General features: G+C 51.9%; 3 protein-coding genes and 1 long non-coding RNA gene across 18 annotated transcripts in view; 2 read left to right on the top strand and 2 right to left on the bottom strand.

Moving 5' to 3' along the window:
- Positions 1-1,567, top strand: part of LOC116410832 — a 1,605-nt gene extending 38 nt beyond the window's left edge. Inside the window, exons 1-3 of one of the 4 annotated variants that reach the window (XR_004222661.1) lie at positions 1-336; positions 435-794; positions 893-1,348. The exon at positions 1-336 is cut by the window's left edge and continues 38 nt beyond it. This is a non-coding gene — a long non-coding RNA (uncharacterized LOC116410832). Of the gene's footprint in view, positions 337-392; positions 795-892; positions 1,352-1,469 lie in introns of those variants that run through there. The other 3 variants (XR_004222662.1, XR_004222659.1, XR_004222660.1) reach the window with 3 other exon arrangements.
- Positions 1-9,438, top strand: part of LOC100495617 (gastrula zinc finger protein XlCGF17.1-like) — a 16,126-nt gene extending 6,688 nt beyond the window's left edge. For 7 of the 11 annotated variants that reach the window (XM_031901972.1, XM_031901971.1, XM_031901974.1 and 4 more), the window contains 3 exons: positions 1,968-2,086; positions 7,199-7,312; positions 7,533-9,438. In XM_031901972.1, coding sequence (XP_031757832.1) covers positions 2,047-2,086; positions 7,199-7,312; positions 7,533-8,647 — 1,269 coding nt within the window. In that variant the 5' untranslated portion in view covers positions 1,968-2,046 and the 3' untranslated portion in view covers positions 8,648-9,438. The remainder of the gene's footprint in view (positions 1-1,967; positions 2,087-7,198; positions 7,313-7,532) is intronic. The other 4 variants (XM_031901978.1, XM_031901981.1, XM_031901979.1 and 1 more) reach the window with 1 other exon arrangement.
- Positions 9,439-16,621: 7,183 nt separating this feature from the next.
- On the bottom strand, positions 16,622-59,669 carry LOC116410833. The gene is made up of 9 exons (XM_031901983.1): positions 59,580-59,669; positions 59,461-59,493; positions 54,310-54,615; positions 52,812-52,865; positions 37,243-37,269; positions 34,415-34,561; positions 30,345-30,398; positions 22,604-22,714; positions 16,622-17,066 (listed from the first exon to the last, which is right to left on the bottom strand). Exons 1-9 carry the CDS (start codon positions 59,614-59,616, stop codon positions 16,990-16,992), a joined length of 846 nt encoding a protein of 281 aa, XP_031757843.1. The 5' UTR covers positions 59,617-59,669; the 3' UTR covers positions 16,622-16,989.
- An 8,806-nt stretch (positions 59,670-68,475) lies between these two features.
- Positions 68,476-72,089, bottom strand: part of LOC100497305 (T-cell differentiation antigen CD6) — a 57,282-nt gene continuing 53,668 nt past the window's right edge. For both annotated transcript variants that reach the window (XM_031901986.1, XM_031901985.1), the window contains one exon: positions 68,476-68,829. In XM_031901986.1, coding sequence (XP_031757846.1) covers positions 68,825-68,829 — 5 coding nt within the window. In that variant the 3' untranslated portion in view covers positions 68,476-68,824. The remainder of the gene's footprint in view (positions 68,830-72,089) is intronic.

Genomic DNA, 72,089 nt, shown 5'->3' on the forward strand with positions numbered 1-72,089 from the left:
TCCAATGGGAGGTGCTGGTTCTGACAGGCTTAGTGGTACAAACTGGGATCCAATGGGAGGTGCTGGTTCTGAGTGAGACCTAGTGGTACAAACTGGGATCCAATGGGAGGTGCTGGTTCTGAGTGAGACCTAGTGGTACAAACTGGGATCCAATGGGAGGTGCTGGTTCTGACTGAGACCTACTGGGACTTGGTACAGACTGGGATCCAATGGGAGGTACTGGTACTGACTGAGGCTTGGTGGGAGCTAATGGTACAAACTGGGCTCTAATGGGAGGTACTGGTACTGACTGAGGCTTAGTGGGAGCTAATGGTACAAACTGGGCTCTAATGGGAGGTACTGGTACTGACTGAGGCTTAGTGGGAGCTAATGGGAGGTACTGGTTCTGACAGGCTTAGTGGGAGCTAATGGTACAAACTGGGCTCTAATGGGAGGTACTGGTACTGACTGAGGCTTAGTGGGAGCTAATGGTACAAACTGGGCTCTAATGGGAGGTACTGGTTCTGACTGAGGCTTAGTGGGAGCTAATGGTACAAACTGGGCTCTAATGGGAGGTACTGGTACTGACTGAGGCTTAGTGGGAGCTAATGGTACAAACTGGGCTCTAATGGGAGGTACTGGTACTGACTGAGGCTTAGTGGGAGCTAATGGTACAAACTGGGCTCTAATGGGAGGTACTGGTACTGACTGAGGCTTAGTGGGAGCTAATGGTACAAACTGGGCTCTAATGGGAGGTACTGGTACTGACTGAGGCTTAGTGGGAGCTAATGGTACAAACTGGGCTCTAATGGGAGGTACTGGTACTGACTGAGGCTTAGTGGGAGCTAATGGGAGGTACTGGTTCTGACAGGCTTAGTGGGAGCTAATGGTACAAACTGGGCTCTAATGGGAGGTACTGGTACTGACTGAGGCTTAGTGGGAGCTAATGGTACAAACTGGGCTCTAATGGGAGGTACTGGTTCTGACTGAGGCTTAGTGGGAGCTAATGGTACAAACTGGGCTCTAATGGGAGGTACTGGTTCTGACTGAGGCTTAGTGGGAGCTAATGGTACAAACTGGGCTCTAATGGGAGGTACTGGTACTGACTGAGGCTTAGTGGGAGCTAATGGTACAAACTGGGCTCTAATGGGAGGTACTGGTTCTGACTGAGGCTTAGTGGGAGCTAATGGTACAAACTGGGCTCTAATGGAGGTACTGGTTCTGACTGAGGCTTAGTGGGAGCTAATGGTACAAACTGGGCTCTAATGGGAGGTACTGGTACTGACTGAGGCTTAGTGGGAGCTAATGGTACAAACTGGGCTCTAATGGGAGGTACTGGTACTGACTGAGGCTTAGTGGGAGCTAATGGGAGGTACTGGTTCTGACAGGCTTAGTGGGAGCTAATGGTACAAACTGGGCTCTAATGGGAGGTACTGGTACTTACTGAGGCTTAGTGGGAGCTAATGGTACAAACTGGGCTCTAATGGGAGGTACTGGTTCTGACAGGCTTAGTGGGAGCTAATGGTACAAACTGGGCTCTAATGGGAGGTACTGGTTCTGACTGAGGCTTAGTGGGAGCTAATGGTACAAACTGGGCTCTAATGGGAGGAACTGGTACTGACTGAGGCTTAGTGGGAGCTAATGGTACAAACTGGGCTCTAATGGGAGGAACTGGTACTGACTGAGGCTTAGTGGGAGTTAATGGTACAAACTGGGCTCTAATGGGAGGTACTGGTACTGACTGAGGCTTAGTGGGAGTTAATGGTACAAACTGGGATCCAATTGGTGCTCTCAGCCCCCCTTCTTTATGCAAATAATCAGAAAGGGGAGGGGTTTGTGCTGTTATTACCCAGGAGCCCCTGTGAGCAGAAACCTGTAATGGCAGTCCCTGGGGGTCTCGTGGCTCCGCCCCTTCCCGGCGGGAGTGTAGGCGAGACCCTGGCAGTGCCCGTACCCTCATACAGTCGCTTGTCTTTGTGGCTTTGCAGAAAGAACATGGCGCAATATTTGGGGGGCGTGTGATATGTTGGGGTTTGGCATGGTGCCCGACAGCTGCACCCCCACATCATGGAACCTGTCGGAATGAGGGCAAGCAGCCAGGGAACTGGTAAGAACCTCCCCACTCATACTGTGCCCACATAGCCCCACCCCCTGGCACAAGGGGGAGACAGGAGTGGGGGGGCACACTGGGGAGACAGGAGGGGGGGCACACTGGGGAGACAGGAGGGGGGGCACACTGGGGAGACAGGAGGGGGGGCACACTGGGGAGACAGGAGGGGGGCACACTGGGGAGACAGGAGTGGGGGGCACACTGGGGAGACAGGAGTGGGGGGGCACACTGGGGAGACAGGAGTGGGGGGGCACACTGGGGAGACAGGAGGGGGGACACACTGGGGAGACAGGAGGGGGGGCACACTGGGGAGACTGGAGTGGGGGGGGGCACACTGGGGCCTTCCCTTCTCTGTGACTCCTATTCAGGGGCCCTCGGGGGCGGTAACGCTGAGCCCACCCCTTCCCTTCTCTGTGACTCCTATTCAGGGGCCCTCGGGGGCGGTAACGCTGAGCCCACCCCTTCCCTTCTCTGTGACTCCTATTCAGGGGCCCTAGGGGGCGGTAACGCTGAGCCCACCCCTTCCCTTCTCTGTGACTCCTATTCAGGGGCCCTAGGGGGCGGTAACGCTGAGCCCACCCCTTCCCTTCTCTGTGACTCCTATTCAGGGGCCCTCGGGGGCCGTAACGCTGAGCCCACCCCTTCCCTTCTCTGTGACTCCTATTCAGGTGCCCTAGGGGGCGGTAACGCTGAGCCCACCCCTTCCCTTCTCTGTGACTCCTATTCAGGGGCCCTAGGGGGCGGTAACGCTGAGCCCACCCCTTCCCTTCTCTGTGACTCCTATTCAGGGGCCCTCGGGGGCCGTAACGCTGAGCCCACCCCTTCCCTTCTCTGTGACTCCTATTCAGGTGCCCTAGGGGGCGGTAACGCTGAGCCCACCCCTTCCCTTCTCTGTGACTCCTATTCAGGGGCCCTCGGGGGCGGTAACGCTGAGCCCACTCTTTCCCTTCTCTGTGACTCCTATTCAGGGGCCCTCGGGGGCGGTAACGCTGAGCCCACTCTTTCCCTTCTCTGTGACTCCTATTCAGGGGCCCTCGGGGGCGGTAACGCTGAGCCCACTCTTTCCCTTTCTCTGTGACTCCTATTCAGGGGCCCTCGGGGGCCGTAACGCTGAGCCCACCCCTTCCCTTCTCTGTGACTCCTATTCAGGGGCCCTCGGGGGCCGTAACGCTGAGCCCACCCCTTCCCTTCTCTGTGACTCCTATTCAGGGGCCCTCGGGGGCCGTAACGCTGAGCCCACCCCTTCCCTTCTCTGTGACTCCTATTCAGGGGCCCTCGGGGCGGTAACGCTGAGCCCACCCCTTCCCTTCTCTGTGACTCCTATTCAGGGGCCCTCGGGGGCCATAACGCTGAGCCCACCCCTTCCCTTCTCTGACTTCTATTCAGGGGCCCTAACGCTGAGCCCACCCCTTCCCTTCTCTGACTTCTATTCAGGGGCCCTAACGCTGAGCCCACCCCTTCCCTTCTCTGTGACTCCTATTCAGGGGCCCTCGGGGCCCCTAACACTGAGCCCACCCCTTCCCTTCTCTGTGACTCCTATTCAGGGGCCCTAACGCTGAGCCCACCCCTTCCCTTCTCTGTGACTCCTATTCAGGGGCCCTCGGGGGCCGTAACGCTGAGCCCACCCCTTCCCTTCTCTGTGACTCCTATTCAGGGGCCCTCGGGGGCCGTAACGCTGAGCCCACCCCTTCCCTTCTCTGTGACTCCTATTCAGGGGCCCTCGGGGGCGGTAACGCTGAGCCCACCCCTTCCCTTCTCTGTGACTCCTATTCAGGGGCCCTCGGGGGCCGTAACGCTGAGCCCACCCCTTCCCTTCTCTGTGACTCCTATTGAGGGGCCCTCGGGGGCCGTAACGCTGAGCCCACCCCTTCCCTTCTCTGTGACTCCTATTGAGGGGCCCTCGGGGGCCGTAACGCTGAGCCCACCCCTTCCCTTCTCTGTGACTCCTATTCAGGGGCCCTCGGGGGCCGTAACGCTGAGCCCACCCCTTCCCTTCTCTGTGACTCCTATTGAGGGGCCCTCGGGGGCCCGTAACGCTGAGCTCACCCCTTCCCTTCTCTGTGACTCCTATTCAGGGGCCCTCGGGGGCCGTAACGCTGAGCCCACCCCTTCCCTTCTCTGTGACTCCTATTCAGGGGCCCTCGGGGGCCGTAACGCTGAGCCCACCCCTTCCCTTCTCTGTGACTCCTATTCAGGGGCCCTCGGGGGCCGTAACGCTGAGCCCACCCCTTCCCTTCTCTGTGACTCCTATTGAGGGGCCCTCGGGGGCCGTAACGCTGAGCTCACCCCTTCCCTTCTCTGTGACTCCTATTCAGGGGCCCTCGGGGGCCGTAACGCTGAGCCCACCCCTTCCCTTCTCTGACTTCTATTCAGGGGCCCTAACGCTGAGCCCACCCCTTCCCTTCTCTGTGACTCCTATTCAGGGGCCCTAGGGGGCCGTAACACTGAGCCCACCCCTTCCCTTCTCTGACTTCTATTCAGGGGCCCTAACGCTGAGCCCACCCCTTCCCTTCTCTGTGACTCCTATTCAGGGGCCCTCGGGGGCGGTAACGCTGAGCCCACCCCTTCCCTTCTCTGTGACTCCTATTCAGGGGCCCTAGGGGGCGGTAACGCTGAGCCCACCCCTTCCCTTCTCTGTGACTCCTATTCAGGGGCCCTCGGGGGTGGTAACGCTGAGCCCACCCCTTCCCTTCTCTGTGACTCCTATTCAGGGGCCCTCGGGGGCCGTAACGCTGAGCCCACCCCTTCCCTTCTCTGACTTCTATTCAGGGGCCCTAACGCTGAGCCCACCCCTTCTCTGACTTCTATTCAGGGGCCCTAAAGCTGAGCCCACCCCTTCCCTTCTCTGACTTCTATTCAGGGGCCCTAACGCTGAGCCCACCCCTTCCCTTCTCTGTGACTCCTATTCAGGGGCCCTCGGGGCCCCTAACGCTGAGCCCACCCCTTCCCTTCTCTGTGACTTCTATTCAGGGGCCCTAACGCTGAGCCCACCCCTTCCCTTCTCTGTGACTCCTATTCAGGGGCCCTCGGGGGCCGTAACGCTGAGCCCACCCCTTCCCTTCTCTGTGACTCCTATTCATGGGCCCTCGGGGGCGGTAACGCTGAGCCCACCCCTTCCCTTCTCTGTGACTCCTATTCAGGGGCCCTCGGGGGCCGTAACGCTGAGCCCACCCCTTCCCTTCTCTGTGACTCCTATTCAGGGGCCCTAGGGGGCCGTAACGCTGAGCCCACCCCTTCCCTTCTCTGACTTCTATTCAGGGGCCCTAACGCTGAGCCCACCCCTTCCCTTCTCTGTGACTCCTATTCAGGGGCCCTCGGGGGCCGTAACGCTGAGCCCACCCCTTCCCTTCTCTGTGACTCCTATTCATGGGCCCTCGGGGGCGGTAACGCTGAGCCCACCCCTTCCCTTCTCTGTGACTCCTATTCAGGGGCCCTCGGGGGCCCTAACGCTGAGCCCACCCCTTCCCTTCTCTGTGACTCCTATTCAGGGGCCCTAACGCTGAGCCCACCCCTTCCCTTCTCTGTGACTCCTATTCAGGGGCCCTCGGGGGCCCTAATGCTGAGCCCACCCCTTCCCTTCTCTGTGACTCCTATTCAGGGGCCCTCGGGGGCGGTAACGCTGAGCCCACCCCTTCCCTTCTCTGTGACTCCTATTCAGGGGCCCTCGGGGCCCATAACGCTGAGCCCACCCCTTCCCTTCTCTGTGACTCCTATTCAGGGGCCCTCGGGGCCCCTAACGCTGAGCCCACCCCTTCCCTTCTCTGTGACTTCTATTCAGGGGCCCTAACGCTGAGCCCACCCCTTCCCTTCTCTGTGACTCCTATTCAGGGGCCCTCGGGGGCCCTAATGCTGAGCCCACCCCTTCCCTTCTCTGTGACTTCTATTCAGGGGCCCTAACGCTGAGCCCACCCCTTCCCTTCTCTGTGACTCCTATTCAGGGGCCCTCGGGGGCCCTAATGCTGAGCCCACCCCTTCCCTTCTCTGTGACTCCTATTCAGGGGCCCTAACGCTGAGCCCACCCCTTCCCTTCTCTGTGACTCCTATTCAGGGGCCCTCGGGGGCGGTAACGCTGAGCCCACCCCTTCCCTTCTCTGTGACTCCTATTCAGGGGCCCTCGGGGGCCGTAACGCTGAGCCCACCCCTTCCCTTCTCTGTGACTCCTATTCAGGGGCCCTCGGGGGCGGTAACGCTGAGCCCACCCCTTCCCTTCTCTGTGACTCCTATTCAGGGGCCCTCGGGGGCCGTAACGCTGAGCCCACCCCTTCCCTTCTCTGTGAATCCTATTCAGGGGCCCTCGGGGGCCATAACGCTGAGCCCACCCCTTCCCTTCTCTGTGACTCCTATTCAGGGGCCCTCGGGGGCCGTAACGCTGAGCCCACCCCTTCCCTTCTCTGTGACTCCTATTCAGGGGCCCTCGGGGGCCGTAATGCTGAGCCCACCCCTTCCCTTCTCTGTGACTCCTATTCAGGGGCCCTCGGGGGCCGTAACGCTGAGCCCACCCCTTCCCTTCTCTGTGAATCCTATTCAGGGGCCCTCGGGGGCCGTAACGCTGAGCCCACCCCTTCCCTTCTCTGTGACTCCTATTCAGGGGCCCTCGGGGGCCGTAATGCTGAGCCCACCCCTTCCCTTCTCTGTGACTCCTATTCAGGGGCCCTCGGGGGCCGTAACGCTGAGCCCACCCCTTCCCTTCTCTGTGACTCCTATTCAGGGGCCCTCGGGGGCCGTAACGCTGAGCCCACCCCTTCCCTTCTCTTTGACTCCTATTCAAGGGCCCTCGGGGGCCCTAACGCTGAGCCCACCCCTTCCCTTCTCTGTGCCCCCCTACCAAACCACTTTTGCCCCTAGCTGTTAATTAAAGGCACAGTAGCGCATCCGTTTGCCTTCCCGGCTCTCTGGGAGCCATTGCTGGCACGGAGCTGTAGCCGGGGCCACTTTGGGTTTCACAGGGCGTCACGTGGCCCAACATGGCGGCTATAAATTCTATTCGGCATAACTCTATTAGTAGAGCCAGTGTACTGTGTGTTCCAGTGCATAAAGGGCAACTGATATTTGTCTGTGCAGGGAATTATGGGATATCTAATGCTCTTTGTTGCTCTTCTTCCTCTGCAGATGAAGGCTGTCTGGGCTGCTTTGGGGTGAGTGACACCCCAATATGTGCTTTAGAGACTGACGGTTCCCAAAGAGCAGTCATGGAGGAGCTGATGTTGGGGCAGCACAACCCAGGTGAGAACCCCCACAGTCATCATAATGCGACCATTAAAGGGGAACTAATGCAGAAAGCCCCCCATTTAGTGATCTAACTGCTGTTCTAGTAATGAACCCCCCAAACAATTCCAGGGTCTCCCTTGTACATGTATTTCCTAAGAGACCACATTTATTTGTATTTCGGATATTTCTTCTGGTTCCTTAATCCCATAACGTTGTCTCTGTTCCTCGCCCCCAGGGGGTGGGCCTCCCGATGTGCAAGGTGCCCTTAGAGCTGAAGGCGGGACCCATGTGGGCGATAATGTGCCACTTCAAGCCCCACGGCGGCGGAATCGCAGGGCCCGGTGTGACCCAGTGAAAGTGCCAACGGTTCTTTCTGCAGAAGTTCCGAGCGTGAGGAGCGCGATGCAACATTTCCTAAACAACAAGGAGAGAAAGATGTTCCACTTGGGGCTCCTCGCGGGGGCGGACACTGAGGGCAATCCCGATCCTTCCATCACCGTGAAGTCAAGCTCATATATCTGCGTTGAGTGTGGCCAGTGTTTCTCGTATGAAGTAGCCTACATAGAGCACCGCAAGCTGCACAAACCCTTCAGACTGGAGGCGGGCGCCATGGGCACGGTGGGTAGTGCCACCAAGGTGCCCACGTTTGACCAGAAGAGAGCGGGGCGGGAGTTCATGTGTACAGAATGTGGGAAAACCTTCATTGGGAAGTCCAACCTGATAGTCCATCAGAGGACACACACTGGAGAGAAGCCCTACGGCTGCATCTTTTGTGGCAAACATTTTGGGAGAAGCTCGGTCCTTAGAAAGCACGAGAGAATCCACACGGGGGAGAAGCCCTACACCTGTCTCTACTGCGGGAAACAGTTCAGTCAGAACTCTGGGCTGAAGAACCACGAGAGAATTCACACCGGGGAGAAACCCTACGCCTGTGCCGAATGTGGAAGGCGCTTCAGCCAAAGTGCCGACCTTATGGTGCACTACAGAACCCACACCGGGGAGAAGCCCTTCATATGTGTGGAGTGTGGCAACAGCTTCATCCGCAGCTCCGACCTAGTCATTCACCAAAGGACTCACTCGGGCATCAAACCCTTCTCCTGCACCGAGTGCGGCAAGTGCTTCAGCCAGAGGTCCCAGATCATCCGACACCGGAGAACCCACACCGGGGAGCGGCCATTCTCCTGCGACGTGTGCATGAAGAGCTTCATCCTCAGCTCGGAACTCAAGAAGCACCACCGAGTGCACACTGGCGAGAAGCCCTATAAGTGCAAGGAGTGCGGCAAGTCTTTCCGGCACTGCTCCAACATGAGCCGCCACCAGAAGATGCACGTGGACATTCTGGCAATGTGAAGGCAGAGGCCTTCTGGGAAGCCCAAGAATCTTTGTTGGTTTATGCCTAATATTCCCAGAGAGTGATCAAGCACTGCTGCACCGTTCCCCCTACTCCTTCTGGGTAATGATTGGGCCAAGTAACTTGCCATTCTGGGTAATGATTGGGCCGAGTAACTTGCCATTCTGGGTAATGATTGGGCCAAGTAACTTGCCATTCTGGGTAATGATTGGGCCAGGGCCAAGTAACTTGCCATTCTGGGTAATGATTGGGCCGAGTAACTTGCCATTCTGGGTAATGATTGGGCCGAGTAACTTGCCATTCTGGGTAATGATTGGGCCGAGTAACTTGCCATTCTGGGTAATGATTGGGCCAGGGCCAAGTAACTTGCCATTCTGGGTAATGATTGGGCCCAGTTACTCTGTAGTACACCCTTGTTAATAAAGCTGGTCCCAGTGCAGAAGCTTGGACAAACTGGGCTACTCTGGGGGGCTCTGGGTATGGGGGTGCCTTGGCCTCACAGTTACTGTATGGGCGGTGCCTGGGGTCTCCCCCTGCCCAGGAAGCCTTGGTCTCTCTGGTCTCCTTGCACAACAATTGCCCCAAGCGGCAGCTACTGGGAGATGGGAACATCAGGAAAGTCCTACTCCCAGAGGGACCCTACTGTGCCCCATAATGCAACGTTTGCTCGTGTCTCCCCCACCAACCGCCACTCACAGGGCGGCACCCACTTCTTTGTGTTCGGCACCCACTTTGGTCAGGCCGACGCTCTGCATTGTAACATGAATAAAGCCATAGTATTTTATTATTGCTAGGGAGTCCTGTGATCGTGCCCCTTTTCCACACGGCGTCCTTTCCCGCACACGGCGTCTTTTCCCGCACACGGCGTCCTTTCCCGCACACGGCGTCTTTTCCCGCACACGGCATCCTTTCCCGCACACGGCGTCTTTTCCCGCACACGGCGCCCTTTCCCGCACACGGCGCCTTTTCCCGCACACGGCGCCCTTTCCCGCACACGGCGCCTTTTCCCGCACACGGCGCCTTTTCCCGCACACGGCGCCTTTTCCCGCACACGGCGCCTTTTCCCGCACACCGTGCCCCATCCAGCACACGGCGCCCCATCCAGCACACGGCGCCCCATCCCGCACACGGCGCCCCATCCCGCACACGGCGCCCCATCCCGCACACGGCGCCCCATCCCGCACACGGCGCCCCATCCCGCACACGGCGCCCCATCCCGCACACGGCGCCCCATCCCGCACACGGCGCCCTTTCCAGCACACGGCGCCCCATCCCGCACACGGCGCCCCATCCCGCACACGGCGCCCCATCCCGCACACGGCGCCCTTTCCAGCACACGGCGCCCCATCCCGCACACGGCGCCCCATCCCGCACACGGCGCCCCTTCCCGCACGCGGCGCCCCATCCAGCACGCGGCGCCCCATCCCGCACGCGGCGCCCCATCCCGCACGCGGCGCCCCATCCCGCACACGGCGCCCCTTCCCGCACACGGCGCCCTTTCCAGCACACGGCGCCCCATCCAGCACACGGCGCCCCATCCCGCACACGGCGCCCCATCCCGCACACGGCGCCCTTCCCCACACACGGTGTGACGTCCCTGAGCAAGGGACCAGACTATGGGCACATAAGCAGCACAGGGGCAGGTAATGGTACAACACAGCTTTAATAACAAGCAATCCCTTAGGCACAAACAAGGTGTAACTGCCCAATAGGGGCACAACTGTAGGGGGTATTTGTGGCCTAGTCCCTCAGGCAGTGCCGGCCCCAGGCCCCAGGCCCCAGGCTCACATGTGTGTGTGACAGTTATTTAGTAGATCTGGGCCCCAGTCCGGTTTGAGTCCCAGCCCAGTAATGAGAGTAGCGCCCCCTGCTGTAAGTGCTGTATGGTCTCTGCACATAAAGCCCCTTATAATAGTCACTTGCAGCTCCCAGGCAGCCCAGTAACAGCTCCCCTCACAGTGAGTCTCCCAGTTGCACTTCTGTAGGTGTGGGGGGGGATAACTGGGAGTGTAACTCAGGGGACAGTGCTGGGGGAATGAGGGGAGGCCGCAGCTTATCCCACTCTGCTTTGCAGCCACCTGTCCCCACTGCAGCCTTTCCAGCAGCTTCTCTCTCAGCAGCCACTTCCTCTTCCCTCTGACCTCTCAGAGCCAACTGCTTCCTGTCCCTGGGACCTCCCGGCCCCTCCCTCCTGAGCCAGCAGCTTCCTGTCCCTGGGACCTTCCGGCCCCTCCCTCCTGAGCCAGCAGCTTCCTGTCCCTGGGACCTCCCGGCCCCTCCCTCCTGAGCCAGCAGCTTCCTGTCCCTGGGACCTCCCGGCCCCTCCCTCCTGAGCCAGCAGCTTCCTGTCCCTGGGACCTCCCGGCCCCTCCCTCCTGAGCCAGCAGCTTCCTGTCCCTGGGACCTCCCGGCTCCTCCCTCCTGAGCCAGCAGCTTCCTGTCCCTGGGACCTCCCGGCCCCTCCCTCCTGAACCAGCAGCTTCCTGTCCCTGGGACCTCCCGGCCCCTCCCTCCTGAGCCAGCAGCTTCCTGTCCCTGGGACCTCCCGGCCCCTCCCTCCTGAGCCAGCAGCTTCCTGTCCCTGGGACCTTCCGGCCCCTCCCTCCTGAGCCAGCAGCTTCCTGTCCCTGGGACCTCCCGGCTCCTCCCTCCTGAGCCAGCTGCTTCCTGTCCCTGGGACCTCCCGGCCCCTCCCTCCTGAGCCAGCAGCTTCCTGTCCCTGGGACCTCCCGGCCCCTTCCTCTTGAGCCAGCAGCTTCCTGTCCCTGGGACCTCCCGGCCCCTCCCTCCTGAGCCAGCAGCTTCCTGTCCCTGGGACCTCCCGGCCCCTCCCTCCTGAGCCAGCAGCTTCCTGTCCCTGGGACCTCCCGGCTCCTCCTTCCTGAGCCAGCAGCTTCCAGAGCTATTAGGAGTCTTTTCACATCTCTCCCCCCCCAGAGGGCGGCCGTCCGGTCTCCCCCCAGACGGGGGGAAGACCGTAGGACGCCCTTGTCCTGTACAGTCTTCACCGTCCCTTCTTGAGAGTCCATCCGCATTCCCATGGTGGCTCCCCTTGCGGTGCTGTATAGTAAAGTTGAACTGCTGCAAAGCTAGGCTCCACCTCAGCAATTTCCCATTGTCTCCAGAAACGCGTTGCAACCATCTCAGAGGGTTATGGTCAGTTACCACAGTGAAATCACTTCCAAACAGATAGGGCTGCAGTTTCTTTAAGGCCCACACAAGGGCCAGACACTCTTTTTCAATTGTAGCATATGCAACTTCCCGGGGAAGCAGCTTCCGGCTCATGTATATAATGGGGTTCTCACCTCCCTTCTCATCCACTTGGGACAATACAGCACCAATCCCATAGGTGGAGGCGTCAGTGTGAACAATGAATCCCCGGCTAAAGTCAGGTGCAGACAGAACAGGGGCATTCACTAAGGCAGATTTGAGTGCAGACATGGCGGCAGCACACTCGGGTGTCCAGGTTACCCCTCGTGGGTGTCTCGTCAGATCTGTCAGGGGTTTAGCAATAGCACTGAAGTTAGGGATAAAGCGTCGGTAATACCCTGCTGTCCCCAAAAAGGCTAACACCTGTTTTTGTGTTGTGGGAGTAGGCCAGTTTACTATGACTTCAACCTTGGCCGGTTCTGGCATCACTCGCCCGCTTCCCACCCCATGACCCAAATATTGGACCACAGCCATCCCAAAGTGGCACTTCCCTGGTTTAAGGGTAAGCCCAGCCTGCCTAATCCTTTCCAGCACCCTCTGTAGGTGCTGAACATGTTCCTCCCAGGTGTTGCTAAATATGGCTATATCATCCAGATATGCCTGAGCAAACTCTTGGTTACCCTCCAACAGCTGATTTACTACCCTCTGGAATGTCGCTGGGGCGTTTTTCATTCCAAATGGCATGACGGTAACCTGAAACAAACCATAGGGAGTGATAAAAGCCGACTTCTCTTGGTCCCCTGGTGCCAAAGGAATCTGCCAGTATCCTCGGTTTAGGTCTAGAGTGGTGAGGTATTTGGCATATCCCAGGTGGTCAAGAAGTTCATCCACCCGGGGCATTGGGTAGGCATCTGTAACTGTCACTTGGTTCAGTTTCCTATAGTCTACACAAAACCTAGTGCTGCCATCCTTCTTGGGGACTAATACTACTGGTGATGCCCAAGGGCTCTGAGAGGGAACAATCACCCCTAATGCCAACATTTCCTCTACTTCCTTTTTCATGGCAGCCCCTACGGATTCTGCTATCCTGTATGCTGGGGTGCGAACCGGGGCATGTCCCTCTGTATTTACTTGATGAACAACCCAATTGGTGCAGCCTGGCCGCTCAGAAAACTGATACTGAAACAACTGCTTACTTTGCTCATTGGTTAGCTGCTCACTAATAGCAACATCCTCCAAAGTCTGAACCCCCAGTGCCTCTTGTAAGAGGTCAGGGAGAGCCTCCTCATGGCGTCCCTCTTCCAGCAGACTACAAATGGCAGCCACGGTGCCTTCTTTCTACATACGGTTTCATCATATTTACATGGACCGTCTTATACTGGTCCTGGTTATCAAGAGGGGAGACCACGTAAGTAGTATCATGAATGGATTGTACCACCACGTATGGCCCTTCCCAGGCTGCTTGCAACTTGTCTGACCTCATTGGTGTCAGCAGTAACACCTTGTCCCCCGGCCTGAATCGCCGGTCCCTGGCATTCCTATCATACCAAACTTTTTGTTTGGTTTGAGCAGCTGTCAGATGTTCCTTCACCAGAGCGGTCATTTTCTCTAGACGTTTACGAAATTGTAGAATATAAGGAACTACAGGAAACTCAGGGAATTGGGCTCCCCCCTCCCAGTACTCCCTTAGCAAGTCTAGGGGGCCTCGAACCCGCCTCCCATACAACAACTCAAAAGGAGAGAACCCAGTAGACTCTTGGGGAGCTTCTCTATATGCAAACAGAAGACAGGGCAGAAACTTCTCCCAGTCACCTTCTCCAGCCTCCACAAAAGTTCGTAACATGTTCTTAAGAGTCTCATTGAAACGCTCACACAAGCCATTAGTTTGAGGGTGGTACGGGCTTGAGTGAAGAGAGGTGACCCCACAGCGCTGCCATAGACACTGAAGTAATTGGGACATAAACTGTGGCCCTTGATCGGATAGGAATCAGTGCATCTGCAACAGCTGGGGCATCAATTCTCCGTAAAGCCACCGCCTCTGGGTACCGGGTGGCATAGTCTACCATTGTAAGTATATATTGCTTGCCTGTCCTGCTGGGTCGGCTAAGGGGTCCTATCAAATCAACAGCAACTCTCTGAAATGGCTCCCCTATCACTGGTAGGGGTCGCAATGTATGCTTGTTCCGGTCCCCACTTTTCCCAACTCTCTGACAGCTGTCACATGATCGGCAGAACTGCGCCACTTGTTGTGACAACCCTGGCCAATAGAAATTTTGTAGCAGGCGATAGCGCGTGTGGGAAATCCCTTGGTGCCCTGCGAGGGGTACCTCATGTGCAAGGTGCAGCAACTGGGTCCTAAATTTGGCAGGCACCAACAACTGACGGCATGCTTCCCTTTGTTTTCCTCTAGGGCTTTTGAGGACTCTATAGTACAACCTGTCCTCCTGCACTATTTGTTCCCCTGCTTCGGTACCTACCACCCCTTGCCCAGCTCTGTCTCTTAATGGCTGGAGACTAGGGTCTGCTGCTTGTTCAGCCCTAAAATCCTGCCAATTACCTATGTCAAATGAGTCATCAGTCACATCTGTCTGCCCACTTACCTCCTGGACAACTGCCGGTGGCTCGCCTGACTCTGCCTGCCGCCTCGTGATGCTGCAGCAAATATCTCCCACATCATTCCCAAGCAGGACATCAGCAGGAAGTTGATCCATAACCCCCACTTCATGCAGCACGGGCCCTTCTCCCCAGTCCAAAGTCACTTGTGCAACTGGCACCTCTCTGCACTGTCCTCCAGCCAGAATCACTCGGGCCGTTTTCCCCGGAACGATGCGGTTCAACGTGACCACACTAGGTTCCGCCAGAGTTATAAAGGCACCAGGAACCCCTCCACTGGGTTTCCATCTACTTGCACTGGGATCACATGGCATCTTCTCTTGGGCTGATCTGCCCAGTGTATCTGCATTACTGCAAATTCGGGGGTCTCACTTAGGTTGATTTCAGGCAGATCACACTCTGCACTTTCCTTCTGAACAGTGGCGACAGGTCGAGCAGGTGTAACAGTCTCAGCATCTGAATGTAGGAGGGGCAGCAGTAAAGCAATAATTTCTGCCTTTTCCTTCCCTTCTGGGGCTATGCCCCTCCTGCGACTCTACTTTCTCAGAGTGGCAAGGGTTAACTCCTCCAGTTCCTGCCTGCGCATGGTGCCCAGTGCGTTATCCCACCGCTGCCACCAGTTTGTGACGTCCCTGAGCATGGGACCAGTCTATGGGCACATAAGCAGCACAGGGGCAGGTAACGGTACAACACAGCTTCCTGTCCCTGGGACCTCCCGGCCCCTCCCTCCTGAGCCAGCAGCTTTCTGTCCCTGGGACCTCCCGGCTCCTCCCTCCTGAGCCAGCAGCTTCCTGTCCCTTGGACCTCCCGGCCCCTCCCTCCTGAGCCAGCAGCTTCCTGTCCCTGGGACCTCCCGGCCCCTCCCTCCTGAGCCAGCAGCTTCCTGTCCCTTGGACCTCCCAGCCCCTCCCTCCTGAGCCAGCAGCTTCCTGTCCCTGGGACCTCCCGGCCCCTCCCTCCTGAGCCAGCAGCTTCCTGTCCCTGGGACCTCCCGGCCCCTCCCTCCTGAGCCAGCAGCTTCCTGTCCCTGGGACCTCCCGGCCCCTCCCTCCTGAGCCAGCAGCTTCCTGTTCCTGGGACCTCCCGGCCCCTCCCTCCTGAGCCAGCAGCTTCCAGAGCTATTAGGAGTCTTTTCACACACGGTGCCCTTCCCCACACACGGTGCCCTTCCCCACACACGGTGCCCTTCCCCACACACGGTGCCCTTCCCCACACACGGTGCCCCTTCCCCACACACGGTGCCCTTCCCCACACACGGTGCCCTTCCCCACACACGGTGCCCTTTTCCACACGGTGCCCTTTCCCACACAGTGCCCCCTTCCCCACACACGGTGCCCCCTTCCCACACAGTGCCCCCTTTCCCACACAGTGCCCCCTTTCCCCACACATGGCGCCCTTCCCCACACACGGTGCCCCTTCCCCACACACGGCGCCCTTCCCCACACACGGCGCCCTTCCCCACACACGGTGCCCCTTCCCCACACATGGCGCCCTTCCCCACACGGTGCCCTTCCCCACACATGGCGCCCTTCCCCACACACGGTGCCCCTTCCCCACACATGGCGCCCTTCCCCACACATGGCGCCCTTCCCCACACACGGTCCAGCAGCAAAGCTGAGGAGCAGTCCCACAGTTTGGGAAGCTGTCTCTAAATCCCAGTAGCAGAACAATATGGCTGCCCCCCAGTGCCCTCGTGCCTGTAACAGACCCCCCCGTAGCAGAACAATATGGCTGCACCTCAGTGCCCTCGTGGCCTGTAACGGACCCCCCCGTAGCAGAACAATATGGCTGCCCCCCAGTGCCCTCGTGCCTGTAACGGACCCCCGCGTAGCAGAACAATATGGCTGCCCCCCAGTGCCCTCCAGTGCCCTCGTGCCTGTAACGGACCCCCGCGTAGCAGAACAATATGGCTGCCCCCCAGTGCCCTCGTGCCTGTAACGGACCCCCGCGTAGCAGAACAATATGGCTGCCCCCCAGTGCCCTCGTGCCTGTAACGGACCCCCACGTAGCAGAACAATATGGCTGCCCCCCAGTGCCCTCGTGCCTGTAACGGACCCCCACGTAGCAGAACAATATGGCTGCCCCCCAAAGCCCTCGTGCCTGTAACGGACCCCCGCGTAGCACAACAATATGGCTGCCCCCAGTGCCCTCGTGCCTGTAACGGACCCCGCGTAGCAGAACAATATGGCTACCCCCCAGTGCCCTCGTGCCTGTAACGGACCCCCGTGTAGCAGAACAATATGGCTGCCCCCCAGTACTGTGCTATCAGGTTGCCGCTAGTCATTGTGGCTAACAGAGACCCCTCATTGGCCCCAGTACTTCTATGTCCCACCCAGTGTCCTGTTTATGTTCGATGGACCTGGTAGTTAATCCAGTTATTAATATGTTTATTGATAAAGCTCCGCCCACACACGGGCACATGATACATTGATACATTGGGTTCTGGTGCCGGAGGGGAGAGGCCCAATAGGGGGCTCCGTTTCATTAGGAAATATCCGTGCAGTTGTTTGGGCTTTGGCACCGGCGCTGAACTTGGCAGCCATGTCTGTCCCATGATAAAGCGGTGTCTCCGGGTGGGTCACAGGGGGCGCAGGGAGCCCAAGTCGTATTCACTCTCGGACAGGGTGTCTGGGACCCTCAGCAGTCCCTCCAGGGCTGGGGGGGGGGAACACAGCAAGTCACTTACAGCCAATGGGAATTTATAGTTTGTTCTACACATGGCACTGCCAACCTGCACTGGGGGGGGGGGGCGCTCCATATCCCATAGCTCTCTGCTCTAGTGTTGGGGGGGGACACTACATATCCCATAGCTCCCTGCTCTAGTGTTGGGGGGGACACTCCATATCCCATAGCTCCCTGCTCTAGTGTTGGGGGGGGCACTCCATATCCCATAGCTCCCTGCTCTAGTGTTGGGGGGGGCACTCCATATCCCATAGCTCCCTGCTCTAGTGTTGGGGGGGGCACTCCATATCCCATAGCTCCCTGCTCTAGTGTTGGGGGGGGCACTCCATATCCCATAGCTCCCTGCTCTAGTGTTGGGGGGGACACTCCATATCCCATAGCTCCCTGCTCTAGTGTTGGGGGGGGCACTCCATATCCCATAGCTCCCTGCTCTAGTGTTGGGGGGGGGACACCCCATATCCCATAGCTCCCTGCTCTATTGTTGGGGGGGGGACACTACATATCCCATAGCTCCCTGCTCTAGTGTTGGGGGGGGGACACTCCATATCCCATAGCTCCCTGCTCTAGTGTTGGGGGGGGGACACTACATATCCCATAGCTCCCTGCTCTAGTGTTGGGGGGGGGACACTACATATCCCATAGCTCCCTGCTCTAGTGTTGGGGGGGGGACACTACATATCCCATAGCTCCCTGCTCTAGTGTTGGGGGGGGACACCCCATATCCCATAGCTCCCTGCTCTATTGTTGGGGGGGGGACACCCCATATCCCATAGCTCCCTGCTCTATTGTTGGGGGGGACACTCCATATCCCATAGCTCCCTGCTCTAGTGTTGGGGGGGACACTCCATATCCCATAGCTCCCTGCTGTAGTGTTGGGGGGGGACACTCCATATCCCATAGCTCCCTGCTCTAGTGTTGGGGGGGACACTCCATATCCCATAGCTCCCTGCTCTATTGTTGGGGGGGGACACTCCATATCCCATAGCTCCCTGCTGTAGTGTTGGGGGGGGACACTCCATATCGCATAGCTCCCTGCTCTAGTGTTGGGGGGACACTCCATATCCCATAGCTCCCTGCTCTAGTGTTGGGGGGGGACACTCCATATCCCATAGCTCCCTGCTCTAGTGTTGGGGGGACACCCCAAATCCCATAGCTCCCTGCTCTAGTGTTGGGGGGACACTCCATATCCCATAGCTCCCTGCTGTAGTGTTGGGGGGACACTCCATATCCCATAGCTCCCTGCTCTATTCTTGGGGGGGACACTCCATATCCCATAGCTCCCTGCTCTATTGTTGTGGGGGGGGGACACTCCATATCCCATAGCTCCCTGCTCTATTGTTGGGGGGGGACACTCCATATCCCATAGCTCCTTGCTCTAGTGTTGGGGGGGGACACTCCATATCCCATAGCTCCCTGCTCTACTGTTGGGGGACACACTCCATATCCCATAGCTCCCTGCTCTAGTGTTGGGGGGGACACTCAATATCCCATAGCTCCCTGCTCTATTGTTGGGGGGGACACTCAATATCCCATAGCTCCCTGCTCTAGTGTTGGGGGACACCCCAAATCCCATAGCTCCCTGCTCTATTGTTGGGGGGGACACTCAATATCCCATAGCTCCCTGCTCTAGTGTTGGGGGGACACTCCATATCCCATAGCTCCCTGCTCTATTGTTGGGGGGGACACTCCATATCCCATAGCTCCCTGCTCTAGTGTTGGGGGGGGACACCCCATATCCCATAGCTCCCTGCTCTATTGTTGGGGGGGGACACTCCATATCCCATAGCTCCCTGCTCTAGTGTTGGGGGGGACACCCCATATCCCATAGCTCCCTGCTCTATTGTTGGGGGGGGACACTCCATATCCTATAGCTCCCTGCTCTATTGTTGGGGGGGACACTCCATATCCCATAGCTCCCTGCTCTATTGTTGGGGGGGACACCCCATATCCCATAGCTCCCTGCTCTATTGTTGGGGGGGGACACTCCATATCCCATAGCTCCCTGCTCTAGTGTTGGGGGGGGACACCCCATATCCCATAGCTCCCTGCTCTATTGTTGGGGGGGGACACTCCATATCCTATAGCTCCCTGCTCTAGTGTTGGGGGGGACACTCCATATCCCATAGCTCCCTGCTCTATTGTTGGGGGGGGACACTCCATATCCCATAGCTCCCTGCTCTAGTGTTGGGGGGGGGGACACTCCATATCCCATAGCTCCCTGCTCTAGTGTTGGGGGGGGACACTCCATATCCCATAGCTCCCTGCTCTATTGTTGGGAGGGGACACTCCATATCCCATAGCTCCCTGCTCTATTGTTGGGGGGGACACTCCATATCCCATAGCTCCCTGCTGTAGTGTTGGGAGGGGGACACTCCATATCCCATAGCTCCCTGCTGTAGTGTTGGGAGGGGGACACCCCATATCCCATAGCTCCCTGCTCTATTGTTGGGGGGACACTCCATATCCCATAGCTCCCTGCTGTAGTGTTGGGAGGGGGACACTCCATATCCCATAGCTCCCTGCTCTATTGTTGGGGGGGACACTCCATATCCCATAGCTCCCTGCTGTAGTGTTGGGAGGGGGACACTCCATATCCCATAGCTCCCTGCTGTAGTGTTGGGAGGGGGACACTCCATATCCCATAGCTCCCTGCTCTAGTGTTGGGGGGGGACACTCCATATCCCATAGCTCCCTGCTCTAGTGTTGGGGGGGACACTCCATATCCCATGGCTCCCTGCTCTATAGTTGGGAGGGGACACTCCATATCCCATAGCTCCCTGCTCTAGTGTTGGGGGGGACACTCCATATCCCATAGCTCCCTGCTCTATTGTTGGGGGGAAACTCCATATCCCATAGCTCCCTGCTCTATTGTTGGGGGGACACTCCATATCCCATAGCTCCCTGCTCTAGTGTTGGGGGGGACACTCCATATCCCATAGCTCCCTGCTCTATTGTTGGGGGGGGACACTCCATATCCCATAGCTCCCTGCTCTATTGTTGGGGGGACACTCCATATCCCATAGCTCCCTGCTGTAGTGTTGGGGGGGGGACACTCCATATCCCATGGCTCCCTGCTCTATAGTTGGGAGGGGACACTCCATATCCCATAGCTCCCTGCTCTAGTGTTGGGGGGGGACACTCCATATCCCATAGCTCCCTGCTCTAGTGTTGGGGGGGAGCACTCCATATCCCATAGCTCCCTGCTATATTGTTGGGGGTTGGACACCCCATATCCCATAGCTCCCTGCTCTAGTGTTGGGGGGGACACTCCATATCCCATAGCTCCCTGCTATATTGTTGGGGGGGGACACTCCATATCCCATAGCTCCCTGCTCTATTGTTGGGGGTTGGACACTCCATATCCCATAGCTCCCTACTCTATTGTTGGGGGGGGACACTCCATATCCCATAGCTCCCTGCTCTATTGTTGGGGGGGGACACTCCATATCCCATAGCTCCCTGCTCTAGTGTTGGGGGGGACACTCCATATCCCATAGCTCCCTGCTCTATTGTTGGGGGGGGACACTCCATATCCCATAGCTCCCTGCTCTAGTGTTGGGGGGGACACTCCATATCCATAGCTCCCTGCTCTATTGTTGGGGGGGGGACACTCCATATCCCATAGCTCCCTGCTCTAGTGTTGGGGGGGACACTCCATATCCCATAGCTCCCTGCTCTATTGTTGGGGGTTGGACACTCCATATCCCATAGCTCCCTGCTCTAGTGTTGGGGGTGGGGGACACTCCATATCCCATAGCTCCCTGCTCTATTGTTGGGGGGGACACTCCATATCCCATAGCTCCCTGCTCTATTGTTGGGGGGGGCACTCCATATCCCATAGCTCCCTGCTCTATTGTTGGGGGGGGGACACTCCATATCCCATAGCTCCCTGCTCTATTGTTGGGGGGGACACTCCATATCCCATAGCTCCCTGCTCTATTGTTGGGGGGGGACACTCCATATCCCATAGCTCCCTGCTCTATTGTTGGGGGGGACACTCCATATCCCATAGCTCCCTACTCTAGTGTTGGGGGGGGACACTCCATATCCCATAGCTCCCTACTCTAGTGTTGGGGGGGGGCACTCCATATCCCATAGCTCCCTACTCTAGTATTGGGGGGGGACACTCCATATCCCATAGCTCTCTGCTCTAGTGTTGGGGGGGGGGGACACTCCATATCCCATAGCTCCCTGCTCTAGTGTTGGGGGGACACTCCATATCCCATAGCTCCCTGCTCTAGTGTTGGGGGGACACTCCATATCCCATAGCTCCCTGCTCTAGTGTTGGGGGGACACTCCATATCCCATAGCTCCCTGCTATATTGTTGGGGGTTGGACACCCCATATCCCATAGCTCCCTGCTCTATTGTTGGGGGTTGGACACTCCATATCCCATAGCTCCCTGCTATATTGTTGGGGGGGACACTCCATATCCCATAGCTCCCTGCTCTATTGTTGGGGGTTGGACACTCCATATCCCATAGCTCCCTGCTATATTGTTGGGGGTTGGACACTCCATATCCCATAGCTCCCTGCTCTAGTGTTGGGGGTTGGACACTCCATATCCCATAGCTCCCTGCTCTAGTGTTGGGGGTTGGACACTCCATATCCCATAGCTCCCTGCTCTATTGTTGGGGGTTGGACACTCCATATCCCATAGCTCCCTGCTCTAGTGTTGGGGGTTGGACACTCCATATCCCATAGCTCCCTGCTCTAGTGTTGGGGGTTGGACACTCCATATCCCATAGCTCCCTGCTCTATTGTTGGGGGTTGGACACTCCATATCCCATAGCTCCCTGCTCTAGTGTTGGGGGTTGGACACTCCATATCCCATAGCTCCCTGCTCTATTGTTGGGGGTTGGACACTCCATATCCCATAGCTCCCTGCTCTAGTGTTGGGGGTTGGACACTCCATATCCCATAGCTCCCTGCTCTAGTGTTGGGGGTTGGACACTCCATATCCCATAGCTCCCTGCTCTATTGTTGGGGGTTGGACACTCCATATCCCATAGCTCCCTGCTCTATTGTTGGGGGGGACACTCCATATCCCATAGCTCCCTGCTCTATTGTTGGGGGGGGGACACTCCATATCCCATAGCTCCCTGCTCTATTGTTGGGGGGGACACTCCATATCCCATAGCTCCCTGCTCTATTGTTGGGGGGGGACACTCCATATCCCATAGCTCCCTGCTCTATTGTTGGGGGGGACACTCCATATCCCATAGCTCCCTACTCTAGTGTTGGGGGGGGACACTCCATATCCCATAGCTCCCTACTCTAGTGTTGGGGGGGGCACTCCATATCCCATAGCTCCCTACTCTAGTGTTTGGGGGGGGCACTCCATATCCCATAGCTCCCTACTCTAGTATTGGGGGGGGACACTCCATATCCCATAGCTCTCTGCTCTAGTGTTGGGGGGGGGGACACTCCATATCCCATGGCTCCCTGCTTAACTACCAAACACTGGGGGGGCAGCCTTAGCCCCATATCCCTTTTATGCCCCCGGGTACCTGGGTAGGCAGAGAGTAGGTGGCAGTGGGGCGCCTGGCAGTACTCGTTGGGTTCCGACCGATGTCCCTGGGACTGAGCGGCGCCTCCCCCCTGAGTCTGATGGAAAGAAGCTGAGAAACAGGATTAGTCTGACATGGAAAGTCTTTGTTAAAGGGAAACAGATCACAACACAGAAATAGACTAGAAAGCCCCCCCCACCCAGGTACATACTTACCCCCCTACACAGGTGCACTGCCTACCCCCCCACCCAGGTACATACTTACCCCTCCTACACAGGGGCACTGCTCACTTCCCTCCCCCACCCAGGTACATACTTACCCCCCCCCCTACACAGGTGCACTGCTCACTTCCCTCCCCCACCCAGGTACATACTTACCCCCCCCCTACACAGGGGCACTGCTCACTTCCTTCCCCCACCCAGGTACATACTTACCCCCCTACACAGGGGCACTGCTCACTTCCCTCCCCCACCCAGGTACATACTTACCCCCCCTACACAGGTGCACTGCTCACTTCCCTCCCCCACCCAGGTACATACTTACCCCCCCCCCTACACAGGTGCACTGCTCACTTCCCTCCCCCACCCAGGTACATACTTACCCCCCCCTACACAGGTGCACTGCTCACTTCCCTCCCCACCCAGGTACATACTTACCCCCCCCTACACAGGTGCACTGCTCACTTCCCTCCCCACCCAGGTACATACTTACCCCCCTACACAGGTGCACTGCTCACTTCCCTCCCCACCCAGGTACATACTTACCCCCCTACACAGGTGCACTGCTCACTTCCCTCCCCACCCAGGTACATACTTACCCCCCCCTACACAGGTGCACTGCTCACTTCCCTCCCCCACCCAGGTACATACTTACCCCCCCTACACAGGTGCACTGCTCACTTCCCTCCCCCACCCAGGTAGATACTTACCCCCCTACACAGGTGCACTGCTCACTTCCCTCCCCCACCCAGGTACATACTTACCCCCCCTACACAGGTGCACTGCTCACTTCCCTCCCCACCCAGGTACATACTTACCCCCCCTACACAGGTGCACTGCTCACTTCCCTCCCCCACCCAGGTACATACTTACCCCCCCTACACAGGTGCACGGCTCACTTCCCTCCCCCACCCAGGTACATACTTACCCCCCCTACACAGGTGCACGGCTCACTTCCCTCCCCCACCCAGGTACATACTTACCCCCCCTACACAGGTGCACGGCTCACTTCCCTCCCCCACCCAGGTACATACTTACCCCCCCTACACAGGTGCACTGCTCACTTCCCTCCCCCACCCAGGTACATACTTACCCCCCCTACACAGGTGCACGGCTCACTTCCCTCCCCCACCCAGGTACATACTTACCCCCCCTACACAGGTGCACTGCTCACTTCCCTCCCCACCCAGGTACATACTTACCCCCCCTACACAGGTGCACTGCTCACTTCCCTCCCCCACCCAGGTACATACTTACCCCCCCTACACAGGTGCACTGCTCACTTCCCTCCCCCACCCAGGTACATACTTACCCCCCCTACACAGGTGCACTGCTCACTTCCCTCCCCCACCCAGGTACATACTTACCCCCCCTACACAGGTGCACTGCTCACTTCCCTCCCCCACCCAGGTACATACTTACCCCCCCTACACAGATGCACTGCTCCTCCCCCACCCAGGTACATACTTACCCCCCCCACACAGGTGCACTGCTCACTTCCCTCCCCCACCCAGGTACATACTTACCCCCCCCTACACAGGTGCACTGCTCCTCCCCCACCCAGGTACATACTTACCCCCCCTACACAGGTGCACTGCTCCTCCCCCACCCAGGTACATACTTACCCCCCCCACACAGGTGCACTGCTCACGTCCCTCCCCCACCCAGGTACATACTTACCCCCCTACACAGGTGCACTGCTCACTTCCCCCCCCCCACCCAGGTACATACTTACCCCCCCTACACAGGTGCACTGCTCACTTCCCCCCCCCCACCCAGGTACATACTTACCCCCCCTACACAGGTGCACTGCTCACTTCCCTCCCCACCCAGGTACATACTTACCCCCCTACACAGGTGCACTGCTCACTTCCCTCCCCCACCCAGGTACATACTTACCCCCCTACATAGGTGCACTGCTCACTTCCCTCCCCCACCCAGGTACATACTTACCCCCCCTACACAGATGCACTGCTCCTCCCCCACCCAGGTACATACTTACCCCCCCCACACAGGTGCACTGCTCACGTCCCTCCCCCACCCAGGTACATACTTACCCCCCCTACACAGGTGCACTGCTCACTACCCTCCCCCACCCAGGTACATACTTACCCCCCCTACACAGGTGCACTGCTCACTTCCCTCCCCCACCCAGGTACATACTTACCCCCCTACACAGGTGCACTGCTCACTTCTCCCCCCCCCACCCAGGTACATACTTACCCCCCCTACACAGGTGCACTGCTCACTTCCCTCCCCCCACCCAGGTACATACTTACCCCCCCTACACAGGTGCACTGCTCACTTCCCCCCCCCCCACCCAGGGACGCTTTCTTCAATGCAAATGGCTGGCATTCTGAGCGACTCAATGTTTCTAACTGACAAGACACCCTATATTAATGAGCCAATCACACAGAAGGCTTATTATAGGAGACGGACAGGTAAAATGAATGGGGGAGGAGCCATGTTGCTAGGCACCCACCAGTGGTTGCAGTCACTCACCTGCTCCCTGCCCCATGGTGGGGTGACACTGCAGCCAAACACTCCCCCGGGCTGGCGCCTTACTCCTTTTATTAATACACAATAACTGCAGCGGGGCAATAATAGCTAACTGCTGATTGGTTGCTTTGGGTTACTGCGCCAGTGACAGATAACGACTGATTGGTTGCTGTGGGTTACTGCGCCAGTGACAGATACATGCTGATTGGTTGCTGTGGGTTACTGCGCCAGTGACAGATAACGACTGATTGGTTGCTGTGGGTTACTGCGCCAGTGACAGATAACGACTGATTGGTTGCTGTGGGTTACTGCGCCAGTGACAGATAACGACTGATTTGTTGCTGTGGGTTACTGCGCCAGTGACAGATAACGACTGATTGGTTGCTTTGGGTTACTGCGCCAGTGACAGATAACGACTGATTGGTTGCTTTGGGTTACTGCGCCAGTGACAGATAACGACTGATTGGTTGCTCTGGGTTACTCCGCCAGTGACAGATAACGACTGATTGGTTGCTGTGGGTTACTGCGCCAGTGACAGATAACGACTGATTGGTTGCTGTGGGTTACTGCGCCAGTGACAGATAACGACTGATTGGTTGCTGTGGGTTACTGCGCCAGTGACAGATAACGACTGATTGGTTGCTGTGGGTTACTGCGCCAGTGACAGATAACGACTGATTTGTTGCTGTGGGTTACTGCGCCAGTGACAGATAACGACTGATTGGTTGCTGTGGGTTACTGCGCCAGTGACAGATACATGCTGATTGGTTGCTGTGGGTTACTGCGCCAGTGACAGATAACTGCTGATTGGTTGCTGTGGGTTACTGCGCCAGTGACAGATACATGCTGATTGGTTGCTGTGGGTTACTGCGCCAGTGACAGATAACTGCTGATTGGTTGCTGTGGGTTACTGCGCCAGTGACAGATAACGACTGATTGGTTGCTGTGGGTTACTGTGCCAGTGACAGATACATGCTGATTGGTTGCTGTGGGTTACTGCGCCAGTGACAGATACATGCTGATTGGTTGCTGTGGGTTACTGCGCCAGTGACAGATACATGCTGATTGGTTGCTGTGGGTTACTGCGCCAGTGACAGATAACTGCTGATTGGTTGCTGTGGGTTACTGCGCCAGTGACAGATACATGCTGATTGGTTGCTGTGGGTTACTGCGCCAGTGACAGGTAACTGCTGATTGGTTGCTGTGGGTTACTGCGTCAGTGACAGATACATGCTGATTGGTTGCTGTGGGTTACTGCGCCAGTGACAGATAACTACTGATTGGTTGCTGTGGGTTACTGCACCAGTGACAGATAACTGCTGATTGGTTGCTGTGGGTTACTGCGCCAGTGACAGATACATGCTGATTGGTTGCTGTGGGTTACTGCGCCAGTGACAGATACATGCTGATTGGTTGCTGTGGGTTACTGCGCCAGTGACAGATAACTGCTGATTGGTTGCTGTGGGTTACTGCGCCAGTGACAGATACATGCTGATTGGTTGCTGTGGGTTACTGCGCCAGTGACAGATACATGCTGATTGGTTGCTGTGGGTTACTGCGCCAGTGACAGATACATGCTGATTGGTTGCTGTGGGTTACTTCCGCCAGTGACAGATAACTGCTGATTGGTTGCTGTGGGTTACTGCGCCAGTGACAGATAACGACTGATTGGTTGCTGTGGGTTACTGCGCCAGTGACAGATAACGACTGATTGGTTGCTGTGGGTTACTGCGCCAGTGACAGATAACTACTGATTGGTTGGTGTGGGTTACTGCGCCAGTGACAGATACATGCTGATTGGTTGCTGTGGGTTACTGCGCCAGTGACAGATACATGCTGATTGGTTGCTGTGGGTTACTGCGCCAGTGACAGATACATGCTGATTGGTTGCTGTGGGTTACTGCGCCAGTGACAGATACATGCTGATTGGTTGCTGTGGGTTACTGCGCCAGTGACAGATACATGCTGATTGGTTGCTGTGGGTTACTGCGCCAGTGACAGATACATGCTGATTGGTTGCTGTGGGTTACTGCGCCAGTGACAGATACATGCTGATTGGTTGCTGTGGGTTACTGCGCCAGTGACAGATACATGCTGATTGGTTGCTGTGAGTTACTGTGCCAGTGACAGATACATGCTGATTGGTTGCTGTGAGTTACTGCGCCAGTGACAGATAACGACTGATTGGTTGCTGTGGGTTACTGCGCCAGTGACAGATACATGCTGATTGGATGCTGTGGGTTACTGCGCCAGTGACAGATAACTACTGATTGGTTGCTGTGGGTTACTGCGCCAGTGACAGATAAATGCTGATTGGTTGCTGTGGGTTACTGCGCCAGTGACAGATACATGCTGATTGGTTGCTGTGGGTTACTGCGCCAGTGACAGATAACTACTGATTGGTTGCTGTGGGTTACTGCGGCCAGTGACAGATAACTACTGATTGGTTGCTGTGGGTTACTGCGCCAGTGACAGATACATGCTGATTGGTTGCTGTGGGTTACTGCGCCAGTGACAGATAACTACTGATTGGCTGCTGTGGGTTACTGCGCCAGTGACAGATAACTACTGATTGGTTGCTGTGGGTTACTGCGCCAGTGACAGATAACTACTGATTGGTTGCTGTGGGTTACTGCGCCAGTGACAGATAACTACTGATTGGTTGCTGTGGGTTACTGCGCCAGTGACAGATACATGCTGATTGGTTGCTGTGGGTTACTGCGCCAGTGACAGATAACTGCTGATTGGTTGCTGTGGGTTACTGCGCCAGTGACAGATACATGCTGATTGGTTGCTGTGGGTTACTCCGCCAGTGACAGATAACTGCTGATTGGTTGCTGTGGGTTACTGCGTCAGTGACAGATACATGCTGATTGGTTGCTGTGGGTTACTGCGCCAGTGACAGATAACTACTGATTGGTTGCTGTGGGTTACTGCACCAGTGACAGATAACTGCTGATTGGTTGCTGTGGGTTACTGCGCCAGTGACAGATACATGCTGATTGGTTGCTGTGGGTTACTGCGCCAGTGACAGATACATGCTGATTGGTTGCTGTGGGTTACTGCGCCAGTGACAGATAACTGCTGATTGGTTGCTGTGGGTTACTGCGCCAGTGACAGATACATGCTGATTGGTTGCTGTGGGTTACTGCGCCAGTGACAGGTAACTGCTGATTGGTTGCTGTGGGTTACTGCGTCAGTGACAGATACATGCTGATTGGTTGCTGTGGGTTACTGCGCCAGTGACAGATAACTACTGATTGGTTGCTGTGGGTTACTGCACCAGTGACAGATAACTGCTGATTGGTTGCTGTGGGTTACTGCGCCAGTGACAGATACATGCTGATTGGTTGCTGTGGGTTACTGCGCCAGTGACAGATACATGCTGATTGGTTGCTGTGGGTTACTGCGCCAGTGACAGATAACTGCTGATTGGTTGCTGTGGGTTACTGCGCCAGTGACAGATACATGCTGATTGGTTGCTGTGGGTTACTGCGCCAGTGACAGATAACTGCTGATTGGTTGCTGTGGGTTACTGCGCCAGTGACAGATAACGACTGATTGGTTGCTGTGGGTTACTGCGCCAGTGACAGATAACGACTGATTGGTTGCTGTGGGTTACTGCGCCAGTGACAGATAACTACTGATTGGTTGGTGTGGGTTACTGCGCCAGTGACAGATACATGCTGATTGGTTGCTGTGGGTTACTGCGCCAGTGACAGATACATGCTGATTGGTTGCTGTGGGTTACTGCGCCAGTGACAGATACATGCTGATTGGTTGCTGTGGGTTACTGCGCCAGTGACAGATACATGCTGATTGGTTGCTGTGGGTTACTGCGCCAGTGACAGATACATGCTGATTGGTTGCTGTGGGTTACTGCGCCAGTGACAGATACATGCTGATTGGTTGCTGTGGGTTACTGCGCCAGTGACAGGTAACTGCTGATTGGTTGCTGTGGGTTACTGCGCCAGTGACAGATACATGCTGATTGGTTGCTGTGGGTTACTGCGCCAGTGACAGATACATGCTGATTGGTTGCTGTGGGTTACTGCGCCAGTGACAGATACATGCTGATTGGTTGCTGTGAGTTACTGTGCCAGTGACAGATACATGCTGATTGGTTGCTGTGAGTTACTGCGCCAGTGACAGATAACGACTGATTGGTTGCTGTGGGTTACTGCGCCAGTGACAGATACATGCTGATTGGATGCTGTGGGTTACTGCGCCAGTGACAGATAACTACTGATTGGTTGCTGTGGGTTACTGCGCCAGTGACAGATAAATGCTGATTGGTTGCTGTGGGTTACTGCGCCAGTGACAGATACATGCTGATTGGTTGCTGTGGGTTACTGCGCCAGTGACAGATAACTACTGATTGGTTGCTGTGGGTTACTGCGCCAGTGACAGATAACTACTGATTGGTTGCTGTGGGTTACTGCGCCAGTGACAGATACATGCTGATCGGTTGCTGTGGGTTACTGCGCCAGTGACAGATAACTACTGATTGGCTGCTGTGGGTTACTGCGCCAGTGACAGATAACTACTGATTGGTTGCTGTGGGTTACTGCGCCAGTGACAGATAACTACTGATTGGTTGCTGTGGGTTACTGCGCCAGTGACAGATAACTACTGATTGGTTGCTGTGGGTTACTGCGCCAGTGACAGATAACTACTGATTGGTTGCTGTGGTTTACTGCGCCAGTGACAGATACATGCTGATTGGTTGCTGTGGGTTACTGCGCCAGTGACAGATAACTACTGATTGGCTGCTGTGGGTTACTGCGCCAGTGACAGGTAACTGCTGATTGGTTGCTGTGGGTTACTGCGCCAGTGACAGATACATGCTGATTGGTTGCTGTGGGTTACTGCGCCAGTGACAGATACATGCTGATTGGTTGCTGTGGGTTACTGCGCCAGTGACAGATAACTGCTGATTGGTTGCTCTCTATGTTACTATATTCTATACATTTCTATTGGCAGAGACAGTGCCATATAATGGTGTTGGTGAGGCCGGTACCTACCATTGTGTCGGGCTCGTGTTGGGCCGATCCACTGACTCTCCGTTTTCTTGGAAACTATTGGAGAAAATAACGACTTTCTGAGCTGAAGAAAAGGATAACGAGAAACAAAGTGGCACAAAGCCTTAAACACTGTCCCTTTAATACTCTTCATAGTGTGTTGGAATGTACAGGGTTAATAGGGCTCGAAATACACACTGCTATCATTAGGTTATTAGGGTTAGGGTTATTAGGGTTATTAGGGTTAGGGTTATTAGAGTTAGGGTTATTAGGGTTAGGGTTATTAGGGTTAGGGTTACTAGTGTTAGGGTTAGGGTTATTAGGGTTAGGGTTATTAGTGTTAGGGTTATTAGAGTTAGGGTTATTAGGGTTAGGGTTATTAGGGTTAGGGTTACTAGTGTTAGGGTTATTAGGGTTAGGGTTATTAGGGTTAGGGTTAGGGTTATTAGGGTTAGGGTTATTAGGGTTAGGGTTATTAGGGTTATTAGGGTTATTAGGGTTAGGGTTAGGGTTATTAGGGTTAGGGTTATTAGAGTTAGGGTTACTAGCGTTAGGGTTAGGGTTATTAGGGTTAGGGTTATTAGGGTTAGGGTTATTAGGGTTATTAGGGTTAGGGTTATTAGGGTTAGGGTTATTAGGGTTACGGTTATTAGGGTTAGGGTTAGGGTTATTAGGGTTAGGGTTATTAGGATTAGGGTTATTAGGGTTAGGGTTATTAGGGTTAGGGTTATTAGGGTTAGGGTTATTAGCATTAGGGTTATTAGGGTTAGGGTTAGGGTTATTAGGGTTAGGGTTATTAGCATTAGGGTTATTAGGGTTAGGGTTATTAGGGTTAGGGTTATTAGGGTTAGGGTTATTAGGCAAAGACACAATAAGATATGATCACACTTTTTTTTGTGGATATAAACTCTTACCCACAGTTATGGTGGGTCCGGGTGCTCATGCCCCAGACCATTCAGCATTGGGAGCCATCACAGGAAATCAAGTATGAAGATAGGCAGGCACTCCGAATTATTTGTTGCAAAAGGTAGATAAATGCAGCCAGTAGAAAATAGTTAAATTAAAAAAGTATAAATTTTATTTTATCCATATGTAAAAGCAAATAGCCTTACGCGTTTCATACCAATAGGGTACTTAATCATACAGCCTATGATTAAGTACCCTATTGGTATGAAACGCGTAAGGCTATTTGCTTTTACATATGGATAAAATAAAATTTATACTTTTTTAATTTAACTATTTTCTACTGGCTGCATTTATCTACCTTTTGCAACAAATAATTCGGAGTGCCTGCCTATCTTCATACTTGATTTCCTGTTAGGGTTATTAGGGTTAGGGTTATTAAGGTTAGGGTTATTAGGGTTAGGGTTACTAGTGTTAGGGTTAGGGTTATTAGGGTTAGGGTTATTAGGGTTAGGGTTATTAGGGTTATTAGGGTTAGGGTTATTAGGGTTAGGGTTATTAGGGTTAGGGTTATTAGGGTTAGGGTTACTAGTGTTAGGGTTAGGGTTATTAGGGTTAGGGTTATTAGGGTTAGGGTTATTAGGGTTAGGGTTATTAGGGTTAGGGTTATTAGGATTAGGGTTATTAGGGTTAGGGTTATTAGGGTTAGGGTTATTAGGGTTAGGGTTACTAGTGTTAGGGTTAGGGTTATTAGGGTTAGGGTTATTAGGGTTAGGGTTATTAGGGTTAGGGTTATTAGGGTTAGGGTTACTAGCGTTAGGGTTACTAGCGTTAGGGTTACTAGCGTTAGGGTTACTAGCGTTAGGGTTAGGGTTATTAGGGTTAGGGTTATTAGGGTTACTAGCATTAGGGTTATTAGGATTAGGGTTATTAGGGTTACTAGCATTAGGGTTATTAGGATTAGGGTTATTAGGGTTAGGGTTACTAGCGTTAGGGTTACCAGCGTTAGGGTTACTAGCGTTAGGGTTATTAGGGTTATTAGGGTTAGGGTTACTAGCGTTAGGGTTACTAGCGTTAGGGTTAGGGTTATTAGAGTTAGGGTTATTAGGGTTAGAGTTATTAGGGTTAGGGTTATTAGGGTTAGGGTTATTAGGGTTAGGGTTATTAGGGTTAGGGTTACTAGCATTAGGGTTACTAGGGTTAGGGTTACTAGCGTTAGGGTTACTAGTGTTAGGGTTACTAGCGTTAGGGTTACTAGTGTTAGGGTTACTAGCGTTAGGGTTACTAGCGTTAGGGTTTTTAGGATTAGGGTTATTAGGGTTAGGGTTATTAGGGTTAGGGTTACTAGCGTTAGGGTTTTTAGGATTAGGGTTATTAGGGTTAGGGTTATTAGGGTTAGGGTTACTAGCGTTAGGGTTATTAGAGTTAGGGTTATTAGGGTTAGGGTTACTAGCGTTAGGGTTACTAGCGTTAGGGTTAGGGTTATTAGGGTTAGGGTTACTAGCATTAGGGTTATTAGGATTAGGGTTATTAGGGTTAGGGTTATTAGGGTTAGGGTTATTAGGGTTAGGGTTATTAGGGTTACTAGCGTTAGGGTTAGGGTTATTAGGGTTAGGGTTATTAGGGTTACTAGCGTTAGGGTTAGGGTTATTAGGGTTAGGGTTATTAGGGTTACTAGCGTTAGGGTTATTAGGGTTAGGGTTACTTGCGTTAGGGTTATTAGGATTAGGGTTATTAGGGTTAGGGTTATTAGGGTTAGGGTTATTAGGGTTAGGGTTATTAGGGTTAGGGTTATTAGGGTTACTAGCGTTAGGGTTATTAGGGTTACTAGGGTTAGGGTTATTAGGGTTACTTGCGTTAGGGTTAGGGTTACTAGCGTTAGGGTTCCCTGTGAGCTCCCTGTGAGCTTCCTGCACGTTCCCTGTGAGTTCCCTGTGCATTCCCTGTGCGTTCCCTGCGTGTTCCCTTTGAGTTCCCCCTGGGTTCCCAGCGTGTTCCCTACATGTTCCCTGCACGTTCCCTGTGAGTTCCCCCTGGGTTCCCTACATGTTCCCTGCACGTTCCCTGTGAGTTCCCCCTGGGTTCCCTACATGTTCCCTGCACGTTCCCTGTGAGTTCCCCCTGGGTTCCCTACATGTTCCCTACACGTTCCCTGTGAGTTCCCCCTGGGTTCCCTACATGTTCCCTACACGTTCCCTGTGAGTTCCCCCTGGGTTCCCTACATGTTCCCTACACGTTCCCTGTGAGTTCCCCCTGGGTTCCCTACATGTTCCCTACACGTTCCCTGTGAGTTCCCCCTGGGTTCCCTACATGTTCCCTACACGTTCCCTGTGAGTTCCCTGTGAGCTTTCTGTCACGTTCCCTGTGCGTTCCTTGTGCGTTCCCTTTCTCACTCACGTCCCCTCACTCTCACTCTCACTCACGTCCCCTCACTCACACTCTCACTCACGTCCCCTCACTCTCACTCTCACTCACATCCCCTCACTCGCACTCTCACTCATGTCCCCTCACTCGCACTCTCACTCACGTCCCCTCACTCGCACTCCCACTCATGTCCCCTCACTCGCACTCTCACTCACGTCCCCTCACTCTCACTCTCACTCACGTCCCCTCACTCGCACTCTCACTCATGTCCCCTCACTCACACTCTCACTCATGTCCCCTCACTCACACTCTCACTCATGTCCCCTCACTCACACTCTCACTCATGTCCCCTCACTCACACTCTCACTCATGTCCCCTCACTCACACTCTCACTCACATCCCCTCACTCACACTCTCACTCACATCCCCTCACTCTCACTCACATCCCCTCACTCACACTCTCACTCACATCCCCTCACTCACACTCTCACTCACATCCCCTCACTCTCACTCACATCCCCTCACTCACACTCTCACTCACATCCCCTCACTCTCACTCACATCCCCTCACTCTCACTCACATCCCCTCACTCACACTCTCACTCACATCCCCTCACTCTCACTCACATCCCCTCACTCACACTCTCACTCACATCCCCTCACTCTCACTCACATCCCCTCACACACACTCTCACTCACATCCCCTCACTCACTCTCTCACTCATGTCCCCTCACTCACACTCTCACTCACATCCCCTCACACACACTAATGATAATAAAATTCCTAACACACTGAAAGTACTTACCCCTCCTCCTTATCTTCCGGAGAATCGGGGGGCAACAACACATTGCCAGCAAACAGAGGAGTGAGAGGCCGAGGAGGAGGCCGAGTAGCGGCACCAGGAGAGACTGCTCAGAACAAGGCTCCAAATTGCAGGGCAACTTCACGAGACCTGCAGCAAAAGACAAATATAGACTGTAAGCTCTGCTGGCACAGCAACAATCCCACCTCATTTCTACCTGTCAGCCAGCCAATGGGGGAGCCCCTATAGGGATCAGTAATATAGTAATATTGCCTCTCTCTGCCAGCCAATGGGGGGAGCCCCTATAGGGATCAGTAATATAGTAATATTGCCTCTCTCTGCCAGCCAATGGGGGGGCCCCTATAGGGATCAGTAATATAGTAATATTGCCTCTCTCTGCCAGCCAATGGGGGGAGCCCCTATAGGGATCAGTAATATAGTAATATTGCCTCTCTCTGCCAGCCAATGGCGGAGCCCCTATAGGGATCAGTAATATAGTAATATTGCCTCTCTCTGCCAGCCAATGGGGGAGCCCCTATAGGTATTGGTAATATAGTAATATTTCCTCTCTCGGCCAGCCAATGGGGGGAGCTCTTTTAGGGATCAGTAATATCGTAATATTGCCTCTCTCTGCCAGCCAATGGGAGGAGCCCCTATAGGTATTGGTAATATAGTAATATTGCCTCTCTCTGCCAGCCAATGGGGGGAGCCCCTATAGGGATCAGTAATATAGTAATATTGCCTCTCTCTGCCAGCCAATGGGGGGAGCCCCTATAGGGATCAGTAATATAGTAATATTGCCTCTCTCTGCCAGCCAATGGGGGGGACCCCTATAGGGATCAGTAATATAGTAATATTGCCTCTCTCTGCCAGCCAATGGGGGGAGCCCCTATAGGGATCAGTAATATAGTAATATTGCCTCTCTCTGCCAGCCAATGGGGGGAGCCCCTATAGGGATCAGCAATAAAGTAATATTGCCTCTCTCTGCCAGCCAATGGGGGGGGGGGGAACCCCTATAGGGATCAGTAATATAGTAATATTGCCTCTCTCTGCCAGCCAATGGGGGGAGCCCCTATAGGGATCAGTAATATAGTAATATTGCCTCTCTCGGCCAGCCAATGGGGGAGCCCCTATAGGTATTGGTAATATACTAATATTGCCTCTCTCGGCCAGCCAATGGGGGGGAACCCCTATAGGGATCAGTAATATAGTAATATTGCCTCTCTCGGTCAGCCAATGGGGGGGAACCCCTATAGGGATCAGTAATATAGTAATATAGCCTCTCTCTGCCAGCCAATGGGGGGGAACCCCTATAGGAATCAGTAATATAGTAATATTGCCTCTCTCGGCCAGCCAATGGGGGAACCCCTATAGGTATTGGTAATATAGTAATATTGCCTCTCTCTGCCAGCCAATGGGGGGAGCTCCTTTAGGGATCAGTAATATAGTAATATTGCCTCTCTCTGCCAGCCAATGGGGGGAGCCCCTATAGGGATCAGTAATATAGTAATATTGCCTCTCTCTGCCAGCCAACGGGGGGAGCCCCTATAGGGATCAGCAATATAGTAATATTGCCTCTCTCTGCCAGCCAATGGGGGGGGGGGAACCCCTATAGGGATCAGTAATATAGTAATATTGCCTCTCTCTGCCAGCCAATGGGGGGAGCCCCTATAGGGATCAGTAATATAGTAATATTGCCTCTCTCGGCCAGCCAATGGGGGAGCCCCTATAGGTATTGGTAATATAGTAATATTGCCTCTCTCGGCCAGCCAATGGGGGGGAACCCCTATAGGGATCAGTAATATAGTAATATTGCCTCTCTCGGTCAGCCAATGGGGGGGAACCCCTATAGGGATCAGTAATATAGTAATATAGCCTCTCTCTGCCAGCCAATGGGGGGAACCCCTATAGGGATCAGTAATATAGTAATATTGCCTCTCTCGGCCAGCCAATGGGGGGGAACCCCTATAGGGATCAGTAATATAGTAATATTGCCTCTCTCGGTCAGCCAATGGGGGGGAACCCCTATAGGGATCAGTAATATAGTAATATTGCCTCTCTCTGCCAGCCAATGGGGGGAGGCCCTATAGGGATCAGTAATATAGTAATATTGCCTCTCTCTGCCAGCCAATGGTGGGAGCCCCTATAGGGATCAGTAATATAGTAATATTGCCTCTCTCTGCCAGCCAATGGGGGAGCCCCTATAGGGATCAGCAATATAGCCTCTCTCTGCCAGCCAATGGGGGGGGGAAACCCCTATAGGGATCAGTAATATAGTAATATTGCCTCTCTCTGCCAGCCAATGGGGGGGGGAACCCCTATAGGGATCAGTAATATAGTAATATTGCCTCTCTCTGCCAGCCAATGGGGGGGGGAACCCCTATAGGGATCAGTAATATAGTAATATTGCCTCTCTCTGCCAGCCAATGGGGGGGACCCCTATAGGGATCAGTAATATAGTAATATTGCCTCTCTCTGCCAGCCAATGGGGGGGAAAACCCCTATAGGGATCAGTAATATAGTAATATTGCCTCTCTCTGCCAGCCAATGGGGGGGAACCCCTATAGGGATCAGTAATATAGTAATATTGCCTCTCTCTGCCAGCCAATGGGGGGGGGGAACCCCTATAGGGATCAGTAATATAGTAATATTGCCTCTCTCTGCCAGCCAATGGGGGGGACCCCTATAGGGATCAGTAATATAGTAATATTGCCTCTCTCTGCCAGCCAATGGAGGGGGGGAACCCCTATAGGGATCAGCAGGGCAGTATCACCTCAGGTTCTTTTACCTTTAGTCACAATTATGTTACAAGAGGAATAACAGTTACTTACTGGTACCCGTGGGCCGTGTTGGTGAAACTGCTGAAAAGAAACAGAAAAGAATAATTAATTCCAACTGATTCTGCTGTAATGCCATTGGCCAGTGTGCAACTGGGACCGCCCCCAGCTTATAGCGGAACAAATACACATAATTCATCATTGACTATACTTTTACTGCTCTGTATAAAATGTGTGCCACCAGTGCCATCAGTACCACAAGTACCACCAGTGCCATCAGTACCACAAGTACCACCAGTGCCATCAGTACCACAAGTACCATCAGTACCACAAGTACCATCAGTGCCATCAGTACCACAAGTACCACCAGTGCCATCAGTACCACAAGTACCATCAGTACCACAAGTACCACCAGTGCCATCAGTACCACAAGTACCACCAGTGCCATCAGTACCACAAGTACCATCAGTACCACAAGTACCATCAGTGCCATCAGTACCACAAGTACCACCAGTGCCATCAGTACCACAAGTACCATCAGTACCACAAGTACCATCAGTGCCATCAGTACCACAAGTACCACCAGTGCCATCAGTACCACAAGTACCATCAGTACCACAAGTACCACCAGTGCCATCAGTACCACAAGTACCATCAGTACCACAAGTACCATCAGTGCCATCAGTACCATCAGTACCATCAGTGCCATCAGTACCATCAGTACCACAAGTACCATCAGTACCATCAGTACCATCAGTACCATCAGTACCACAAGTACCATCAGTACCACAAGTACCACCAGTGCCATCAGTACCATCAGTACCATCAGCACCACAAGTACCACCAGTGCCATCAGTACCACAAGTACCATCAGTACCACAAGTACCACCAGTGCCATCAATACCATCAGTACCATCAGTACCACAAGTACCACCAGTGCCATCAGTACCATCAGTACCATCAGTACCACAAGTACCATCAGTGCCATCAGTACCATCAGTACCATCAGTACCATCAGTACCATCAGTGCCATCAGTACCATCAGTGCCATCAGTACCACAAGTACCACCAGTGCCATCAGTACCATCAGTACCATCAGTACCACCAGTGCCATCAGTGCCATCAGTACCATCAGTGCCATCAGTACCATCAGTACCATCAGTGCCATCAGTACCATCAGTGCCATCAGTACCACAAGTACCACCAGTGCCATCAGTACCATCAGTACCATCAGTACCACCAGTGCCATCAGTGCCATCAGTACCATCAGTGCCATCAGTACCACAAGTACCATCAGTGCCATCAGTACCATCAGTACCATCAGTACCATCAGTGCCATCAGTACCATCAGTACCATCAGTACCACAAGTACCATCAGTACCATCAGTACCATCAGTACCATCAGTACCACAAGTACCATCAGTACCACAAGTACCACCAGTGCCATCAGTACCATCAGTACCATCAGTACCACAAGTACCACCAGTGCCATCAGTACCATCAGTACCATCAGTACCACAAGTACCACCAGTGCCATCAATACCATCAGTACCATCAGTACCACAAGTACCACCAGTGCCATCAGTACCATCAGTACCATCAGTACCACAAGTACCATCAGTGCCATCAGTGCCATCAGTACCATCAGTACCATCAGTACCATCAGTGCCATCAGTACCATCAGTGCCATCAGTACCATCAGTACCATCAGTACCACCAGTGCCATCAGTACCATCAGTGCCATCAGTACCACAAGTACCACCAGTGCCATCAGTACCATCAGTGCCATCAGTACCACAAGTACCACCAGTGCCATCAGTACCATCAGTGCCATCAGTACCATCAGTGCCATCAGTACCACAAGTACCACCAGTGCCATCAGTACCATCAGTGCCATCAGTACCATCAGTACCATCAGTGCCATCAGTACCATCAGTGCCATCAGTACCACAAGTACCACCAGTGCCATCAGTACCATCAGTGCCATCAGTACCACAAGTACCACCAGTGCCATCAGTACCATCAGTGCCATCAGTACCATCAGTGCCATCAGTACCACAAGTACCACCAGTGCCATCAGTACCATCAGTGCCATCAGTACCATCAGTACCATCAGTACCATCAGTGCCATCAGTACCATCAGTACCATCAGTGCCATCAGTACCATCAGTACCATCAGTGCCATCAGTGCCATCAGTACCATCAGTACCACAAGTACCATCAGTACCATCAGTACCATCAGTACCATCAGTACCACAAGTACCATCAGTACCATCAGTGCCATCAGTACCACAAGTACCACCAGTGCCATCAGTACCATCAGTGCCATAAGTACCATCAGTGCCATCAGTGCCATCAGTGCCATCAGTACCATCAGTGCCATCAGTACCACAAGTACCATCAGTGCCATCAGTACCATCAGTGCCATCAGTACCACAAGTACCATCAGTGCCATCAGTACCATCAGTACCATCAGTGCCATCAGTGCCATCAGTACCATCAGTACCACAAGTACCATCAGTACCATCAGTACCATCAGTACCATCAGTACCACAAGTACCATCAGTACCACAAGTACCACCAGTGCCATCAGTACCATCAGTACCATCAGTACCACAAGTACCACCAGTGCCATCAGTACCATCAGTACCATCAGTACCACAAGTACCACCAGTGCCATCAATACCATCAGTACCATCAGTACCATCAGTACCATCAGTACCACAAGTACCACCAGTGCCATCAGTACCATCAGTGCCATCAGTACCATCAGTACCACAAGTACCACCAGTGCCATCAGTACCATCAGTACCATCAGTACCACAAGTACCATCAGTGCCATCAGTACCATCAGTACCATCAGTGCCATCAGTACCATCAGTACCATCAGTACCATCAGTGCCATCAGTACCATCAGTGCCATCAGTACCATCAGTGCCATCAGTACCATCAGTGCCATCAGTACCATCAGTACCACAAGTACCATCAGTACCACAAGTACCACCAGTGCCATCAGTACCATCAGTACCATCAGTACCACAAGTACCACCAGTGCCATCAGTACCATCAGTGCCATCAGTACCACAAGTACCACCAGTGCCATCAGTACCATCAGTGCCATCAGTACCATCAGTGCCATCAGTACCACAAGTACCATCAGTACCACAAGTACCACCAGTGCCATCAGTACCATCAGTACCATCAGTACCACAAGTACCACCAGTGCCATCAGTACCATCAGTGCCATCAGTACCACAAGTACCATCAGTACCATCAGTACCATCAGTACCACAAGTACCATCAGTACCACAAGTACCACCAGTGCCATCAGTACCATCAGTGCCATCAGTACCACAAGTACCACCAGTGCCATCAGTACCATCAGTGCCATCAGTACCACTAGTACCACCAGTGCCATCAGTACCATCAGTGCCATCAGTACCACAAGTACCACCAGTGCCATCAGTACCATCAGTGCCATCAGTACCATCAGTGCCATCAGTACCACTAGTACCACCAGTGCCATCAGTACCATCAGTGCCATCAGTACCACAAGTACCACCAGTGCCATCAGTACCATCAGTGCCATAAGTACCATCAGTGCCATCAGTACCATCAGTGCCATCAGTACCATCAGTGCCATCAGTACCATCAGTGCCATCAGTACCATCAGTGCCATCAGTACCACAAGTACCATCAGTGCCATCAGTACCATCAGTACCATCAGTACCATCAGTGCCATCAGTACCATCAGTACCATCAGTACCATCAGTACCACAAGTACCATCAGTGCCATCAGTACCATCAGTACCATCAGTACCATCAGTACCATCAGTGTCATCAGTACCATCAGTGCCATCAGTACCACAAGTACCATCAGTGCCATCAGTACCATCAGTACCATCAGTACCATCAGTGCCATCAGTACCATCAGTGTCATCAGTACCATCAGTGCCATCAGTACCACAAGTACCATCAGTGCCATCAGTACCACAAGTACCACCAGTGCCATCAGTACCATCAGTACCACAAGTACCACCAGTACCATTAGTACAACAAGTACCATCCGTGCCATCCGTGCCACCCGTGCCATCAGTACCACAAGTACCACCAGTACCACCAGTACCATTAGTACCACAAGTACCATCAGTACCACAAGTACCATCAGTGCCATCAGTACCACAAGTACCATCAGTGCCATCAGTGCCATCAGTACCACAAGTACCATCAGTGCCATCAGTACCATCAGTACCATCAGTACCACAAGTACCACCAGTGCCATCAGTACCATCAGTACCATCAGTACCACAAGTACCACCAGTGCCATCAGTACCACAAGTACCATCAGTGCCATCAGTACCACAAGTACCATCAGTGCCATCAGTACCATCAGTACCACAAGTACCACCAGTGCCATCAGTACCATCAGTACCATCAGTACCACAAGTACCACCAGTGCCATCAGTACCACAAGTACCATCAGTGCCATCAGTACCACAAGTACCATCAGTGCCATCAGTACCATCAGTGCCATCAGTACCACAAGTACCATCAGTGCCATCAGTACCACAAGTACCATCAGTGCCACATGTACCATCAGTGCCATCAGTACCACAAGTGCCATCAGTGCCATCAGTGCCATCAGTGCCATCAGTACCACAAGTACCATCAGTGCCATCAGTACCACAAGTACCATCAGTGCCATCAGTACCATCAGTACCATCAGTACCACAAGTACCATCAGTGCCATCAGTACCATCAGTACCATCAGTACCATCAGTACCACAAGTACCACCAGTGCCATCAGTACCATCAGTACCATCAGTGCCATCAGTACCATCAGTGCCATCAGTACCACAAGTACCATCAGTGCCATCAGTACCATCAGTACCACAAGTACCATCAGTGCCATCAGTACCATCAGTGCCACAAGTACCATCAGTACCACAAGTACCATCAGTGCCATCAGTGCCACAAGTACCATCAGTGCCATCAGTACCACAAGTACCATCAGTACCATCAGTACCACAAGTACCATCAGTGCCATTAGTACCACAAGTACCACCAGTGCCATCAGTACCACAAGTACCATCAGTGCCATCAGTACCATCAGTGCCATCAGTACCACAAGTACCATCAGTACCATCAGTGCCATCAGTACCACAAGTACCATCAGTGCCATCAGTACCACAAGTACCATCAGTACCATCAGTACCATCAGTGCCATCAGTACCACAAGTACCATCAGTGCCATCAGTACCACAAGCATCAGTACCATCAGTGCCATCAGTACCATCAGTACCATCAGTACCATCAGTACCATCAGTGCCATCAGTACCACAAGTACCATCAGTGCCATCAGTACCATCAGTACCATCAGTACCATCAGTGCCATCAGTACCATCAGTACCATCAGTACCATCAGTGCCATCAGTACCACAAGTACCATCAGTGCCATCAGTACCACAAGTACCATCAGTGCCATCAGTACCACAAGTACCATCAGTGCCATCAGTACCATCAGTACCATCAGTACCACAAGTACCATCAGTGCCATCAGTACCACAAGTACCATCAGTGCCATCAGTACCACAAGTACCATCAGTACCATCAGTGCCATCAGTACCATCAGTACCATCAGTACCATCAGTGCCATCAGTACCACAAGTACCATCAGTGCCATCAGTACCATCAGTGCCATCAGTACCACCAGTGCCATCAGTACCATCAGTACCACAAGTACCATCAGTACCATCAGTGCCATCAGTACCATCAGTGCCATCAGTACCACAAGTACCATCAGTGCCATCAGTACCAAAAGTACCATCAGTGCCATCAGTACCACCAGTGCCATCAGTGCCATCAGTACCATCAGTACCATCAGCACCACAAGTACCATCAGTGCCATCAGTGCCATCAGTACCATCAGTACCATCAGTACCATCAGTACCATCAGTGCCATCAGTGCCATCAGTACCACAAGTGCCATCAGTGCCATCAGTGCCATCAGTACCATCAGTACCATCAGTACCACAAGTACCATCAGTGCCATCAGTACCATCAGTACCACAAGTACCATCAGTACCATCAGTGCCATCAGCACCATCAGTACCACCAGTGCCATCAGTGCCATCAGTACCATCAGTACCATCAGTACCATCAGTACCACAAGTACCATCAGTACGATCAGTACCATCAGTGCCATCAGAACCACAAGTACCAAAAGTACCATCAGTGCCATCAGTACCACAAGTACCATCAGTGCCATCAGTGCCATCAGTACCATCAGTACCATCAGTGCCATCAGTGCCATCAGTACCATCAGTACCATCAGTACCATCAGTGCCATAAGTACCAAAAGTACCATCAGTGCCATCAGTACCACAAGTACCATCAGTGCCATCAGTGCCATCAGTACCATCAGTACCATCAGTACCATCAGTGCCATCAGTGCCATCAGTACCATCAGTACCATCAGTACCATCAGTACCATCAGTGCCATCAGTGCCATCAGTGCCATCAGTGCCATCAGTACCACAAGTACCATCAGTGCCATCAGTGCCATCAGTACCATCAGTACCATCAGTACCACAAGTACCATCAGAACGATCAGTACCATCAGTGCCATCAGAACCACAAGTACCATCAGTACCATCAGTACCATCAGTGCCATCAGTGCCGTCAGTGCCATCAGTGCCATCAGTACCACAAGTACCATCAGTGCCATCAGTGCCATCAGTACCATCAGTACCATCAGTACCACAAGTACCATCAGAACGATCAGTACCATCAGTGCCATCAGTACCAAAAGTACCATCAGTGCCATCAGTACCACAAGTACCATCAGTGCCATCAGTGCCATCAGTACCATCAGTACCATCAGTACCATCAGTGCCATCAGTGCCATCAGTACCATCAGTACCATCAGTACCATCAGTACCATCAGTGCCATCAGTGCCGTCAGTGCCATCAGTGCCATCAGTACCACAAGTACCATCAGTGCCATCAGTGCCATCAGTACCATCAGTACCATCAGTACCACAAGTACCATCAGTGCCATCAGTACCATCAGTACCACAAGTACCATCAGTACCATCAGTGCCATCAGCACCATCAGTACCACCAGTGCCATCAGTGCCATCAGTACCATCAGTACCATCAGTACCATCAGTACCACAAGTACCATCAGTACCATCAGTACCATCAGTGCCATCAGAACCACAAGTACCATCAGTGCCATAAGTACCAAAAGTACCATCAGTGCCATCAGTACCACAAGTACCATCAGTGCCATCAGCACCATCAGTACCACAAGTACCACCAGTGCCATCAGTACCACAAGTACCACCAGTGCCATCAGTTCCACAAGTACCATCAGTGCCATCAGTACCACAAGTACCATCAGTGCCATCAGTACCACAAGTACCATCAGTGCCATCAGTACCATCAGTGCCATCAGTACCATCAGTACCACAAGTACCATCAGTGCCATCAGTACCACAAGTACCATCAGTGCCATCAGTACCATCAGTGCCATCAGTACCATCAGTACCACAAGTACCATCAGTGCCATCAGTACCATCAGTGCCATCAGTACCATCAGTACCATCAGTGCCATCAGTACCATCAGTACCATCAGTACCATCAGTGCCATCAGTACCACAAGTACCACCAGTGCCATCAGTACCATCAGTACCACAAGTACCATCAGTGCCATCAGTACCACAAGTACCATCAGTGCCATCAGTACCATCAGTGCCATCAGTACCATCAGTACCATCAGTGCCATCAGTACCACAAGTACCATCAGTGCCATCAGTACCATCAGTGCCATCAGTACCATCAGTACCATCAGTGCCATCAGTACCACAAGTACCATCAGTGCCATCAGTACCATCAGTGCCATCAGTACCATCAGTACCACAAGTACCATCAGTGCCATCAGTACCATCAGTGCCATCAGTACCATCAGTACCATCAGTGCCATCAGTACCATCAGTACCATCAGTACCATCAGTGCCATCAGTACCACAAGTACCACCAGTGCCATCAGTACCATCAGTACCACAAGTACCATCAGTGCCATCAGTACCACAAGTACCATCAGTGCCATCAGTACCACAAGTACCACCAGTGCCATCAGTACCATCAGTACCACAAGTACCATCAGTGCCATCAGTACCACAAGTACCATCAGTACCACCAGTACAATCAGTGCCACAAGTACCACCAGTACCATCAGTACCATCAGTACCACAAGTACCATCAGTGCCATCAGTACCACAAGTACCATCAGTGCCATCAGTACCACAAGTACCATCAGTGCCATCAGTACCACAAGTACCATCAGTACCATCAGTACCACAAGTACCATCAGTGCCACAAGTACCACCAGTACCATCAGTACCATCAGTACCACAAGTACCATCAGTGCCATCAGTACCACAAGTACCATCAGTACCATCAGTGCCATCAGTACCATCAGTACCATCAGTACCACAAGTGCCATCAGTACCATCAGTACCACAAGTGCCATCAGTACCATCAGTACCACAAGTGCCATCAGTACCATCAGTACCATCAGTGCCATCAGTACCATCAGTACCATCAGTACCACAAGTACCATCAGTGCCATCAGTACAAAAGTATCATCAGTACCATCAGTACCACAAGTGCCATCAGTACCATCAGTGCCATCAGTGCCATCAGTACCATCAGTACCATCAGTACCACAAGTACCATCAGTGCCATCAGTACCACAAGTGCCATCAGTACCATCAGTACCACAAGTGCCATCGGTGCCATCAGTACCACAAGTACCATCGGTGCCATCAGTACCACAAGTACCATCAGTGCCATCAGTACCACAAGTACCATCAGTGCCATCAGTACCATCAGTACCACAAGTGCCATCAGTACCATCAGTACCACAAGTACCATCAGTGCCATCAGTACCACAAGTACCATCAGTACCATCAGTGCCATCAGTACCACAAGTACCATCAGTGCCATCAGTGCCATCAGTACCATCAGTGCCATCAGTACCACAAGTACCATCAGCGCCATCAGTACCACAAGTACCATCAGTACCACAAGTACCATCAGTACCATCAGTACCACAAGTACCATCAGTACCACAAGTACCATCAGTGCCATCAGTACCACAAGTACCATCAGTGCCATCAGTACCACAAGTACCACCAGTGCCATCAGTACCATCAGTACCACAAGTACCATCAGTACCATCAGTACCACAAGTGCCATCAGTACCATCAGTACCACAAGTGCCATCAGTACCATCAGTACCATCAGTGCCATCAGTACCATCAGTACCATCAGTACCACAAGTACCATCAGTGCCATCAGTACCAAAAGTACCATCAGTACCATCAGTACCACAAGTGCCATCAGTACCATCAGTGCCATCAGTGCCATCAGTACCATCAGTACCATCAGTACCACAAGTACCATCAGTGCCATCAGTACCACAAGTGCCATCAGTACCATCAGTACCACAAGTGCCATCAGTGCCATCAGTACCACAAGTACCATCAGTGCCATCAGTACCACAAGTACCATCAGTGCCATCAGTACCACAAGTACCATCAGTGCCATCAGTACCATCAGTACCACAAGTGCCATCAGTACCATCAGTACCACAAGTACCATCAGTGCCATCAGTACCACAAGTACCATCAGTACCATCAGTGCCATCAGTACCACAAGTACCATCAGTGCCATCAGTGCCATCAGTACCATCAGTGCCATCAGTACCACAAGTACCATCAGCGCCATCAGTACCACAAGTACCATCAGTACCACAAGTACCATCAGTACCATCAGTACCACAAGTACCATCAGTACCACAAGTACCATCAGTGCCATCAGTACCACAAGTACCATCAGTGCCATCAGTACCACAAGTACCACCAGTGCCATCAGTACCATCAGTACCACAAGTACCATCAGTGCCATCAGTACCATCAGTACCACAAGTACCATCAGTGCCATCAGTACCATCAGTACCACAAGTACCATCAGCGCCATCAGTACCATCAGTACCACAAGTACCATCAGTACCACCAGTACCACAAGTACCATCAGTGCCATCAGTACCATCAGTACAATCAGTGCCATCAGTACCACAAGTACCATCAGTACCACAAGTACCATCAGTGCCATCAGCACCACCAGTACCACAAGTACCATCAGTACCATCAGTACCACAAGTACCATCAGTGCCATCAGTACCACAAGTACCATCAGCGCCATCAGTACCACAAGTACCATCAGTGCCATCAGTACCACAAGTACCATCAGTGCCATCAGTACCATCAGTACCACAAGTACCATCAGTACCATCAGTGCCATCAGTACCATCAGTACCACAAGTACCATTAGTGCCATCAGTACCACAAGTTCCATCAGTGCCATCAGTACCACAAGTACCACCAGTGCCATCAGTACCACAAGTACCACCAGTGCCATCAGTACCACAAGTACCATCAGTGCCATCAGTACCACAAGTACCATCAGTACCATTAGTACCATCAGTGCCATCAGTACCATCAGTACCATCAGTACCACAAGTACCATTAGTGCCATCAGTACCACAAGTACCATCAGTGCCATCAGTACCATCAGTACCACAAGTACCATCAGTGCCATCAGTACCATCAGCACCATCACTACCACAAGTACCACCAGTGCCATCAGTACCATCAGTACCACAAGTACCATCAGTGCCATCAGTACCACAAGTACCATCAGTACCACAAGTACCACCAGTGCCATCAGTACCATCAGTACCACAAGTACCATCAGTGCCATCAGTACCACAAGTACCATCAGTGCCATCAGTACCATTAGTACCACAAGTACCATCAGTGCCATCAGTACCACAAGTAGCATCAGTACCATCAGTACCACAAGTACCATCAGTGCCATCAGTACCATCAGTACCACAAGTACCATCAGTGCCATCAGTACCATCAGTGCCATCAGAACCACAAGTACCTTCAGTGCCATCAGTACTAAAAGTACCATCAGTGCCATCAGTGCCATCAGTGCCATCAGTACCACAAGTACCATCAGTGCCATCAGCACCATCAGTACCACAAGTACCATCAGTGCCATCAGTACCACAAGTACCACCAGTGCCATCAGTACCACAAGTACCATCAGTACCATCAGTACCACAAGTACCATCAGTGCCATCAGTACCATCAGTACCATCAGTGCCATCAGTACCATCAGTACCATCAGTACCACAAGTACCATCAGTACCACAAGTACCATCAGTGCCATCAGTACCACAAGTACCACCAGTGCCATCAGTACCACAAGTACCATCAGTGCCATCAGTACCACAAGTACCATCAGTGCCATCAGTACCATCAGTACCATCAGTACCATCAGTACCACAAGTACCATCAGTGCCATCAGTACCATCAGTACCACAAGTACCATCAGTGCCATCAGTGCCATCAGTACCACAAGTACCACCAGTGCCATCAGTACCATCAGTACCACAAGTACCATCAGTGCCATCAGTACCACAAGTACCATCAGTACCACAAGTACCATCAGTGCCACAAGTACCACCAGTACCATCAGTACCATCAGTACCACAAGTACCATCAGTGCCATCAGTACCACAAGTACCATCAGTGCCATCAGTACCACAAGTACCATCAGTACCATCAGTGCCATCAGTACCATCAGTACCATCAGTACCACAAGTGCCATCAGTACCATCAGTACCACAAGTGCCATCAGTACCATCAGTACCACAAGTGCCATCAGTACCATCAGTACCATCAGTACCATCAGTGCCATCAGTACCATCAGTACCATCAGTACCACAAGTACCATCAGTGCCATCAGTACCAAAAGTATCATCAGTACCACAAGTGCCATCAGTACCATCAGTACCATCAGTGCCATCAGTACCATCAGTACCATCAGTACCACAAGTACCATCAGTGCCATCAGTACCACAAGTGCCATCAGTGCCATCAGTACCACAAGTACCATCAGTACCATCAGTGCCATCAGTACCACAAGTGCCATCAGTACCATCAGTACCATCAGTGCCATCAGTACCATCAGTGCCATCAGTACCACAAGTACCATCAGTACCATCAGTACCACAAGTGCCATCAGTACCATCAGTGCCATCAGTACCACAAGTACCATCAGTGCCATCAGTACCACAAGTACCATCAGTGCCATCAGTACCACAAGTACCATCAGTACCATCAGTGCCATCAGTACCACAAGTACCATCAGTACCATCAGTGCCATCAGTACCACAAGTACCATCAGTACCATCAGTATCATCAGTACCACAAGTACCATCAGTACCATCAGTGCCATCAGTGCCATCAGTGCCATCAGTGCCATCAGTACCACAAGTACCACAAGTACCATCAGCGCCATCAGTACCATCAGTGCCATCAGTACCACAAGTACCATCAGTGCCATCAGTACCATCAGTACCATCAGTACCATCAGTGCCATCAGTACCATCAGTACCACAAGTACCATCAGTACCATCAGTACCATCAGTGCCATCAGTACCATCAGTACCATCAGTACCACAAGTACCATTAGTGCCATCAGTACCACAAGTACCATCAGTGCCATCAGTACCACAAGTACCACCAGTACCACAAGTACCACCAGTGCCATCAGTACCACAAGTACCATCAGTACCATCAGTACCACAAGTACCATCAGTGCCATCAGTACCACAAGTACCATCAGTACCATCAGTGCCATCAGTACCATCTGTACCATCAGTACCACAAGTACCATTAGTGCCATCAGTACCACAAGTACCATCAGTGCCATCAGTACCACAAGTACCACCAGTGCCATCAGTACTACAAGTACCACCAGTGCCATCAGTACCACAAGTACCATCAGTACCATCAGTGCCATCAGTACCACAAGTACCACCAGTGCCATCAGTACCATCAGTACCACAAGTACCATCAGTGCCATCAGTACCATCAGTACCACAAGTACCATCAGTGCCATCAGTACCATCAGTACCACCAGTACCATCAGTGCCATCAGTACCACAAGTACCATCAGTACCATCAGTGCCATCAGTACCACAAGTACCATCAGTGCCATCAGTACCACAAGTACCACCAGTGCCATCAGTACCACAAGTACCATCAGTGCCATCAGTACCACAAGTACCATCAGTGCCATCAGTACCACAAGTACCACCAGTGCCATCAGTACCACAAGTACCATCAGTGCTATCAGTACCAGTACATCAGTACCATCAGTACCCAGTACATCAGTGCCATCAGTACCACAAGTACCATCAGTGCCATCAGTACCACAAGTACCATCAGTGCCATCAGTACCACAAGTACCATCAGTGCCATCAGTACCACAAGTACCACCAGTGCCATCAGTACCACAAGTACCATCAGTACCATCAGTACCATCAGTGCCATCAGTACCATCAGTACCACAAGTACCATCAGTGCCATCAGTACCACAAGTACCATCAGTACCATCAGTTCCACAAGTACCACTAGTGCCATCAGTACCACAAGTACTATCAGTGCCATCAGTACCACAAGTACCACTAGTGCCATCAGTACCACAAGTACTATCAGTGCCATCAGTACCACAAGTACCACCAGTGCCATCAGTACCACAAGTACCATCAGTGCCATCAGTACCACAAGTACCATCAGTGCCATCAGTACCACAAGTACCATCAGTGCCATCAGTACCATCAGTACCACAAGTACCATCAGTGCCATCAGTACCATCAGTGCCATCAGTACCATAAGTACCATCCGTACCATCAGTACCACAAGTACCATCAGTGCCATCAGTACCACCAGTACCACAAGTACCATCAGTGACATCAGTACCACAAGTACCATCATTGCCATCAGTACCACAAGTGCCATCAGTGCCATCAGTACCATCAGTACCACAAGTACCACCAGTGCCATCAGCACCATCAGTACCATCAGTACCACAAGTACCATCAGTGCCATCAGTACCATCAGTGCCATCAGTACCACAAGTACCATCAGTACCATCAGCACCATCAGTACCACAAGTACCATCAGTGCCATCAGTACCACAAGTACCATCAGTGCCATCAGTACCACAAGTACCATCAGTGCCATCAGTACCATCAGTACCACAAGTACCATCAGTGCCATCAGTACCATCAGTGCCATCAGTACCATAAGTACCATCCGTACCATCAGTACCACAAGTACCATCAGTGCCATCAGTACCACCAGTACCACAAGTACCATCAGTGACATCAGTACCACAAGTACCATCATTGCCATCAGTACCACAAGTGCCATCAGTGCCATCAGTACCATCAGTACCACAAGTACCACCAGTGCCATCAGCACCATCAGTACCATCAGTACCACAAGTACCATCAGTGCCATCAGTACCATCAGTGCCATCAGTACCACAAGTACCATCAGTACCATCAGCACCATCAGTACCACAAGTACCATCAGTGCCATCAGTACCACAAGTGCCATCAGTGCCATCAGTACCATCAGTACCACAAGTACCATCAGTGCCATCAGTACCACAAGTGCCATCAGTGCCATCAGTACCATCAGTACCACAAGTACCACCAGTGCCATCAGCACCATCAGTACCATCAGTACCACAAGTACCATCAGTGCCATCAGTACCATCAGTGCCATCAGTACCACAAGTACCATCAGTACCATCAGCACCATCAGTACCATCAGTACCACATGTACCACAAGTACCATCAGTGCCATCAGTACCATCAGTGCCATCAGTACCACAAGTACCATCAGTACCATCAGCACCATCAGTACCATCAGTACCACAAGTACCTTCAGTACCACCAGTACCACAAGTACCATCAGTGCCATCAGTACCACAAGTACCATCAGTGCCATCAGTACCACCAATACCACCATCTCCCTTATGTGCCTAGGGGTTTGAGACTTATTATGTTTGATATAGAAATGAAATATATTTGTTGTTGAGCACCCCCCCCCCCCCCGCAATTACATTGTACTGAAATGTGTGTAGAGTTGTGATGCTCTCAGGTTCTCTCCCAGGTCCCTCCCATTGTCCTTCTATTGGGTCATTTATCCAGCACCATTCCCATGAAGTTCTGCCTCCAGTACAACATAGGGTTCCCTCTGAGTGTGAGTTGGATTCTAACCCAGGTCCCACCACATCCCCAGGGGACACTAAGGATCCCTGTTGGCAGTAGCCTATAAAGTGCCGACCATTCTTATGGCCCACTGCAGGGTGATGGGCACAGGACCCAGGGTCACTTACCTCCGATTAGAAGCTCAGAGAACTTCCCTGAGGCCAAACTTTTTTTCATTCATGCTTCCTGTGTTTTTGACTGATGGGGTTGTACAGGAAACATTGGGCAGGAGCAGCCTATCGGAGCTTGGGTCACTCTCCAGACCTGCCCTCAGCCCTTTAATTGGACATAATGGGCCTTATCATTGGTTATGGGAGCTTTTTCATTTGTAACTGACTTTCCAGCACCAAAGTGTGACTATCCTTGTCCTACAGACTGGGAAATGCCCCCCATGTAGCAGTAGCTGCTCCATCACCTTGGGGTTCTGGATCTGCAGTCAAGTTCTCGACTGTTATTTCCTGTCCCATTCCTGCAAGGGAGAGAACATCAATCAAATCAACTCTTTCCCCCCTTAAATGGATATGATATAGCTTTAGCAATCCTGGCTCATATACCCCCAAACCCTGGCCCATATACCGCCAAACCCTGGCCCATATACCCGCAATCCCTGGCCCATATACCCCTCAACCCTGGCCCATATACCCCCAAACCCTAGCCCATATACCCCTCAATCCTGGCCCATATACCCCCAAACGCTGGCCCATATACCCCTCAATCCTGGCCCATATACCCCCAAACTCTGGCCCATATACCCCCAATCCCTAGCCCATACACCCCCAAACTCTGGCCCATATACCCCCAAACTCTGGCCCATATACTCCTCAGCCCTGGCCCATATACCCCCAATCCCTGGCCCATATACCCCAAACTCTGGCCCATATACCCCCAATCCCTGGCCCATATACCCCCAATCCCTGGCCCATATACTCCTCAGCCCTAGCCCATATACCCCCAATCGCTGGCCCATATACCCCAAACTCTGGCCCATATACCCCCAATCCCTGGCCCATATACTCCTCAGCCCTAGCCCATATACCCCAAACTCTGGCCCATATACCCCCAATTCCTGGCCCATATACCCCCAAACTCTGGCCCATATACCCCCAATGCCTGGCCCATATACTCCTCAGCCCTGGCCTATATACTACTCAGCCCTGGCCCATATACCCCAAACTCTGGTTCTACCCAGCCATAGTGACGCCCAATATCTCCGTGCCCCGCGGGAGCCCGGGGTTCTACCCAGCGATAGTGACGCCCAATATCTCCGTGCCCTGCGGGAGCCCGGGGTTCTACCCAGCGATAGTGACGCCCAATATCTCCGTGCCCCCCAGCTATATAAATGCCTTTACCCCCATGTGAGTCCCCAGTGTGTGTCCCCTGTTTGAGTCCCAGTGTTTGTTCCTTGTGTGAGGGCAGGTGTTTCTCGAGTGCCTGCTACGTGGGAATAACTGCCTAGCCAAAGTGAGGGGTACTCTGGGGCAGGTAGCGCTACCTGGGGGAACTAAAGAGCATTTAGAAAAGGGACTGAACTGAGAAAGGGCATTTGTCTATCCGGATCAGAGTGTGGGACCGGGCACCTAAAGAGACTGTGCCGGGAGTGGATAGACCACACAAGTTCCCCAGGGCAGTCTAATGATCAGAGCATTACACAGCCCTTTGCACCCCCAGGGGTATTTTTTAACATTACACAACTTTGTCTGTTGTTGCCCCAGTCCCATCAATTCAAGATGATGAGAAATTAGAATAGAATTTCTCAGTTTCAGCCCTGGATCTGTTGGTTCTGTTCTATTCACTATGAAGTATTGGGGTTCACTGATTTGCAGATCATCCCATTCTCTTTCTATTCACATGTTACTCAGTGCCCCAACTGGACATGGGGTTGTACTTTGAGCTGCAGGCGCCCCAAGACTTACCTGTACAGATGAGAAACACGGGGTTCCCAGTACAATTCTCCTGCTGCTCTGATATTGGGCACCGTTCCATAGAGCTCTCGTTGCCATGGCACCAGTATTCCTGTGGAACAAGGTGTCTCTGTCTGTCTCTCGAGTCGCTCAGATCAGTGAGAGCCAGGAGAGCTGTCCCACAGTTGAGCTGAGCACAAGCCACATGGCCGCTCTTCTCGTTCCACCGGGTCCCACAGAATCTCAGGCAGTTGCTATTTGCGCACAGTTGCAAGAAACCCGCGCAGGGCGAGTGAGAGAGGTTCAGCTCTCTGGTACCTACAACACAACAAGATGAGCAGTTGAGCACATCGCCCTCCCTGGTTTCCTCCGGAGAGAATCCTCCCCCAGTCTGTTTAAAACTAAACTTAAAGACTCCCTATTGGAGCACTCACCCAGCACCTGATCTGGGAACTGGCACTTATATTGTAATGTCACCCACTGTGACCTACAGCACTTATATTTGCCTATTTGTGTCTGTAAGTTACCCTCCCACATAGATTGTAAGCTCTACGGGGCAGGGACCTCCTTCCTCTTGTGTCTTTGACTCTTAACTTATTGCTGCTGTATTTATCTGTATTTATTGTTATATTTTGTATTTATCTATCATCTTATTAACCCCCTGTTTGTATTAATGTATTCTACTGTACAGCGCTGCGTACATAAGTAGCACTTTATAAATAAAGATACACATACATACATACACATTGGGCTCAACGGCACAGAGCCCAATGGCACAGAGCCCAATGGCACAGAGCCCAACGACACAGAGCCCAATGGCACAAAGGCCAACGACACAGAGCCCAACGGCACAGAGCCCAATGACACAGAGCCCAATGGCACAAAGGCCAATGACACAGAGCCCAATGGCACAAAGGCCAACGACACAGAGCCCAATGGCACAAAGGCCAACGACACAGAGCCCAATGACACAGAGCCCAACGACACAGAGCTCAACGGCACAGAGCCCAATGGCACAAAGGCCAACGACACAGAGCCCAATGGCACAGAGCCCAACGGCACAGAGCCCAATGGCACAGAACCCAATGGCACAGAACCCAATGGCACAGAGCCCAATGGCACAGAGCCCAATGGCACAGAACCCAATGGCACAGAGCCCAATGGCACAGAACCCAATGGCACAGAGCCCAATGGCACAGAGCCCAATGGCACAGAACCCAATGACACAGAGCCCAATGGCACAGAGCCCAATGTGTGCAGGGGGGACATGACAGTTGGCAGATGTTCCCCCCCACTTCCTGCCCTGTGTGGTTTTGGTTTTGTATCACACACAGTGAGTGAGGGCAAGGACCCCCCTGTTTCCTGCTTTAGGGGAGCAGAGTTACAAAGCTACGTAGGTCTAACAAACTCCTGCTGTTGTCTCTGCCACACTAGGTGTAGGGACGCCACATTTCATGCCCCTCTTCAACCACCTGAAAGTCTTCTGCTTTGTGTAACTTCTCCCATTGTACTTAGTTCCCTGGCAGGGGGAGGCCGGATACTATGGGTTAGTACAGGGGGAGGCCGGATACTATGGGTTAGTACAGGGGGAGGCCAGATACTATGGGTTAGTACAGGGGGAGGCCAGATACTATGGGTTAGTACAGGGTAAGGCCGGATACTATGGGTTAGTACAGGGTAAGGCCAGATACTATGGGTTAGTACAGGGTGAGGTCAGATACTATGGGTTAGTACAGGGTAAGGCCAGATACTATGAGTTAGTACAGGGGGAGGCCAGATACTATGGGTTAGTACAGGGTGAGGCCAGATACTATGGGTTAGTACAGGGTAAGGCCAGATACTATGGGTTAGTACAGGGTAAGGCCAGATACTATGGGTTAGTACAGGGGGAGGCCAGATACTATGGGTTAGTACAGGGTAAGGCCAGATACTATGGGTTAGTACAGGGGGAGGCCAGATACTATGGGTTAGTACAGGGGGAGGCCAGATACTATGGGTTAGTACAGGGTAAGGCCAGATACTATGGGTTAGTACAGGGTAAGGCCAGATACTATGGGTTAGTACAGGGTAAGGCCAGATACTATGGGTTAGTACAGAGGGAGGCCAGATACTATGGGTTAGTACAGGGTAAGGCCAGATACTATGGGTTAGTACAGGGGGAGGGCCGGATACTATGGGTTTAGTACAGGGGGAGGCCCAGATACTATGGTTAGTACAGGGGGAGGCCAGATACTATGGGTTAGTACAGGGGGAGGCCAGATACTATGGGTTAGTACAGGGTAAGGCCAGATACTATGGGTTAGTACAGGGTAAGGCCAGATACTATGGGTTAGTACAGGGTAAGGCCAGATACTATGGGTTAGTACAGGGTAAGGCCAGATACTATGGGTTAGTACAGGGTAAGGCCGGATACTATGGGTTAGTACAGGGTAAGGCCAGATACTATGGGTTAGTACAGGGGGAGGCCAGATACTATGGGTTAGTACAGGGTAAGGCCAGATACTATGGGTTAGTACAGGGGGAGGCCAGATACTATGGGTTAGTACAGGGGGAGGCCAGATACTATGGGTAAGTACAGGGGGAGGCCAGATACTATGGGTTAGTACAGGGGGAGGCCAGATACTATGGGTTAGTACAGGGTAAGGCCAGATACTATGGGTTAGTACAGGGTAAGGCCAGATACTATGGGTTAGTACAGGGGGAGGCCAGATACTATGGGTAAGTACAGGGGGAGGCCAGATACTATGGGTTAGTAAAGGGTAAGGCCAGATACTATGGGTTAGTACAGGGTAAGGCCAGATATTATGGGTTAGTACAGGGTAAGGCCAGATACTATGGGTTAGTACAGGGTAAGGCCGGATACTATGGGTTAGTACAGGGTAAGGCCAGATACTATGGGTTAGTACAGGGTAAGGCCGGATACTATGGGTTAGTACAGGGGGAGGCCAGATACTATGGGTTAGTACAGGGGGAGGCCAGATACTATGGGTTAGTACAGGGTAAGGCCGGATACTATGGGTTAGTACAGGGTAAGGCCAGATACTATGGGTTAGTACAGGGGGAGGCCAGATACTATGGGTTAGTAAAGGGGGAGGCCAGATACTATGGGTAAGTACAGGGTAAGGCCAGATACTATGGGTTAGTACAGGGGGAGGCCAGATACTATGGGTTAGTACAGGGTGTACTAGGTGTGAATGTGGGTGGGTCTCTCAAAGCAATTGGGCCCTCCTCTCAGAACCATGTGATTCTCTTGAACTATTTCTTTGGGATCACTCTGGGGAGCAACATGATTGAAAAGAGTTGGACGGAGTTGAATATACGTGTAACGGAAAGAGACACCAACACAATGTTCTGCCCCTATATACCCTATATAGATACAATAGGGGCAGATACAGTACGAGCAGTCTATGGGGCATGTACCGGAAAGAGACACCAACACAATGTTCTGCCCCTATATACCCTATATAGATACAATAGGGGCAGATACAGTACGAGCAGTCTATGGGGCATGTACCGGAAAGAGACACCAACACAATGTTCTGCCCCTATATACCCTATATAGATACAATAGGGGCAGATACAGTACGAGCAGTCTATGGGGCATGTACCGGAAAGAGACACCAACACAATGTTCTGCCCCTATATACCCTATATAGATACAATAGGGGCAGATACAGTACGAGCAGTCTATGGGGCATGTACCGGAAAGAGACACCAACACAATGTTCTGCCCCTATATACCCTATATAGATACAATAGGGGCAGATACAGTACGAGCAGTCTATGGGGCATGTACCGGAAAGAGACACCAACACAATGTTCTGCCCCTATATACCCTATATAGATACAATAGGGGCAGATACAGTACGAGCAGTCTATGGGGCATGTACCGGAAAGAGACACCAACACAATGTTCTGCCCCTATATACCCTATATAGATACAATAGGGGCAGATACAGTACGAGCAGTCTATGGGGCATGTACCGGAAAGAGACACCAACACAATGTTCTGCCCCTATATACCCTATATAGATACAATAGGGGCAGATACAGTACGAGCAGTCTATGGGGCATGTACCGGAAAGAGACACCAACACAATGTTCTGCCCCTATATACCCTATATAGATACAATAGGGGCAGATACAGTACGAGCAGTCTATGGGGCATGTACCGGAAAGAGACACCAACACAATGTTCTGCCCCTATATACCCTATATAGATACAATAGGGGCAGATACAGTACGAGCAGTCTATGGGGCATGTACCGGAAAGAGACACCAACACAATGTTCTGCCCTCAGGGGGAAGGGGTTAAACTGCTTAATACAAGCGCTTCATTGCCTTAGGGCCGGGATGGGGCAGTTGTGAGTAAAAGGAGGCACTTACCTGGGGGGCAGTTGTGAGTGATATGAGGTACATACCTGGGGGGCAGTTGTGAGTGATATGAGGTACATACCTGGGGGGCAGTTGTGAGTAAAAGAAGGCACTTACCTGGGGGGCAGTTATGAGTGATATGAGGTTAATACCTGGGGGGCGGTTATGAGTGATATGAGGTACATACCTGGGGGGCAGTTATGAGTGATATGAGGTAAATACCTGGGGGCAGTTATGAGTGATATGAGGTACATACCTGGGGGGCAGTTATGAGTGATATGAGGTACATACCTGGGGGGCAGTTGTGAGTGATATGAGGTACATACCTGGGGGGGCAGTTATGAGTGATATGAGGTACATACCTGGGGGGCAGTTGTGAGTGATATGAGGTACATACCTGGGGGGCAGTTATGAGTGATATGAGGTACATACCTGGGGGGCAGTTGTGAGTGATATGAGGTACATACCTGGGGGGCAGTTATGAGTGATATGAGGTACATACCTGGGGGGCAGTTGTGAGTGATATGAGGTACATACAGTACCTGGGGGGGCAGTTATGAGTGATATGAGGTACATACCTGGGGGGCAGTTATGAGTGATATGAGGTACATACCTGGGGGGCAGTTATGAGTGATATGAGGTACATACCTGGGGGGGCAGTTGTGAGTGATATGAGGTACATACCTGGGGGGCAGTTATGAGTGATATGAGGTACATACCTGGGGGGCAGTTGTGAGTGATATGAAGTACATACCTGGGGGGGAGTTGTGAGTGTTATGAAGTACTTACCTGCTATAAAGGAGACAGTCACACAGCACAGACCTGTAACACAAGAGACAGCTCAGCACAAATGAAGCCCCAAGGTGCACCTCCCTTCCCTGACAAACGTTTCTCCAGCGGAGCCTCACCCCAAAGCCTGAGAAGTGTCCAATCAGCGGAGTCCATGGGAAATGGGAATGATCCGCGAGCCTGAAGCGTTGCCTGCTGAGTGGTGTCAGGGTGCACTTAGTAACGGGGAGACGCACGGTGCCAACTGCAACTTCCTCTGTGGTCTCTTCTCAGGGACCCACATCCTCTTACGGATCTTCAGAAGCTCAACCCATTGTGCAATATATGGTCCTATATGTTTCCTCATACGTACCCCAGTCTGGGCTTTATTCTAAATAATGTTGGGGTCCCACCCACCTTCCCTATATGTTTCCTCATACGTACCCCAGTCTGGGCTTTACTCTACATAATGTTGGGGTCCCACCCACCTTCCCCATATGTTTCCTTATTGCCTTGTACCCCAGTCTGGGCTTTACTCTACATAATGTTGGGGTCCCACCCACCTTCCCCATATGTTTCCTTATTGCCTTGTACCCCAGTCTGGGCTTTACTCTACATAATGTTGGGGTCCCACCCCCCTTCCCCATATGTTTCCTCATACGTACCCCAGTCTGGGCTTTACTCTAAATTATGTTGGGGTCCCACCCCCCTTCCCCATATGTTTCCTCATACGTACCCCAGTCTGGGCTTTACTCTAAATTATGTTGGGGTCCCACCCACCTTCCCCATATGTTTCCTTATTGCCATGTACCCCAGTCTGGGCTTTACTCTAAATTATGTTGGGGTCCCACCCCCCTTCCCCATAGGTTTCCTTATTGCCATGTACCCCAGTCTGGGCTTTACTCTAAATTATGTTGGGGTCCCACCCCCCTTCCCCATATGTTTCCTTATTGCCACGTACCCCAGTCTGGGCTTTACTCTAAATTATGTTGGGGTCCCACCCCCCTTCCCCATATGTTTCCTCATATGTACCCCAGTCTGGGCTTTATTCTAAATTATATTGGGGTCCCACCCCCCTTCCCCAAATGTTTCCTCATATGTACCCCAGTCTGGGCTTTATTCTAAATTATATTGGGGTCCCACCCCCCTTCCCCATATGTTTCCTTATTGCCATGTACCCCAGTCTGGGCTTTACTCTAAATTATATTGGGGTCCCACCCCCCTTCCCCATATGTTTCCTTATTGCCATGTACCCCAGTCTGGGCTTTACTCTAAATTATATTGGGGTCCCACCCCCCTTCCCCATATGTTTCCTCATATGTACCCCAGTCTGGGCTTTACTCTAAATTATGTTGGGGTCCCACCCCCCTTCCCCATATGTTTCCTTATTGCAGGGGTGGGCAAACTACGGCCCGCGGGCCACATCCGGCCCGTTTACCTTTTTAATCCGGCCCGCCAACTCCTGATTGGTTGCGCCCCGTGCGTGCGCGTGACATCAGAATGCACGGGGCACAACCGCATAAAACTTCAGATGCAGCGGGAGCCGGGGGACTGACACAGCCGGAGGAGGCAGGAGGTCGCTGGAGGATGGAGCATGGAGCCAAAGGAAGCTGTAGGTCACTGGGGGGGGAGCTGGTGGGAGGAGGATGATGGGAATAACACTGGGGGGAGCTGCAGGATGCTGAGGGGGGAGCTGAAGGATGCTGAGGGGGGAGCTGAAGGATGCTGGGTGGGAGCTGAGAGGCCCCGTGATTTCTAATGGCGGCCCTGGGCATAACGCTGATCCGGCCCGTGCCGTCTGTAAGTCAATGTGGCCCCTGAGCCAAAAAGTTTGCCCACCCCTGCCTTATTGCCACGTACCCCAGTCTGGGCTTTACTCTAAATTATGTTGGGGTCCCACCCCCCTTCCCCATATGTTTCCTTATTGCCATGTACCCCAGTCTGGGCTTTACTCTAAATTATGTTGGGGTCCCACCCCCCTTCCTCATATGTTTCCTTATTGCCATGTACCCCAGTCTGGGCTTTACTCTAAATTATATTGGGGTCCCACCCCCCTTCCCCATATGTTTCCTTATTGCCTTGTACCCCAGTCTGGGCTTTACTCTAAATTATGTTGGGGTCCCACCCCCCTTCCCCATATGTTTCTTTATTGCCTTGTACCCCAGTCTGGGCTTTACTCTAAATTATATTGGGGTCCCACCCCCCTTCCCCATATGTTTCCTTATTACCATGTACCCCAGTCTGGGCTTTACTCTAAATTATGTTGGGGTCCCACCCCCCTTCCCCATATGTTTCCTTATTGCCACGTACCCCAGTCTGGGCTTTACTCTAAATTATGTTGGGGTCCCACCCCCCTTCCCCATATGTTTCCTTATTGCCACGTACCCCAGTCTGGGCTTTACTCTAAATTATGTTGGGGTCCAACCCCCCTTCCCCATATGTTTCTTTATTGCCTTGTACCCCAGTCTGGGCTTTACTCTAAATTATGTTGGGGTCCAACCCCCCTTCCCCATATGTTTCCTTATTGCCTTGTACCCCAGTCTGGGCTTTACTCTAAATTATGTTGGGGTCCCACCCCCCTTCCCCATATGTTTCTTTATTGCCTTGTACCCCAGTCTGGGCTTTACTCTAAATTATATTGGGGTCCCACCCCCCTTCCCCATATGTTTCCTTATTACCATGTACCCCAGTCTGGGCTTTACTCTAAATTATGTTGGGGTCCCACCCCCCTTCCCCATATGTTTCCTTATTGCCACGTACCCCAGTCTGGGCTTTACTCTAAATTATGTTGGGGTCCCACCCCCCTTCCCCATATGTTTCCTTATTGCCACGTACCCCAGTCTGGGCTTTACTCTAAATTATGTTGGGGTCCCACCCCCCTTCCCCATATGTTTCCTTATTGCCTTGTACCCCAGTCTGGGCTTTACTCTAAATTATATTGGGGTCCCACCCCCCTTCCCCATATGTTTCCTTATTGCCACGTACCCCAGTCTGGGCTTTACTCTAAATTATGTTGGGGTCCCACCCCCCTTCCCCATATGTTTCCTTATTGCCACGTACCCCAGTCTGGGCTTTATTCTACATTATGTTGGGGTCCCACCCCCCTTCCTTGTATGTTGCCAGTTATAACACCAGTGTTTCTAGTTATGAAGGGTTTCCCTCTCCTTCCTTATATGTTCCCACCCCAGTCCCATATGAGGACAACGAGACTCATTTTCCTCACTTCATATCATACATACTCTTCTCTTCTTTCTTCTTTTACTCTTCTTTTCCAGGCCAAATGGACTGAGACCCTAAATACAAATGTGGACCTTTCTAATCACATTCTTTTTCCTTCACAGATGGATTTACCATTGTGGACTTACCTCCCAACTGTCCTGATATTCGCGGGACAGTCCCTTTTGACAGCTCAACCCACAGTTCTGGATTCTTACTGAAAAGTCCCTCATTTCCCTTAGATCTCCTTCACTGAAGCTGAAAAAGATAGAGAGCCCAGAAATCTCAACGAGCATCACCAGCACTTAGATACATTGTTTCTCTCTTTTAATTAAATACGTAGCTCTTGGCAGAGAGCCCAGAAACTTAATGAGCATCACCAGCACTTAGATACATTGTTTCTCTCTTTTAATTAAATACGTAGCTCTTGGCAGAGAGCCCAGAAAGTTAATGAGCATCACCAGCACTTAGATACATTGTTTCTCTCTTTTAATTAAATACGTAGCTTTTGGCAGAGAGCCCAGAAAGTTAATGAGCCCCCCCTGCACTGAGATACAACTGTAACTAATCAGCTAAACAGGTCTCTTGGTGGAACTGAGACTCACAGCTTAAAGGGCAACTTCACCATCATTAGCAAAACTGTAATAACACATAAAACAAATAACCTGCCAAATTTAGTCAAATGGGAGTGGTATTAAGGAGGTGTGGTCAAAAAAATGGGTGTGGTCAAAACATTCTTTTTGTCCCTCTTTCCTTTTTCAAAATGTTGGGAGGTATGTTACTAGGGACACTGTTACTAACAGGTTCCTACCCGGTTCTGCTGATATACATTATTTATTCTGTACACTTAGCACTAACTATGCTTACTGGTAATTATACTATTGGGAATCTCCAGAGAAAACACTTCTTTAGTAACTAGGTGGATATCCTCAAATATAGATAGAAGTCCTGTCGTAGCTCCCAGTGTATTCAGTAACTACTCCTCAACAGGTAGCAGTCCCCGTGTGGGCTGTATGCATTTCAAATTCAAGTTTAAGGAACCCGGAGAGTACACACGGTCTCAGTGAAGCAGTGTAAGTTTATTGAGACATCACAGCACTACATGTTTCGCCTAACAGCCTTCCTCAGGTGCATACATGAGTGATAATAGCAAACAGAATAAATACCCTAAACCCCAGCTGCTGAAACTTGTTGGTGGGGTTTAGGGTATTTATTCTGTTTGCTATTATCACTCATGTATGCACCTGAGGAAGGCTGTTAGGCGAAACATGTAGTGCTGTGATGTCTCAATAAACTTACACTGCTTCACTGAGAACATGTGTACTCTCCGGGTAACTAGGTGGAACTGGTACTGTGTCACATGGTTTGGGGGGCTGATTGGGTTAATAAGGCCAAACTGCACCAGAGGAAGGACCCATGTGGGCCGAAACGTAGCCCTATGCATCTCTATATAAAGTTCTACGCAAGCGGGAGCTCTCCGGTGGCTTCCATTTTATCTCTATTGTTTATACAGCAGGGATCCCCAATCTTTTATACCCGTGAGCTACATTTAAATGAAAAAAAGTGTTGGGGAGCAACACAAGCATGAAAATGGTTCCTGGGGTGCCAATAAGAGCTATAATTGGCTACTTAATAGCCCCTATGTGGACTGGCAGCCTACAGGAGGCTCTGTTTGGCATTATACTGGGTTTTTATGCAACCAAAACTTGCCCCCTAACCAGAAATTCAAAGATAAGCACCTGCTTTGGGGTCACTGGGAGCAACATCCAAGGGGTTGGGGAGCAACATGTTCCCCCCGAGCCGCTGGTTGGGGATCCCTGGGATACAGTATTATGGTGCTGCATTCTAGCAGTCGGCCAGTAGGTGGCACTGCCTCCATTGGTTTGTTACCTGCTACACCTGCCCACCCTGTGGAACTGGGGGGCTCTGTGGTGCAATGTGGGGGTTAAAGGCTTACTGAAACATGAGGAGCCACACCCCTCATGTATAATAAATGGTGACAACTCCCATCAGCCTTTTATTACTTCTGCCAAAGATCTATGGGAAATCCATTCATCTACATGGAGTCGGTGAGGGGTTTTATGTGTTTTTATTAAAAACTTCACAAGAAAGAATTGACATAACTCAGACCGACATGCTGGGCAATAATTACAACTTACAAACAAAACTACCCCCCCAGTCCACTGGCCAAATGTCCCGATGAAGAACCTGACTAATGGACAAAAGCAGTCTCAGTCCTGGGAAGAGTCTATGCCTTTGCCGTGGATTTCCAGAAGAGGATGATGGGAAATCAAAACTATTTCCATCCATAGGAATTTGTTGCTCACGGGAGTCTGAAGGAGCAAAATCCAAAATAGTGAGCTTGGCAGGTCCAGAAAGCTGAGAGAATGAGCGGTGGGGGTCCCAGCTTAAAACTGGGGGTCTCTCTCATTCTCTATCATTGGGTGAGTCTCTGACATCTTTGTGCTCCAACCAATCAGGGAAGCAGATCTCAAAATTCACCTTTTAATCGATAATTGTAATATTTCCGCTCCTATTCTTTTACCCTCTAACCCCCATATGTAATAAAGGCACTACGTTTGCCCAGGAGCAGTAACCCATAGCAATAGGAAAGAAGAGTCGGGGGGGGGGCATTTAATGAACAGAAACACAATTACTGTCACACAGGGAGGCAAAGATACATTGGGGAACAGGGGGCGGCGCAGGCTAAGATTATAATAATTAAAATTAATAAAAAGATGCAGGTTGAGGGTGTGGCCCCATTGAGTTATAGTAACAATATGGTTACAGCGGGTACAGAAAAGGCAGATGTGCTTAACCAGTTCTTTTCTTCTGTGTATACAGTAGGGGGAGCCAGTGGGCCAAGTCCCACCCAATAGCTGCACTGTTGCCTCAGCTCCAACTGCACAGTGGTTGGCACAGGATATGGTGCTTAAAGGGTTACACACGATAAATATAAACAAGGCACCTGGGCCAGATGGAATACCCCCTCGGGTACTGAGAGAGCTAGGGGCAGAATTGCAGTGGCCCTTGTTTCTGATATTCTCAGACTCGCTCTCATCAGGTATGGTACCTAGGGATTGGAAGAAGGCGAATGTCATTCCTATATTTATACAGGGAGTAAGATCTCAGCCTGGCAATTATAGGCCTGTAAGTCTGACATCCGTGGTGGGCAAGTTATTTGAAGGCTTGTTAAGGGATCACATTCAAAATTATGTAGTGGAGAATGGCATTATGGGTCGGAATCAGCATGGCTTAAGTGGGGGTGCAGGAGTCAGACAGTGGGGGCAGTTAGGGGGGTAGGATCACTATATATAAATATATAAGGGGGGGCAGTAATGAAATAGAGAAAGTACAGGGAAGAGCGACTAAGCTGATAAAGGGAATGGGCTCAGTTATGGGGAAAGGCTGGCCCAGTTGGGATTGGTTACACTGGGGGGGGGGGGCAGTTAAGGGGGGATCACTATATATAAATATATAAGGGGGGGCAGTAATGAAATAGAGAAAGTACAGGGAAGAGCGACTAAGCTGATAAAGGGAATGGGCTCAGTTATGCGGAAAGGCTGGCCCAGTTGGGATTGGTTACACTGGGGAAGGGGCAGTTAAGGGGGGTCACTATATATAAATATATAAGGGGGGGCAGTAATGAAATAGAGAAAGTACAGGGAAGAGCGACTAAGCTGATAAAGGGAATGGGCTCAGTTATGGGGAAAGGCTGGCCCAGTTGGGATTGGTTACACTGGGGAAGGGGCAGTTAAGGGGGGGGCACTATATATAAATATATAAGGGGGGGCAGTAATGAAATAGAGAAAGTACAGGGAAGAGCGACTAAGCTGATAAAGGGAATGGGCTCAGTTATGGGGAAAGGCTGGCCCAGTTGGGATTGGTTACACTGGGGGGGGGGGCAGTTAAGGGGGGGGCACTATATATAAATATATAAGGGGGGGCAGTAATGAAATAGAGAAAGTACAGGGAAGAGCGACTAAGCTGATAAAGGGAATGGGCTCAGTTATGGGGAAAGGCTGGCCCAGTTGGGATTGGTTACACTGGGGGGGGGGGCAGTTAAGGGGGGGGCACTATATATAAATATATAAGGGGGGGGGCAGTAATGAAATAGAGAAAGTACAGGGAAGAGCGACTAAGCTGATAAAGGGAATGGGCTCAGTTATGGGGAAAGGCTGGCCCAGTTGGGATTGGTTACACTGGGGGGGGGGCAGTTAAGGGGGGGGTCACTATATATAAATATATAAGGGGGGGCAGTAATGAAATAGAGAAAGTACAGGGAAGAGCGACTAAGCTGATAAAGGGAATGGGCTCAGTTATGGGGAAAGGCTGGCCCAGTTGGGATTGGTTACACTGGGGGGGGGGCAGTTAAGGGGGGGGTCACTATATATAAATATATAAGGGGGGGGCAGTAATGAAATAGAGAAAGTACAGGGAAGAGCGACTAAGCTGAAAAAGGGAATGGGCTCAGTTATGGGGAAAGGCTGGCCAAGTTGGGATTGGTTACACTGGGGGGGGGGGGGGGGCAGTTAAGGGGGGGGTACTATATATAAATATATAAGGGGGGGGCAGTAATGAAATAGAGAAAGTACAGGGAAGAGCGACTAAGCTGATAAAGGGAATGGGCTCAGTTATGGGGAAAGGCTGGCCCAGTTGGGATTGGTTACACTGGGGGGGGGGCAGTTAAGGGGGGGGTCACTATATATAAATATATAAGGGGGGGCAGTAATGAATAGAGAAAGTACAGGGAAGAGCGACTAAGCTGATAAAGGGAATGGGCTCAGTTATGGGGAAAGGCTGGCCCAGTTGGGATTGGTTACACTGGGGGGGGGGGGCAGTTAAGGGGGGGGTCACTATATATAAATATATAAGGGGGGGGGCAGTAATGAAATAGAGAAAGTACAGGGAAGAGCGACTAAGCTGATAAAGGGAATGGGCTCAGTTATGGGGAAAGGCTGGCCCAGTTGGGATTGGTTACACTGGGGGGGGGGGGGGGCAGTTAAGGGGGGGTCACTATATATAAATATATAAGGGGGGCAGTAATGAAATAGAGAAAGTACAGGGAAGAGCGACTAAGCTGATAAAGGGAATGGGCTCAGTTATGGGGAAAGGCTGGCCCAGTTGGGATTGGTTACACTGGGGGGGGGGGGCAGTTAAGGGGGGGGGTCACTATATATAAATATATAAGGGGGGGGGCAGTAATGAAATAGAGAAAGTACAGGGAAGAGCGACTAAGCTGATAAAGGGAATGGGCTCAGTTATGGGGAAAGGCTGGCCCAGTTGGGATTGGTTACACTGGGGGGGGGCAGTTAAGGGGGGGTCACTATATATAAATATATAAGGGGGGGCAGTAATGAAATAGAGAAAGTACAGGGAAGAGCGACTAAGCTGATAAAGGGAATGGGCTCAGTTATGGGGAAAGGCTGGCCCAGTTGGGATTGGTTACACTGGGGGGGGGCAGTTAAGGGGGGGTCACTATATATAAATATATAAGGGGGGGCAGTAATGAAATAGAGAAAGTACAGGGAAGAGCGACTAAGCTGATAAAGGGAATGGGCTCAGTTATGGGGAAAGGCTGGCCCAGTTGGGACTGGTTACACTGGGGGGGGGGGGGGGGGCAGTTAAGGGGGGGGTCACTATATATAAATATATAAGGGGGGGGCAGTAATGAAATAGAGAAAGTACAGGGAAGAGCGACTAAGCTGATAAAGGGAATGGGCTCAGTTATGGGGAAAGGCTGGCCCAGTTGGGATTGGTTACACTGGGGGGGGGGGGCAGTTAAGGGGGGGTCACTATATATAAATATATAAGGGGGGGCAGTAATGAAATAGAAAATGAAAACAGACAAGAGGGATCAGATCAGGAAATGAGGTTGGAGCTGGGATTGGCAATATGGATCAGGTTGATGTGATGGAAATCCCCACAGTGAGAGATTGGGGAGGGAGGAGACTTACAGAAGGGCCAAACCAGGGGCAGAATTGGGAGAATCCCAGAACCCACCCCACCTAAAAAACAAATATTGTATTGAAATGAAATGTTTCAATGTGTTTGGAACGACCCCAAGATGCGGTTTCCCAATCCTCCATGTTCTTTAGTTTATCTCTGTGCATTACAGGAGAATGGACCCGAGTAGGTTCAACCCATCGGCCTGAGAATTCCCGGGGGTTTAACCTGCCGACCAGAAAGAGACATTAGTGGCACAAAGAGAACCTCATAAAGAGAAAAAATACAGAACGTTCAGTAACATTCAGCTTGTCCCACTAAAGTCTTCCCGGGACAGTGGCCTAACTGCCCCACCGGGGGCGCTGGAGCCCCCACTGTGTAACAATGCAGAACCCCCAAATGGGATGGAACCTGCTAATCTGTTACTTAACCACAGTCTCTAAATAATTGAATGAATAAATGTGTCTTAAATGTTTAGTTTACCCAAGGGAAATACAGTTTGGGGCTAGAACAGGCAGTTACATACAGTGTCAGTGGGTGGAAGAGTCAGTGTCAGTGGGTAGAAGAGTCAGTGTCAGTGGGTGGAAGAGTCAGTGTCAGTGGGTAGAAGAGTCAGTGTCAGTGGGTGGAAGAGTCAGTGTCAGTGGGTAGAAGAGTCAGTGTCAGTGGGTGGAAGAGTCAGTGTCAGTGGGTGGAAGAGTCAGTGTCAGTGGGTGGAAGAGTCAGTGTCAGTGGGTAGAAGAGTCAGTGTCAGTGGGTAGAAGAGTCAGTGTCAGTGGGTAGAAGAGTCAGTGTCAGTGGGTAGAAGAGTCAGTGTCAGTGGGTAGAAGAGTCAGTGTCAGTGGGTGGAAGAGTCAGTGTCAGTGGGTAGAAGAGTCAGTGTCAGTGGGTAGAAGAGTCAGTGTCAGTGGGTAGAAGAGTCAGTGTCAGTGGGTAGAAGAGTCAGTGTCAGTGGGTAGAAGAGTCAGTGTCAGTGGGTGGAGAGTCAGTGTCAGTGGGTAGAAGAGTCAGTGGGTGGAAGTGTCAGTGTCAGTGGGTAGAAGAGTCAGTGTCAGTGGGTAGAAGAGTCAGTGTCAGTGGGTAGAAGAGTCAGTGTCAGTGGGTAGAAGAGTCAGTGGGTGGAAGTGTCAGTGTCAGTGGGTAGAAGAGTCAGTGTCAGTGGGTGGAAGAGTCAATGTCAGTGGGTAGAAGAGTCAGTGTCAGTGGGTAGAAGAGTCAGTGTCAGTGGGTAGAAGAGTCAGTGTCAGTGGGTAGAAGAGTCAGTGTCAGTGGGTAGAAGAGTCAGTGTCAGTGGGTAGAAGAGTCAGTGTCAGTGGGTAGAAGAGTCAGTGGGTGGAAGTGTCAGTGTCAGTGGGTAGAAGAGTCAGTGTCAGTGGGTAGAAGAGTCAGTGTCAGTGGGTAGAAGAGTCAGTGTCAGTGGGTGGAAGAGTCATGTCAGTGGGTAGAAGAGTCAGTGTCAGTGGGTAGAAGAGTCAGTGTCAGTGGGTAGAAGAGTCAGTGTCAGTGGGTAGAAGAGTCAGTGTCAGTGGGTGGAAGAGTCAGTGTCAGTGGGTAGAAGAGTCAGTGTCAGTGGTAGAAGAGTCAGTGTCAGTGGGTGGAAGAGTCAGTGTCAGTGGGTGGAAGAGTCAGTGTCAGTGGGTAGAAGAGTCAGTGTCAGTGGGTAGAAGAGTCAGTGTCAGTGGGTAGAAGAGTCAGTGTCAGTGGGTGGAAGAGTCAGTGTCAGTGGGTAGAAGAGTCAGTGTCAGTGGGTAGAAGAGCAGTGTCAGTGGGTAGAAGAGTCAGTGTCAGTGGGTAGAAGAGTCAGTGTCAGTGGGTAGAGAGTCAGTGTCAGTGGGTAGAAGAGTCAGTGTCAGTGGGTAGAAGAGTCAGTGTCAGTGGGTATAAGAGTCAGTGTCAGTGGGGTGGAAGAGTCAGTGTCAGTGGGTAGAAGAGTCAGTGTCAGTGGGTAGAAGAGTCAGTGTCAGTGGGTGGAAGAGTCAGTGTCAGTGGGTAGAAGAGTCAGTGTCAGTGGGTGGAAGAGTCAGTGTCAGTGGGTGGAAGAGTCAGTGTCAGTGGGTAGAAGAGTCAGTGTCAGTGGGTAGAAGAGTCAGTGTCAGTGGGTGGAAGAGTCAGTGTCAGTGGGTAGAAGAGTCAGTGTCAGTGGGTAGAAGAGTCAGTGTCAGTGGGTGGAAGAGTCAGTGTCAGTGGGTAGAAGAGTCAGTGTCAGTGGGTAGAAGAGCAGTGTCAGTGGGTAGAAGAGTCAGTGTCAGTGGGTAGAAGAGTCAGTGTCAGTGGGTAGAAGAGTCAGTTGTCAGTGGGTAGAAGAGTCAGTGTCAGTGGGTAGAAGAGCAGTGTCAGTGGGTAGAAGAGTCAGTGTCAGTGGGTAGAAGAGTCAGTGTCAGTGGGTAGAAGAGTCAGTGTCAGTGGGTAGAAGAGTCAGTGTCAGTGGGTGGAAGAGTCAGTGTCAGTGGGTAGAAGAGTCAGTGTCAGTGGGTAGAAGAGTCAGTGTCAGTGGGTAGAAGAGCAGTGTCAGTGGGTAGAAAGAGTCAGTGTCAGTGGGTAGAAGAGTTCAGCAGTGGGTAGAAGAGTCAGTGTCAGTGGGTAGAAGAGTCAGTGTCAGTGGGTAGAAGAGCAGTGTCAGTGGGGTAGAAGAGTCAGTGTCAGTGGGTAGAAGAGTCAGTGTCAGTGGGTAGAAGAGTCAGTGTCAGTGGGTAGAAGAGTCAGTGTCAGTGGGGTAGAAGAGTCAGTGTCAGTGGTAGAAGAGCAGTGTCCAGTGGGTAGAAGAGTCAGTGTCAGTGGGTAGAAGAGTTCAGCAGTGGGTAGAAGAGTCAGTGTCAGTGGGTGGAAGAGTCAGTGCCAGTGGGTAGAGAGTTGATTTCAGTGGTAGAAGAGTCCAGTGTCAGTGGGATATAAGAGTCGATGTCAGTGGGTAGAAGAGTTCAGCAGTGGGTAGAAGAGTCAGTGTCAGTGGGTGGAAGAGTCAGTGTCAGTGGGTAGAAGAGTCGATTTCAGTGGGTGGAAGAGTCAGTGTCAGTGGGTGGAAGAGTCAGTGTCAGTGGGTAGAAGAGTCAGTGTCAGTGGGTAGAAGAGTTGATGTCAGTGGGTAGAAGAGTCAGTGTCAGTGGGTAGAAGAGTCAGTGTCAGTGGGTAGAAGAGTCAGTGTCAGTGGGTAGAAGAGTCAGTGTCAGTGGGTGGAAGAGTCAGTGTCAGTGGGTAGAAGAGTCGATTTCAGTGGGTAGAAGAGTTAGTGTCAGTGGGTGGAAGAGTCAGTGTCAGTGGGTATAAGAGTCAGTGTCAGTGGGTATAGAGTCAGTGTCAGTGGGTATAAGAGTTGATGTCAGTGGGTAGAAGAGTCAGTGTCAGTGGGTAGAAGAGTCAATGTCCAGTGGGGTAGAAGAGTCAATGTCAGTGGGTAGAAGAGTCAGTGTCAGTGGGTAGAAGAGTCAATGTCAGTGGGTAGAAGAGTCAATGTCAGTGGGTTGAAGAGTCAATGTCAGTGGGTAGAAGAG

Source organism: Xenopus tropicalis, chromosome 5 (assembly GCF_000004195.4).
Source record: "Xenopus tropicalis strain Nigerian chromosome 5, UCB_Xtro_10.0, whole genome shotgun sequence".
NCBI classification, from domain to species: Eukaryota; Metazoa; Chordata; class Amphibia; order Anura; family Pipidae; genus Xenopus; species Xenopus tropicalis.

Excerpts from the sequence above, each read along its gene's own strand:
- LOC116410833 (XM_031901983.1), bottom strand. The coding sequence starts at position 59,616 with ATGGACTCCGCTGATTGGACACTTCTCAGGCTTTGGG. Across the intron at positions 59,494-59,579 it reads GACACTTCTCAGGCTTTGGG|GTCTGTGCTGTGTGACTGTC; the intron begins GTGAGGCTCCGC and ends CTTGTGTTACAG. Across the intron at positions 54,616-59,460 it reads GACTGTCTCCTTTATAGCAG|GTACCAGAGAGCTGAACCTC; the intron begins GTAAGTACTTCA and ends GTTGTGTTGTAG.